Genomic DNA, 72089 nt, shown 5'->3' with positions numbered 1-72089 from the left:
ACATTTCAATTGCATGACATAGGATTGAAGGGAAACTTTAATCCCATCAAGAGTAACTGAATTTCGAATATTCCAAACTGTATATTTTACAAAGGAAGTAATACAGTAAATAATGTCAGATGTTGCATTATTATCATTTTCGATTCCTGCAATCGCTAATCTTTTGATATTGATATTATTATCAAAGTTGTGGTTTCTGACAAAGAAAGAAATACATTTCTGCCAGATTTCTTTAACATATTTACACTCAAATAAGATGTGTTCCAGTGTTTCTTCTTGGCCACAAATATGGCATTTCCCATCACTTAAATTGAAAGTTTTGGCCAAGCTTCCTGTGACTAGGCCTCGATGGAAAATCTTCCAATTTAAATCATTTACTGAATTGCTGACAATTTCTGTTGAATTAAGACGGCTGAATAGAGTAGCTTTGTAACTGTCAGTAAGACTTAGATTCTCAGCCCATTTTTGACCAATCTGACCTCTGACTGCATGCCATTTCTTATCAACTAATTTCCAATAAAGTGACTTGGTTTTGACCTCACTTTTTGTCAGACCATAATTCTCTAAGTCTAAGATATCATAGTTTTCTTCATTTTGGATGTTTGAAGAAATGATTTGTTTCCAGGAATCTGGAATAGCATTGAGGAGTGTTTCATACTCTGTTTTGATTTCCTCTTGCACATGTCTATTTGTACCTCCTCTAATTTTTGCAATTATTTCCCATTGTTGAAGCCAGTCATTTCTGTCATCATTCCAGATGTCCCTAAGCCTTAAAATTCCACTCTTTGACCATTTGTCATAAAAGAGGACACTTCCTTCATTCTTAATATTGTCGTTATACCACAGAACTTCTCTAAGAAGATTCTGTTTTGATGTTGGCAGATTCACTCTTGTAAGTCTAAGTGACTTCCAGGTATTTAACATGGACGCTCCCTACGCTCCCCTCCTCGTAGAGAGCGCCCTCGGGCGACTGGTTTTCCAGTCTATCAAATGTTGAAGAAAACTTCCTGAAGGATTTCCCCAGATTTCCATGGCACACAGTGTGAGTGCGTATAATGTTTTGATGTTGTACCTTTACCCTAAAACAGTGTTATTTTTATATTTTGCTTAAGTCAAATAGACATTTTAAAAGTTGGTTGGTCATTTGGCTGTACAGTTTATCTCCGCATGAAGATTGATCAAACTCCTTGTGTTTTTATACGGGGTATTGACCGTGGAGGAGATATGCAAATTACACTGTGGAGCATTTTTAATATCTGAATATTTATCACATTAACCACTGGATTCGTTTGTCCATCCCAGTCGCAACGTACCTGAATAGGCAATGGTCGTTATTAAACATTAGGTTCTGCAGAAGCAACCAGTCTTTGCCCCCATTGTTTGAAGTCCATGGATAAAAATCGATAGTGATCAATAATAATTTGCATATACCGAAGGTATCACCTGGTCACAGCGAGCAAGGTCATGTTTTTACATGTCTAATATTCATCTTTGATTTCCAAAAACAAAGATGCCGCAAATCGCTTCGTGGGGTTAGTGTTGAGCGTGAAAAAGACAAAACTTTTTATGCCAGTCAAACCTGAAACAGACATATAAGATTGCAAAATATAGTCAAGTCAGAACCGCCTGGTTGGTTCTGACAGAAACATCGCAAATTTAGGAGTTCGTGGAAATAAACATTGCTGAGAGCAAGTGTTATGTGGCGTGGGGAGTGCTGTTTAAGAATGGATAGCTATTGTATCACGAGATGGCGTGTCATTAGAATACAATGAGTATTTCCCATAAGAGTAAAGGTAGAAAGCCAAAGAAAGTAAACTTGAATTGTAATAAATTAGAAATGAAATTTATTCATCGAAAGAGACTTTCTCAGAGAGCAAGTTGTAACTCGAGCGGAGTTTCCGTTTCGTAAATAAGGTCATTAACCTCAATACCCGGCGTATTCGTGTCCAATATCGTAAGTATTACGGCTCCGTGCTATCTCCGATGTCTGTCGAGGACTTGACACCGTCGTAGTACGTCGACTACTGTTCGCGACAAAAGTTGGCGCAATTCCCCAGTAATACCCTCGAGTTCAGGTGAAGAGAGTTACCGTAGTAGTACATGAATGTCAACTTGACGGGAGCATATAGGGCATATGTGTTCCTCGAGAAAAGACTTTAACAATCTGTATAGGCTACTCGTCAACATCTATTGAGCGATGGATTTTATTGATATTTATATATCGTCAGTCACTGACGAAAGTTTTGGCACATTTTACAAGTGGTATAGCCGCATACTGATGACGTCAAATAGCCGTACACAATACACAGTGCCATAATTACAAGGCGTCTGTGTTTTGTGCACGGCGATTTGACGTCATCAGTTTGTGCCATACCACTTGTGAAATGGTGCCAAAGTTTTTCATGGCGGGGAAATCATATATAGCTAACATTTACCATTTTCAGTGGGGGTCCCTTTGTGTTTCTCTTTCAAAACGTGAAATATAGCTGTTTGCAAATGACGTCAGTATATATCCTCCTATTAAAATTCAAATACATATTTGTCCGCAAGTTTAGATCACATTTTGGGAATTTCGCATGCCAGAACGACGAAATACAGCTTTAAAAGCGACTGTCAGTGTTACTATTAAAAACCGGCCGACTTTCACCCAAAACACTTTGGAAACAATAGTCAGTTCGAAAATTGTCCGTCCCTCCTCGCAATACATAAGTTGACGTGACTACAGACTGAAGCGTTGACCGAAGACTGTCCAAAGTTGACTTGCCCTCAACACCCGATATATATATATATATATATATATATATATATATATATATATATATATATATATATATATATATATATACATTGTATACATTTTGTGTATATATATATATATATATATATATATATTATATATATATTTACGATATGAAAAGAACTAAATCTGTATGAAAAATGTTGTGCGAGACTAACGAATATTTTCAGTATTGAATACTTTATTATTTGAATAATTCTAGTTTGTCTCTTACAATGCTGAAGTTGTTTCTCAAGTTGAAGTTGGTCCACCACCAATTGTTTCTTTATAAGAAGTAGTTCCAGTCGAAGCTCACGTTGCACCGTTCAAGGAACGTCATGGAAACATGTTCTATGGTGCGTCACTGCAACAGCAATATGCTGTCAGAGACATAAAGAGAGAATCTCTTACAACGATTGCACATTTGCGAATTATAAACGTCACCTTGAAGATGGCGGTCTGTCCGGCTGATGGTTTGTTTGTTCGTTTGTTTGTTTGTGTGTTTGTTTGTTTGTCTCTGTCTATCTGTCTCTGTAAGTCTGTCTGCCTGCCTGTCTCTGTCTCTCTCTCTCTGCATGTGTATGTATGTATATATGTATGTATGTATGTATGTATGTATGTATGTATGTAACTATGTATTTTTGTATGTATGTATGTATTTACATACGTAACCAGCTATGTATGAAGTATGCTAAATTAATAGACAATAGATGGACAGACAGACAGATAGATCTATGTGTAAAACCTGATTGTTTAATCGATTGATTGATTTATTGATTGATAAAGTATCTATATATTGTGATTGATTCATTGATCGACCGACTAAAACAAACTTAAAACTTTCTCGTTGATCTCATACTAATCACTTTATGAGTAATTATGTATCTCATTGCTCAATTATTCCTTGGTTCGCATTGTGATGTTCGGTGGAAAATTCTTTTAATGATGAAATCGGGTGATCAGCTCTGCGCGAAATTTTTCTTTGGTTTTGTTTTACATATTAGTCCACGATGGTTCTGTTTATGTTAGAGGAAAATGAATTTTCTTATAGACACACGTGAAAATGCAGGTCCTCATGAGAGATGAAAGAAAGCTCTACACTTACTATCAAATTCACAGATGTATCCCTTTATTCGATGATTGCAATATTCATCATCCCACAAACCATCGTGACCGAATCTGTACCTGAGTCAAAGGAAATCAAATATATCCAACAGTGTCAAGGTCAACATTACATGCCAAACGCTTAGTGCTTTACGTGTATATTATTATTGTGGCCATTAATTATTTGCCTTGGCCACATCGATGTAAAGAGCTAATATCGAAATATTTTTCATACTTGAAAAATCATAATATATCAACTTAATTTGCAGTCAAATTTATAGAGAGCCCTAAAGCACAACATACCACACCAAAGCAAAGCAAAGCAAAGGGCTCATCAAAATTTTCATGACTACAATTTTTCAACTTTCGATAATAATCACACAATAAAAGCAAACACTACTTTTAGAAATGCGATTCTGTGACAATTATATAACCGGCGAAAATGTTGAATCAACTAAGACTAAAGATACATGATAACGATGAGTTAAAACTAACATACGGCTCTCCTCTAGCAGAAACTATGAAGAAGACAACTCGAGCTCTTCACTTTTCACAGTATCATCATTGGTAGCTAATGTAGTTTTTGCTGGGTCCCCCTTCTTGCTATTCCATTGACAATAATCTTACACAATAACAAACCGTCGAAATAAAGATTTTGCCGGAAAAGATAATGTTTGTATGTAAATCGCCGTTAAACCTTTTCGCTGCTTTTTGGCGCTCGTCCTGATATGGAGATAAAATGTTATAGTAAACGCCTTTTGGCTTCATATGTGTTGTACTTACCAAAGCTGTACATAGTCCTGCCCATTAGGATCGTGTTTCGTGTTGTTGTTTGGTTCACCTGGAGCCCAGTTTTCAAAGTCACCAGGGCAGATGACGTTTCCATTGCCCCAAACAAATTTGCCTTCCTCGTCAGCATCGGTAAGGCCAATGAAGAATCCATATGATGGCTTGTTGATGCAGGGAGGTCCATCAAGCTCTTGGTTGGAGATGAAGGTCCTAACCATGGTGTCAATTTCCTCGGTATCTAAGTTGGCAAGGGTACCATTATGTGCAGCACATTGAGCCTGAGCATACTGATAGTATGTTAATCCACCTTCGTTGGCATCTTCAGGCATTTCACAGTTCACCTCGTACCTCTTACATACACAGAAATGAGCTGAAAGCAAGAATATTAATAAAGAATAGGCTTCTCATGATCTAGAATGAACATTTGAATGGCGAAAAGTAGCCTACATGTATGCTCGCATTGTATTTTCGTATATTCCACTGTAAATTACGCCCGCTTTCCTACTGTCCTATATACCTGACATCAATAGGATAACGCCACAGTCTTTCATTGTTGGCAAAGTTTATTTCAGATTGTCAGGAGAATATTTTAAAAGAATAAGAAATTTATACTCACGTACGCAGTCCTGTGCGGCAAATTATAAAAGAAATAAGACGTAGACATTGGAATTTTCATCGTTTCAGTGCGAATATCGACAGTTTTATCCATGTTGTTTACTGTGAGAAATGTAGCTAAATGTACTCCTAATAACCATTACTTGCAAAAACCTAACCAAAGCTGACAAAATGCTAAGGGAGAAAATGTTGACATATATGTTACACTACCTCTGCTGCAGCAGAAACCACTCCGGAAAAGAAGACGAGAATCAGTTTCAAATCCATTTTGAACCAAAGTGTCTGAAACAACAAAACCACATATTTTTCAAACCGTTTCATTTTTGGGGGATGGGGCATGAATTGGGTTTTTTAAAGAAAATATTCATTAGTACCATTACAAACGTCATCATGTTATGTCATGTCTACAAAAGCTAGGAAAATGTTTCAAGGTGTATTCGTAGCATCATCTGCGTCTGGATAATATAATATAATGTGAAGCTAGAGAGACGGAATTTTACGAAAACAATGAATAGAAATACTGTCTGAAGGACATTACCTTATCGGCTGATATGACGAAACTTTCCTGCCCGGTTGTGTGAGTGCCTTCTTAAAAGAGCTGTATTTATAGGACATTATGCAGATGGGGTGTAACACGTATCGTCAGACATATAAGATTTTCTCAGTCGATAATGTGATTTCTGTACAGAATGATGTCCCCCCTGGTCGGTATTCTTACCTCATGATTTTCCAAATTCTCTTAAAATAGGCTTAACTCAATGTGGACTTTGATGAGAAGGCATACCGACTTCTTTTGTTCAACTGAGAAAACCAGATGGTGAGTGTTTACAACATATCAACTTCTTTTGTTAAAGAAACAAAAACCAGATGGTGTGAATAGGTATCCTGGTAGCATTTGAATAACACTAAAATGGTTTCGCAATGTAAATTCGTAGCCAAGAAGTAATCTTTCTGACTCAGTGGTCACTGTCCGGTCCAAACTTCCTGTGCATAGTTTTTATCACAGCAAAAGTTTCGTCTATATTTTGTCTCTCCTGCATCACAATTATCGCGACTGCCTCAAACTTTCATTCCTACGAAGACATTACCATGTTGAATGCGTTGTCGTTCAATAATTCATAAAGTTTGTGATGCCACCTTTGAAGCCGGTGCCTAAACTATCATAGTATAATTTCTAAATGTACAACATACGGTCCTTTTGATATGGTTTTGAATTTTCAGAGTACACATACAACAAAGGTTAGCATTGACATTACATTAGGTTTAACATTATTTAGTATCGAAGAGTTCGGATAATGATGTTCAAAAATCAGGTTTATGTATTTAAACAGATTTTTTAGGTTAGACTTATAAACATCGCTCACGCTTTGGGCCATACGTCTCACCCAAAACACCTTTTGCTGTATCTTTTCTTAGTGTTTCAATATAATGATTTTAAGTAAAAGCATAAAGTGCTTACCGAAGTGTGACCACAAGACAATCTTCAACATTTTTGACGAACATACAACTTAGATTTTACCATCTAAATAAATTTTGACTTGCTATTATATAGGGGCGCCCTGAGCGAATATACATCAGGTGGTGAACAATGGACCAAAGCCATAGCCAAGGATTAAAATAATGAAATTGCCAAAGGCAATATGCCTTGATGATGGTTCAAAACATCTCTTCTCAAAAAGGTTAGTACTGTCTGATAAGCAAACGGTAAAAAAAGAAACAGAAAACGGGGCTTTACGTGTTGTCAACAAATCATTGAAAATTATATGATTGGCCCAACGATCTAAATACTAGCGAAAAATGCTGGGTGGTTACCAATTACGGTGGTTTCAATCGGGTTCGAACTCACAGAGTATGACACCCAGTCAAGAATACCACATCAACCATTGATGTTTTTAAATAGTGATGATTTGTTATGCTTAAGTTCTGATCAAGATTTTCACGTCGAGATGCACTCTTCAAACGCAAGACAGCAAACAGTGACCAACTGGGGGAATTGCAAGGAAAGCTCGTAAACTACATCATGCGCACAAAAATTAGCAATCATCTCACACTCTTTAGTTTCTTGACATCTGCTGCAACGAAAGAGATTATCTGTGTTTACGGAAAGGCGGCAACATAAAACGGTTTCGCCGAAAAGCCCCCATCTTGCGTTTCGGCAGTATTAACTGAATACAATACTCGTAATTAAACTGCACGAACGGTCGACGTAATGTAGTCAAAATGTAAAAAACACGATGCAGATAGGAGATTGCATCATCGACTACTCAAAACATTCGACATCTTTGAAAGGTAGGATAGCGCAAATGTGTAATTTGGCGGAAAAGTGTATTCAAGCTGACATTCTTAAGAATGACAGTAGTCAGTACCTTCCATAACCCTACGGTACAGCTGTATTTGAAATTTACTGTCTACTTTATTTCCAGTAACTGATAGTTTTTGTCAAATATTGCATTTATTTTCATGCAACTCATGCTTATTTTGCTTACTATTTCTGTTATAATTGCTCTAGTTGTTGGAAAGATTAAGGTTATTGAAATGTCTTATGCATAGATTTACCGAAAACTTTGTTGTTTTGGCAGTTATTGGACTGCCGAGTACGTTTGTGCAAAGCAGACAACATCACGAACCCTACATGATTTATAATCACCGAAGAATTCAGAAAATGCAAGTTGACTAAAAATAATTACCAACTGTACATAAAGATCGAAGCCAAATAGAATTGTGACCTCCCTGACTTTCATGATTATTATGTCTGAGCAATGAACGTTTGTATATGAAAAATGTAATAATGGGACGGCGAAAGTATGGAATATTGGTATGATGCAAGATTTTGAAACGTCGCCTTTTCATGAAACGTTTCTTTTTTCCGCCCACACATCAATATATTAGGGCTGGAGTCCATCAAGATAGATACACAAAAGTCACAATCTCCATTGTTATTTAAGTGATTAATATTAACAAGCCTAAAATATGGTGAGATATTTTCTATTCCCTCAATCTGTAAGACAATTATGGTTTGTGAGACTATTGCTAAACGAAAATCTTATTTATCGTATCCACTGCTCCAAACTTAAAGGCTTCTGTCCCCACAAAGATCAATAAGTATCATACTTGCGCCCTCAATTGCCTATCCCTGCGTCTAAGGCTTTTCCTCTCATTAATGTCATATTGAATATTTCTCCTGCAAGATACTTTTACATTGCTACACTTTTTATGGGCGCGAGAGCGCTTATCCCCGTTCATAAAGGATCAGAGGAAAGCGAAACCGACGTTCAATCACGTCGATTTCCAGCGCCATGTAGTAATCTGTCTCCGATATATTTACATTATTCTTGGAAATCTCATCGGCTTGAACATTTTATTGTCATATATGACATTATATATTCTGATCAAGAGTGCTTTTCAGTTCACACGCACGATTGACAAAGACAGTTCCTGAGTTGTGTAAGGGGCTGTTGGTCTGCTATGACACTAGCACGCATTTTCGACGAAATTAACTTAATCTTGTGACCTGACGTAACTTTGAACAATTTTAGCACCATAGGACCACCCAGGAACAGAAAAAGTCTCATTCACAAGAGGAACTCAAAAAAATACCTTCGCATGCGTCTTCCAGAAATTGTCCTCATATCTGCTGGATAACGGGAGGCCTGTGGATTTATTGATTTCACCGCTATCAGGTCCTTGTTTGACTAGAGTGCGGATGTAATTCATCATTGACGATTTTGTTTGAGTTCCACTTTCAAACATTGACAAATCTGTGTGGCTTACTGCATCCCAACAAATTCTTATTCTAATCTCGCCAGGGGAACTTAGTTGACTCGTTTTTAAGGAGATGTCCTAAGCTTTTGCCGACAGTTTATATCGTCGTCCTTCGATCTTTTTATTGATGGGTAGCAGTACAGTACAGAGGCCAAAGAGTAACAGTGTAGCGACAGAAAACAATTGCCCCCTAACGTAACTGTAAAATGAAAACCTAATCGCAGCAGTAAGGCACTCTATCAGTAATTTGAATTTTAAAAATGAATGTCCGAAATTTGATAAATAAATTCCATATAACAACTTCCAGATTCACTCTGCTTTCTAGAAAATGATTGCTTTACGCTGATTCATCGTCCAAAATAACGTCAAATAACGAATGATTTCTTTTCGAGATAGATTGAATTTCACCTGGTCGCCACTAGCCACGGCCTCCTCAGGTATGCTCACATGAGACAAATTCTGGCCCTGTTTTTTAAAATAGCTGATTCGTCATATGTATTAACTTTACCAAGTCACGTGGCAGGGAGCATTATGCGCAAAACTTCATCTTGTTTTAAGCTTGCAAATATTGTTTATTTTGATCACAACCAACGCTTCACACTTTCGCTATCCTACACTCATCAGTAACTGCACAGAGAACAGACTTCAGTAGGCCCGACAGCATTTATTCGTTGTTACCTTTTAAAATTTTTAATCATGAAAGTTGGGGGTGTAATGAATTTATTAAGGTTTCGATCTTTAGGTATGGTAGGTCATTACTTTTGGTTTACTACCGTTTTCTTGAATCCCGGCACTCCTGGGTAAGGCCAAAGTAATTAAATTCTTTGTTTTGCGTCCACTCAAAATGAGAAAAGGTACGCGTCTAAGCGGCTGAAAAACACACACAAGAAAATTAACACAATGTAATTTGATTGCAGCAAATAAAAATTTGTAACAAAATTTTTAGTTCAGAAAAGCTAAGCGGGTATGTCCTAAAATTTCCTATTCAAATACACTGTGTGTGTTTTTCATGAAAACCTTAAAAACCTAAGCGGGTGGGGACGCAAAACAAAGAATTTAATTACTTTGGCCTAATTAACGTCCAAGTTTTGAAGCACAATTATATAGAATTCAAACTTTGTCAATTTATACAAGCTCGTTTGGCAATGTATTGAGTACCATGACCACAACACTTTACCACCATTCAAGCATAAACATTTACGTTTTAACTTTAATCTTTTCCAAAACTAGAGTCACAAAAAATAGAAATACTCAGCAGAATATAGATGAATTGAAGGAAATCAAATAGCTTATCTGTTTGATTCAGATTAAGCAGAATAAAAAATACAAATTATGGTTTATGCAGTGAATGCAGATTAAGCATACAATAATAACATAGACAACTACACCGCAGGACTATGAGTAATTTAAGCAAGTACCGTCGATGAACTATTATGATTATTTGCTACACTTTTATTGTAGTTTTCCCTTGTTTTCCTTCAAACTCTCTGCTCAAATAAACATTTTTGTTAATCGCGCTGTGCTAGCTTTCCCAAATGTGGAAAGTTTCGGGTAGCGACTCTCTTATCGAGATTAAGTTGTAAACTCACTACCTTATGTCGACTGTTGGGGGAGCTGAAATATTGATAATACAGCAAAAAAACGCAAGATGGAACTGTTTGGCGAAACCGTTTCATGTTGCCGCCATTCGTGATAACAAACATCTCTTTCGTTCAGACAGATGTGACGAAACTTATGAGTTAGTGATGGTTTTTTTAATTTTTGTAAGTGTAAATTGTTTCGACCCTTGCTATATTGTCTTCGAAAATACCACAAGAATAGGCGATGGATTCGCTTAATTGTTCACAGTTTTTGTGTAAGTACTCCTGACGATCATATATGACTTCCAATTAGAAAACATTTCAATTGTTATAATCTAAATTAAACGTTCTTCGTCAATGTTTGCAAACTGTTCTGCAATCACACTTTGATCGGCACTTTTACATAAGTTGGTTTTCGTTTAAAACCAACTTATGAAATATGCAAAAGGATACAACTAGCGGGGCTTTAAGATGAGAAATATGCTACAAAGCATGTTGACTTTCATAGAGCTCCTTTGGCTCAAAATTTGTCCAAATACATAGATCTGTGTTTTGAAAGCATTGTTTGAACACTTGAACACAGTCAATGATACGCCGAAGAGTAAAAGTATTAGGTACTTCTGTATAGAAAAAAACCAAATGTTTCAAAGGTGGCACCCAAAACCCTATGAACTATCGAACGACAACGCATTCATCATGGCAATGTTTTCGAAGGAATGACAGTTTTTAGGCAGTCGAGATAACTGTGACTGAAAGACCAAGTATAGACGAAACTCTATTGCTTTGATAGAAGCTACGACAGTCAGACAGTATCCACTGTGCCAGAAAGATTAATTTTTGGCTACTGTTTACATCACGAAACCATTTCAGTATTTTTCAAGCTACAGCTGGATAGTTATTATAACCACCTGGTTTCATTAGTTAAACAAAAGATGTTGATCTGCTATTCCGACACTCACCATCTGGTTTTCTCAGTCGAACAAAAGAAGTCGATGTGCTTTGTAAGCAAAATCTAAAATCAGTTAAGCCTCTCCCAAGGAGATTTTTAAAGTCAGGAGGTGAGAACACCGACCGGGGGACAACATTCAGAAAACAGTCATATTGTTAGAAAAAGTTACGTCTGAGGATAAGATAGTTTTTCCTCTGAAAAGGGTGAACACCCCGTGTGCATCATGTTGTATAAATAGCGCTCTTTTTAGGAGATATTTAGAGAACCAGAAGGGAACTTTTCGTCACATCAGCCGATAAGGTAATGCCCTTAACTATACTATTTCTATCCATTGTTTTTGTAGAATGCCGTATATTTAGCTTGACGTTATGTTATTTAGTAGACGTTATGAAGATGCTGATGCTATGAATACACCTTGAAATGTTTCCCTAACTTTTGTGGATATGACATTACATGATAAAATTTGTAATAGTTCGTATCTGAAAAAATGAACACAGACATATCCTCAGAATGAAAAGGCTGTCTGTTTTGAAAAGTCCGCGTTTTGTTTCAGACACTTTAGTCCGAAATGGATCCGAAAATGATTCTCATCTTCTTTGCCGGAATGATTGTTGCTGCAGCAGGGGTAAGTTAACCTATACGTCAACATTTCATTGGTGTGATTTTGTCAGAATTCGTTTGGTTTCGCCAAGTAACGGTTACGGGATAAAGAGTATCTTGACTACATAACTTTCACTGAACACCATGTATAAAACTGTCGTAATTCGCACTCAAACGACAACGTATGAAGCATGCAAATTCAAATAATGTCTATGCCTTGTTTACGTCTTCACTTGCTTCATAGGATCATTGCGTACGTAAGTATAAATTCTTATTTCATTGTACTTTATTTTATTTTTTTTTATTTTATTTTATTTTATTTTATCTTATATATTTTATCTTATATTTATAAAAATTGATACATGGTAATGTTTTACCTTGTATGGATATAATTATTTTTTGTCCAGTTTTGGTGTTATGTTGATGCATATTTTAGACCAACTGACATCAATGTTTTTCGACCATTGAGAGACTGCCGTTTAGTCCTAGCAATTTGAGGGGGCGGTTGGTAAGCGCACATTGTTTCAAGTGGTCTTTTCAAATACGAAAGATTTAACAAACTAGGATGTAGAGGATATTTTGTGTCTGTCAAAAGTCCAACGTCTGTATTTGAAGATGACGAGAAACGTATATTGTAAAATTGTTTCTTGCTTTCAGCACATTTCTGTCTATGTAAGAGGTACGAGGTTCACTGTGAGATGCCTGAAGATGCCAACTCTGGTGAGTTCACCTACTATGGGTATGCAGCAGATCAGTGTGACCAACGAGGAGGTTACCTCGCTAACTTAGATAACCCGGAAATTGACACCTTGGTAAAGAACTTCATCTCTAAGGAAGGACTTGGTGGACCTCCTTGCATCAATAAGCCATCATTTGGATTCTTTATCGGTCTAACCGATTCTGGCACCGAAGGTACATATGTTTGGAACAATGGAAACGTCATCTGCGAGGATGACTTTACCAACTGGGCTCCAGGTGAACCAAACAACAATACCAATCTAAATCCCGAAGAAGGGCAGGACTGTGTACAGCTTTGGTATGTAAACCATAATTCTTTCAATTTTATGGAAATTTTAAAAATAATTGCCATTAATTTTTATATTGATTTGAGCATAAGCAAAAGTAATAAGTGTAGAGCGTAAATTGTGATATGAACGTCAATTACAATCATTATAACTCTGTATATTTTAATTTTAGTTACACTGACCGATAAGCATCGATATTGTGTTCCAAAAATGGTTATACATTTTTTCAATCTAACATCCTAAGTTTGGTATAGATGATTCTATTACAATCTCAGACTATGGTTTAAATCCAGTGAACATTCAATAATAATAAGAAGAAGAAGAAGAATAAGAATAAGAATAATAATAATAATGATGAGAATAAGAATAAGAATAAGAATAAGAATAAGAATAATTATTATTACGATGATTATGACGATGATGATGATGATAATGATAATGATAATGATGATGATGATGATGACAACAAACAACAACAACAACGAAAATATAATAAAACGCTTACATAGCATTATTATAGATCCTTTAGAGTTGCCATATACGCTAAACAACACAAAGAAGTGACAACAAATAAAAAGCACGGTACTAAAAACTTAGGGTAGAATGCACCTCGGAGACAGATATTTAGACTCTCAAACTTTTGCAATTATTTTCTGATTTATCACTTTAAAGCCCTTAGAGAAAGAAAATATTTCATCGTCTTAGTTTTTCGAAAAATGAAAAATTTATTTTCTCCCTATAGAGTTAACACAGGAATGGCAGCCATTTTGAATTTCAAATATCGGTAAATGTCAGATACAATTTGTTTCTCTTGTACCAAAGTTTGCACGGTGACCCCTGATTTTTCTTCTTAATTTGGTAAGAGAATCATGAAAGTTTCATCGAGGAAAGTTTGAGAAAAAGATCAAGTCGTTCCTTTTCTAGGCGCGTACTATCTTCAAGGAGTAAATCGATAGTCACAGAGATTCATACATGTTGCAGTAAAGTACAATGTAAGGGCTTCAGTTTTTACATGTAGTTGAAAAAGAATACTTTGTCTATACAAATTCGCGCAGTAATATCGTAGACAGACCGAATACACGTTTCACAACAGAAATATAAGATTGAGTGAAGTTGAACGCCTAAACTCTAATATCAAAATAAAACAGTAAATGTTGCATACTTTTGATGTGGTCGTCTTCAGGTACAGATTCGGTCACGATGGTTTGTGGGATGACGAGTATTGCAATCAACGAGTAAAGGGATACATCTGCGAGATTCCAAGTAAGTTTCCTTTTATCTAGCTGTCATAAACATCAACATATTTCAACTTCTGGTTGTTTGCTGACGAGACAAATCGTCATCATACATTTCCACAAAACCATTTTCACATAGATGTGAATAACGCAGACTTGGAGCTAGCCAGTGTGTTTCATCGGTTCAGAGCAAACAAACTTACAGTAAATCACATCAAAACTAACGAGTAACAGGAGAAACATTTCCCTGGATGATTCCCTTCATATAATTATAGGGTCATTGATGAAGTGGAAGCTACATCTGTTGGTGTCATCATAGATAGACGCTTCAGCTGGTCGAATCATTTTCAATTAAAATGTTTGGGAAAAAGTTGGCATTCTATTCTATCTAATCTGTACCAAAATATACTCTTACTTTACTAAGCTTTCATACAACCACTCATCACTTACGGTCTAGAAGTCTGGGATCCACGTATCCTTCACGTCTTACTGGCATCCTTCTCTCACAGAAAATCGCAGCTAGGGCGATAACCTTAAGTGACTTTACAGAACACTCAACCGTTTTTTTTAACCTCTTCAATATTCTACACATTTTCAATGTACACAAACTTCAAATCTGTTCCTTCATGTACGACCTAGTCGATTAGAGCTTACCTCACCGTCTACAAATTTGTGTTCATTACCATCTCACCACAGTAGTATACGACATCAAGATAGAGGAAATCTATTTGTCCCAACTGTCAATACATCTATGGGTAAATTCGCAATATCATACACTGGCACTGTATTGTGGAACACTTTGCAACCTGACATCAGATCAAAAACATCACGAAACTCCTTCCGCAATTCCCTCAAAAATCGTATTTTAGTAAAGTAAACTCTAGGTATATATATATTATATATATATATATATATATATATATATATATATATATATATATATATATATATATATATATACTCTGAATGAGTGATTTAAAATATTGAATTATTGTATTTTTGGTGATCATTTATTTTACCTAGGAAACAGACTTAACTATCAGTTGGGCTATTTTTCTGTTTCCTATTACCCTGTGTCCAAATACAGATCAGGTATCTGATTATTCAGAAGGATAATAAAGTTCAATTCAATATTCTATTGTAACGTCAAACAGAAAAACTCTCCATAGTCTACGTCAATGAATGAACATTGCTGTGGCTATGTCTGAACTCTGTACATCTTAACTCATTATGTTTGCATATATCTCTGTGTGGATGTATCTGTGCCTATCCATGTCTATGCGTCCAGACACAGACACAGACACCCACACACCCACACCCACACCCACCCTCCATATATGGCTTCTTCATGGTGATGGTAATAAGTTGGTGTTGTACGAGCGCTGTATGGTGCTACCTGAAGAATTACCATTTTTTCCATTTTTGTTTCTTACAGCGCATTGCTGTTGCAGTGAAGGCTATTAGAATCCTCTCCAAAGACGGAACCCAGAATGGTGAAGCATTATCAGCGATTGTAGACCCACTTTATGAAGGAAACAATTTTAAATTGTCAATCTCAAAGTAGAATCTTCAAGTAATAAAGAGTTAAACAATGCAAATACTAGTTCGTCTCGTAAAATGTTCTTTGAATTGTTTTCATGCTTACCACTACTGTTAAAGAAAATATACCGATATATCGATTTCGAAGGAATATTGCATATCTACTAGAAATTTACCAACGGTTAATTACAGAACACAGAAACAATACAGAATATTAAAAGAGTATTAAAAGAGAAAATTACTGAATCAGATACCAACTTAAGGTCACAATTGGAGACGCATGTCAGTAATAAACCACTCCCATGTCTACAATTGCTACACTATAAAGGTATACTGTCACCTGTTCCAATTTTGCCACAGTTACTAGGGGAAGAGAAAATCTAACCAATTACAGATTTTAAGCGGGTGGCCGCTTTTTTAAAAACAGCGCCCTCACACGGGCATTTTGAATACCAAGGTACGCCCCTTTGACCATATATGGGCATATTTAGATTACATGTGACTGTATACCTTTAAGGGGAAATAATAATCTGTACACTTAAAGGGAAGATAATAACACTCCGCCTCCTCGTCCTTCCTTCTTTCTTTTATGAGGTTCTGGATTTGTAATTCAAAGGACATCGTATCTGCAGGTCACTAGCTTTTTACTTGTTTCCTCGTTCGTAAGGATAATCTGTCATTCATGAAATTGCGATATCGGAGCCAATACATAGACTATTCACATCTTAATAGCTGACCAACGTGCATGTTCCGCTTTGTTACTGTGGACTACTTCGGAAAACAGTTAGTATGGTTATGCAGCGTTACAAGCTGCTAAGATTGAAGTGCTGGACTATTTCAAATTTATCGAGTTAAATGGAGTGATACCAATATGAACTCTTCCCCGTCACATAGCAGGGAGCATTGGTCTCCAAACAATGAGTGTCTTGCATGTTGTGGGACTAGAAATACCTCTCCTTCTTTTAGGTTTGTAAATGTTGTTCTCTTAATTAAGGTAATATGCGCCTCGAAAGTGAAAGACTTAAGTTTTTGCTTTTGATTTTGGTACCAGAGAAACAAATTACATCAGATTTACCGATATTTGAAATTAAAAAATGGCCGCCATGCCTGTGTTAACTATATGGAGAACAGTAAAATTTTTGATTTTCAAAAAACTAAGAATGAGCCCCAACAAGTTTTAGATCAGAAAAGAATTGGAAAAGTTTGAGAGTCCAAATATGTCTCCGAGGCGCATTCTACCTTAACAGGGAAACGTGTAACTTTGTGTGCCAAGCCGATCGATTAGTGCCATAATATGTTGATGTGTGGACGGAAAGAATACTTTCAGGAAAGGTTGACGTTTCAATTCTTGCACAACGACCTACTGTCACAACTCTCCCCACCTTCACTCCAGGTTTTGCCGGGGAATAGCTTCAACATGTCAGTTGCGAACAGTAGTCATACGTTGTCCAATCCTCAACAGACATCGAGGGCACCACGGGACCGTAGTACTTGTGCAGGTTGATGGCTTTGTTTCCGAAAAGGGAACTCGGCCCGAGTTACAACTAAAGTTCTCTGATACAGTCTGCCTCCCTGAATTTGATCACTTATTCATAAAAATTCAAGTTTTCCTACGTAAGATCTACCTTTACTCTAAAAGGTAATACTCATTGTATTCTAATGATATACCATCTTGAGATACCAAGAACTGCTGCCTGTTCATACTCTATCTGCAGATTTATACTCTCGGTACTTTTATTACCATCTTGCCGCTTCGTCACGTCGAACATCACGCGTCATCGTCTACGAACAAAGCATCTTACTGCGTCGTGACACTACGTTTAACACTTTCTCCGTCCTAATATTACACTTTTCAATGATGTATCAGCGTTCTTTCTCAGATATAAATTTACAGACAAGGGTATATGCCCGACAGAATTCTTTCGTCATCGCATTTTAAAATTTGCATCAAGAGCGTTGGGGAGGTCATAATTTTATTGGCTTCAATTCTTAGGTATTGCAGGTCATTAATTTTTGGTTATTGTTTTCTGAAATACCTTGCACTATCTGGTAATTCATGTCCTCTCTTTCAATGCATAAATTGTGCAGGGTTCAAACTAATGTCTATTTATAAAACTCATCCGGCAATGAAATTAGTGCCTGAACGACAAAGTTTTCGGTGATTATGTGCAAAAGACGTTTAGCCTTCCAGCAACTAAAGCAACAAATATAGGAATAGTCTGCAAAATAAACATGAGTTGCATGAAAACAAATGCAATATTTGATATATATTATCAGGTAAATGGAGCTAAAAGCATATATTATCAGGTAAATGGAGCTAAAAGCATATATTAAATTTCACAGACAGCTGGATGACAGAGGTATCAGTGCCGCATTAATTCTTCTTATTTAAGTGTAATTTTGTTTTAAAGAATTCTGCTTGTATACAGTTTCTCGTCACATCATACATTGGCGTGGTCCTACTTTCCGAATTGTCAAATGCTTTGAGCATTTTATTGAACCTCTCATCGATATTGGGTTTTACACTTTGACTGTATTATGTCGACTGTTAGTACAGTATTGAATATTATACTGAATTAATATTGCCAAAGCGCAAGATGGAACTTGTATGCGAAACCATTTCATGTTGCCGCCTTTCCGTAAATACAGATTATCTCTTTCAATCAAACAGATGTTAGGAAATGTAAAGGTGACTGATGTCGATTGCTAATTTTCGTAAGCATGATAAAGTTTTTCGACCAATCCTTAAAATTCTCGAAGACGACCACAGTTTTCTTACTTACAGAGTATAAAGAGTACATCTTTACGTGAAATTTTTGATACGGTTAATCACAATGATTCATCACTTTTTAAATACGTCATTGGTTGATGTGACTATCCGGAGTAACTACCCTACACGTTTTGCTAGTATTTAGATCGTTCGACTTTCAAATGAGCGATATTCAGCTATTTGTTTACAATAGTTAAAGCTCCATTATCAGTATCTTTCTACACTTTGCTTTAAAGCAAAAACATCACTTCCTATTCGTTATTTAAGCAACAATGTATCCTCTCCCCGCCCATTCGCCTCGTACATTGTGTCGTGCAAAGTTTGCTTGAGTCCAAAATGGGCCGGTAGGGGGTACATTATTGCTATTGTTTTATAGCTTGGGCAATGCAAGTGAATTTGTAAATATAGAAAATGAACGTAAAGAAAATGTAAACTGAGTTTGAAGCAAATGAACATGGATATGTAATGTGGTTTTGACTTTGTTTGCTGTGAGAGCGGGTGATAAAGTTTTGGTCCTCGATGAACCACAGACCCTCGAGTGGTCTATGGATGAACAGAGTCTACAAACCAATAAGTATAAATGGTTGTCTTACTGTATCATTTATGATTCAACATGATTCAGGATACTGTGGATTGTCACAGAATAACGAATTAAGTTGAATATGACTTGCTGGCATGCTGTCTTACCTGTTTCATAGAGAACGTCATATTCTCGATGACAGTATAATAATCTTCAAAAACGCTAGTTTCATTAACAATCTGAGGTACCCAAATGCTATTTGGCAGGTATTTCCAAGTTCAATACGGCCCTAATGTGTGATGTTTGGCCCAACAACACCGACCGTTTGCTCTCCAGTCACCAGTAAGAGAATGTAACTTTACAGCACATGCTCGGGAAAAGGGACAGCATGTGCAGGCATGTAGGCCGAGGGCGCTGTGAGCCGCAACTATGACGATGGAAAAGACTTCAACAGCAATATTTTTATTATTTTTTGACGATTTTAGGCACAGATTTTATCATTGTAGAGGGTCTTTCTTGTGCTTCAGTCGATTCAGTTGAATTGCAGCTCCAAAAAGGTGTTTAACTTTGAACCGTTTAACTTTTACACAGTAGCTTACGATAACCCTATTGTTATTGTCATTTTCTTTTTGATACTTTGACCTTGTAAAGTTCTCATTTACCTTGAATGATACTGATTATTGAATTATTGGCGTCTAATTTCTACATTTGTCAGTTGAACTTTGACATACTGATGGTTGTGTGTATCTTGCTTTCTGTTGCTTTGTATAGTGTGTAACCTGTTGTCGATGTTCGTGTCATGGACATAACAATCTGTCTGACTCATAGACTTAATTGTATGCTGCACAATCAGATGAAAGCCATCTCTTCATTAAGGAAAATTGTGGAGGATATGTGGTTTCGAAATGATTTAATCATACGGAAACTAATGCATTTTTGTAAGCTCTAATGCCTAACACTGGGGTTATTCCGGTGGTGTGCAGTATAGTAATAATATTCATGGCATGTGCCACATCGAGAAAATCTTGTTTTAAATATAATATTATTGAAATCATAAGGATCAAAGCAGTCTTTGAAGACATTGTCCTCGCTACGACCCCCCCCCCCCCCCCACCACCAATAGGCAGTATCATTGATCGATGAAGCTGTCAATACTTTGTCGTGAAAGGTTGATGTTGTTGAATGGAAGTCAATTATGTCAGAGTGCGAAGAAGTTGAATATAAGTCGTCAAGTGAGACTTTCTCATTTTGATTGAGAAAAATCTGTAGTTCTGTGGGATAATGTGCTGTCAAATCTACGCCCAATTTCACACAGGTTCTGCAAAAACAACTTGACATTTTGATACTTGACAAATCTAATTATCTAGCACCTGATCTCGTATTGGCCACAGTAGAGATGATGTTCTCAAAAATCAAACATCTCCGCACAAGGAAACGTTTTAACAACATATTTTTATTTTTCAACATATTGTCAATTTATCAATCTTTGCATTTTCAATGCAAATATGCATGTGGTAAAAGGTAATTATTAAACATGAATACAAATGTGTCCCTTTCAGAACTCGCGAAGCATGTACGTCGAAAGGCTGCTGCTCTGGCTTACGATACCAATAACAAATTTGTAACACTAGCTTTGCCCTATATGGAAAGGGTTTAACTCTTTGAGCGCCAACGTCGATTTTTCTCACCATTATAAAATATACCACAGTCAGTATTTCTCAGATTTTTGCCAAAATTTTGATTAAAAACTGAAAAATTCATAAGAATTTGGCAAAATGTGGCAGTTAAATTTTGGTGGGAAAAATTACAGCACTCAAAGGGTTAAATCACTCTGTTTTGTCTATCTTTTAGAAAAATAAAATAAATTTACAACAGTAAATGTATACACACTTCAACTATCAATGCTGCTCCACATATTCTGCAATCTACTTTTCTTACCAAGCCTTATTTTCCAAACATTTCTAGGAGAATTCCTGAAAGTTGATGAACCAAAAATCAATGGTGCTATTAATACAATGAAAATCTTTACGAATTTTACGTGGAAGCTGATACATAACAAATCACAATAATCGAAGGCAATTATTCATCAATCAAAGAATTTACAGCGAAACTAGGAACAGAGAGAATACGGGTTTTAAAAGACTCGTTGACGAGTGATAAAATTAATTGTCCCCATCCTTTGAATCTGATAGAAAGCATAACATGTGCGAGGTCACATATGAAATGTTTTCAGATAATTTGCCATGATAAACGACAGAGGGCGCTACTCTCTGAAGCAGTGTAGGCATACCGCTTTATCAAAATTAAACATTTTTGCACTGTTACTGCAAACGGTTGTGAAGTTGGAAACTGGTAATGTAAATTCATTTGAAAAAGTAATCTCTTGTCATTACAATCATAAAGGTTTTAAACCATTGAAAAATTAAGACAAGGAAATGCTAACGAAATGAGTATGGCGCGACCTATATAAAACCACCAACAGTAACGTGTTGGTGCTGTTTTGAAAGTTTGAAGGATGTAAAAGAGGTATTGAGGGTAAATATGATTGCTTGAGTCGAATCCAAGATGACAATGGTACGTGATTAGATCGCACGGAGCATTGCATAAATAATGTTGAGAAAACTGTTTTGGAAAAGTTATTTTCTTGATGTTACGATCCCGAAATAAACAAGAGCAATGTATTGGCAACGCTCATTTACAGTGCGACACAAAGAGACAAGGTTAGCAGTAAGGTTAGAGTCTCGTGAAATTTCTTAAATACATTCTTGACTACACTGTCGCACTCAAGGACAACTTCAGTGAATCAAGCCATATATTATTATATCTATTCAAAACATTAACTTCAATGAGCATTTTCTGGTGGCTCTTTACTGAAACATACTATTACATTTGCGTAGATATGACTTTAGCCAACTATCAGTGACTGAATATTACAGTTCAATATCACAATACAGTGTGTGTTTTACAGTACCGGTATGTACTCCAATACAGACATCACTATAATATAATGTTAAAAATTGCAGAGGTTTTTTCTAATTTCAAATTCAGGAAGTTTCACTTGACAATTTACATTCACGAAAATTCCTCGTAGTATATTATAATCCTTCTATTCGTTAAAGCAACTTGTGTGGTTTGTGGTGACGTCACAGCATCGATACTACCATCGTCTTCGGGTCACGGCGCGGGCGATGTTTTCACAGGTCACTCAGCTTTGCTTTTTATAAATATTATAATTAAAATCATATTTCATCTATGTGGCACATGCCATGAATCTCATTATTCTGTCTCTCTTTTCACATCGCCGAGTTGTACAGCAAACGATAGTACTTTAGTTAGAGCATGATGAATAAAGTGCATTAGTTTCCATAATTGTATGAATTAATTGCATCAAAGCTCCGTCTTCTCCACATTTATTGCTGTCCGAAGAACTGGTGGCTGGATCAGGTGTCGTATTCTTTTATCCTCAATCCAAATTTCTGCTGAGACTAACATTTTTGTTTCTGAATCACTGGCTTTCCAGCACATATTACGTTCTTACCAGCCGTATATTACACTGAAATTTCTCAAATTCTAATGAAAGCAACTTATCTGAGAGAATATCCGACTTTCCCCATATTGAATCAAAACTTTTCGACCATATGAAATAATTTCGTGTCAGCAGAAGTGTTTCAGGGGACATAATCTGTGCAAAATTTACCTAATTGTACGAAATTTTAAATTCCAGAGAAGCGAAAGCAAGGTAATGGATCGCCCTGTTTAACATGCTCAATAAATGGCGTCCTTTTTCCACAAAAAAAAAATTCAAGAAGGAAGAAACCCACATTGATGCAAGCTTACCTGGTAAGAAAGGAACGCTATGCACGAAATCGCCTTCTAACTCGCTTTTCATTGCAGTCCTTGTCGAGCGTCAATGGCCAGCCACAATCCCCACTAACCTGAAGCATGTTCCATTTCCCATCATTGCATCATTCATCCAAACATTGCCGTCAATATTAATGTTTTGCCGATATCTTACCTACCCTAGATCTTTGGCCGTCAATTATGAGTTGTTTGTGGTGATTAAAAAGATATTTGAACACGACATTCCGATGATGTTGTCATTTAAAAGACTGCTTTTGTTTGAATTTTCAGGCCTAAAATGGATGTCATACCCATTTTAATCCTACTTTCTGTTTTATCGGAGCACAGGTAGTAGAATATTCATCGTTGCAGTACGTGAGATAGTTTAATATAATTCAAATATGCGAAACCATTATTCTTTAATTCGAAATTAACTGAAATGCAGCGTACTGGTCATGTTAAGTCAAACGATCGACGTGAAATATATTTCGAAATCCTTGGAGGATTATAGTATACGAATATTCTTACAGAAAAAGGAAAAGTTAACATAACACAGCTAAACAACTTCTTTTATTCTCCAAACTCTAAGACGAGAGAGAGCACCTTCCGGGACTGCGTATAAGTACTTGACTGATAGTTTACCTCGACAGTGAGAAACGAGAGTGTAATGTACAAAATGGATACTTGTTTGAGATGTGCGAATTTGTTAAGCGTCCTTTCTTGAATTTAAAATAAACTATCACCAAAATGTAACTGTTTTAAATATGCAGGTATTTGTATTTCTCCATATTTAAACTGTGTACACAAGCTCTGAATACAAGAAATTTACTGACTGTCAGGCAATTGCTTACATAAGTCGTACACTAATAGGTCACCCTGGCATACTGTATTAAGCTTGTGAAAAATAAGCACAGAATTTCAGTGTTGTGCAGGTGCTTTCGGTCATTTACGTTCTTATAGAAATATGCATTCTCAGTTTCAGGAACTGACTGCTCGTTAAAATGTTTTGTAAATTTTCAGAGGTCTAACATACAGTGTTCTCGAGTTACACAACTTCACGTAAGGTAGTCTCTTTTATATTTTCATATTGAGTGAGTGTAAACTTCAACTAATTTTAATTCAAAAGGGGACTGGCTCACAAATATAGTAGGCAAAATAAATTGTGTTTCATTTTCAAATTTGACATCTATGATTCCTTTGCAGCATCACTCTGTTTGTGTAAGAGGTACGAGGTAGTTCTTTTGGAATTTTTTAATATCCACATTTGATTTATACTACTCCGAGAAAAGACAACATCACAGTATGCTTTAAGTCCCCGTTTAACGTTACAAAGAACAGAAGTCAGTATCTTCGATAACTCTGTTTTTGAATATTTGAAGTCCCTGCGATAAACCTAGCCTTGCAGTGTGCTTTGTGGAGTTTTGGTATCCAGTATAAGCTAGGCACTAGCCGGCAGCCAATTGTGGTCATCCTTAGTTGTAATATTGAAATTATCCATGAATGACTTATGGTTTGCCAAAATTTCAGTATTGTTGAAAATTGATTGTCTGTAAGTGGGGTTGGTTGAGGTCTAGTTAAACCAAGTTCGGCTATAAGACATTCAAAATAGTGCTTTTTACAGAAAAATGCAAAATAGGAATGATGATTGAAAACACTGTATTTTCTACGCTTGGTTGATAGCTCTGCCAGTGGACAGAATTATCTCTCAGACTGTCTTTTGCCCACTTGAAGTGAAGTATTCATTGCTTGGGATAAAGTTCGTGTGCGATGTGCGATAGCCAGTATGTAAGTGCGAGTGCTTCATGGACTCTACAGCAGTGTTGAGTGGTCGAAGTCAGAAAATTGTAACAACTTAGCTCGCTCATTGAACCCCTCATTTTAGAGTGGGGATTTGGCCGAGTGGTTCTGCCTGTTGCTTCTCCGCTAGGTGACTGGCTGCCACATGTCGTGAGTTCGAACCCGATTGAAAACACCGTATTTGAACTTGCCAAGTATTACGCAGATTTAAAAGTGAAACATGTAAGCCAACTAACACGTAGTATGAATAGTGTTTTTAAGGCTAATTATTAGGGTGATGGAATTAGGCCACTCAGAAACGTTTAACAAACCGTTACAGTTGTCCCTGTGTGGCCCTCTACCAACTGATGTTGTACAATAAACCCTACTTCACGTGATGGATTCAATTTTACTATCGAACATTAAAATAATTAGCTAATGGATATTGACCAAAGCTACCAGACACAAACAAGGAATGATATTCATCTGTCGTAACCAATATTGAAAATATGATATTCCTTTTAAAATTTTAAAATTTTACAGCCTTCCTTAACGTATCTCTACCATTCATTACTTCGAGTCATCCTCCTCATTATCTGAACAATCTTAGTTTGGCTTTTTCAAGACACATCGACAACTCTTCTTAACCAGACACATTTCGAACATTTATGTAGAGTACAGCATTTACATGGATGTTATCTCTTATTTGAAAGAGAAACCGAGAAAAGGAGTCTTCCCGTCAATAAAAAACAAAAATACTCAGAAAAATTGTGACATCTTTTGACTGTTATATCTTTGCCAGATGACTTTGTACCGCACGGTTTGAGCTCAAACGCATTTAATTTTCTTAATTATTTTCGAATCTGGCTTCTCTTGTATATAGCACGAGTTCTGCAGGCTTAAAACTAACTGCAATTCATGTACTACAAATCTAAAATTATTACTACTGTCATTCTGGATAGAGTACTATTTTAGAGCGGCCATTTTCACTGAGTTCGTTATTTTACATTCTAATATTATCATTAGCATATTATAACAGCTCAACTCAATATGGGGAATTGTAGAAATCGCCCCATGCTGTCTATCTGTTCATTTTTACAGTTTCATCCCTCATATGAACTGAAGGAACTCTATTACCACCTTTTTGAGCATAAGTTGTATACACATCAAATCCACGAAAATTCAAAATTTAGGGCAGAAACACTGCCAATATTTTGTCAGCCTTACCTATTTCATTTGGCTTTGGCTGCGTTTTCATTTATTCCCGATTTCAACCTCAAAAGTTCAGTATCTAACATAATGCTTTTGTGTTACAAACTTTGTCAAAAAAAGATTAAAACTAAACTTTTTCTCCACAAAATGCAAACTGCAAATTTGGCGTCAAGTATGATGCACTAGTAACATTTGCGATTCAAATCACGTATAGTCACATACACATGACTTTGCCATTTTCCGTTTGTAAAGAATCACCATGTTCGAACATAAACCTTCTTCAAAACGTGATGTATTTTAATCTTTGTTTTTAGCATAATGATTACCGTAGCGAAACTTCAACGGATGTCTTGTGAATGTCTTACATATTTTTTTATTAAAAATATTTTCGCACTCACGGGCAATTTCAGTTAATTGAACCATATATTATGAAATGTATTTCAAAAATTAGCTTGAATGAGTACTTTCTGGTGGCTCTTTGATGAAAAATATTAATAAATCTGCGTATAGTATAGACATAACTTAAGCCTGTGACAAATTTCCATGACTGAATATTACAGTGTTACAGTACCAAAATGAATTCTGTGTTTTACAGTGCGTACTACAAAGTAGGTATCGCTACAATTTAGTCTTTAAAAGTACAACAAATTTTTCTTATTTCTGACTCTGAAAGTTTCACTTGACAATTTACATTCGCGCAAATTCCTCGTAAGATATCTTTCTATGCATTTCAGCATCTTGTGTGGTTTGTGTTCAAGTCACGGCATCACTACTACTATCGTCCTCGGGTAATGAGTCACAGGCTATTTTGATGCCCTGCTGTTATTTAATATCACATTTTTATCCACGGAGCACATGTCATAAATCTGATTACTCTTTTTTCACGCCGTCGACTTGAAAAGCAGTTCTTCAGGGATTAGAGCATGCTAAAATGCATTAATTTCCATACTTGTTTGAATAATTTGCATTACAACATGTTCTCCACATTTCTCTCTGTCCGTAGAGCTAGTAGCTAGATCATTTAATAGAACCAGGTGTCGTCTTGTTTAATCCTTAATCCAAATTTTTGCTGACTAATATTTCGTCCTGCATTCTTCTGGTTTTGCAACATTATATGTTCTCACTCGTCGTATATTTACTTGATTATTTCACATTCTAATGAATCCCACCAATATGACATCTTGAGTCATGTCTTTTTTAATTTAATAAAAAAATTTTGTGTCAGCAAAAGTGATGCAGGGGGACATACCCTATGCGAAATCTATCTTACTCTACGAAGTTTTAAATACTAAAAGCGAAAGGAAGACAATAGATCCCCCGTGTCGACACGCTCAATAAAAGGCGTCCATTTTCTACTAAAATATCATTCATCAAGAAAAAGCAACCAACGTTTGGAACAAGCTAAGTATACCAGGTAAGAAAGAAACGTTTAACAATGTCTCTCTACCGTTCCCTATGCATGAAGTCGCCTTTTGCCTCATTCTTCTTTGCTGTCTTTGTGAATCGTCAATGGACAACCACTGTTACTACTATCCTGAAGCGTCTTCCATTTCCCACATTATTGCAAATTTCACACAAATATTACGATCAATATTAATGTTTTTTTCCGATCGACCCTTAGATCCTTGACCGTTATTTATCTGTTGTGTGCATTGATTGATTCAAAAGCTATTTGAACACAAAATTCAATTGATGTTGTCATTTTAAAAATCGATTTTGTTTGAATTTTCAGGCTCAAAATGAATCTCATACCAATTTTCATCCTACTTTCTTGAGTCTGTTTTATCGGAGCACAGGTAGTAGAATATTTATTATTATAGTATATGAGATATCGTAATGTAATTCAAATATGCGAAACAATTATTCTTTTGAAGTTAACGGAAATGGTCAAACAATCGAAGTAAAATATATTTCGGATTCCTTGGAGAATTATGCTATACGAATATTCTTATGGCAACAGGAATATATCACATCCTTCAAGTAAACTATTTCTCATTTTCCTCCAAAATCTCAGACGGGAAAGCCGTGGTGGCAAGTGGAAAACGTAGGTAAGTATTTAACTGAATTTTTTCCAAAATGATGGGAAACAAGATTGTAATTTACAAAATGGATACATGTTTGAGATGTGCGAGTTTGTTAAGCGTCCTTTCTTGAATTCAAAATGAACTATCACAAAAATGTAACTGCTTTGAATGGGTTGGTATTTGTATTTCTCCGTATTTAAAATGTGTATACAATCTTTGAATTCAAGAAATTTACTAACTATCAAATAATTTCGTACGTAATTCATTCCCTAATAGGTCAGCCTGGTAAAATATATCAGATTGTGGAAAACACGTACAGAATTACAGTGTTGTGCAGATGCTTTTGGTCATTATGTTCTTGATGATATGTTTTGTAAGTTTTCAGAAGTTAACATACAACTTTCTCAGGTTACGCAACTTCATATAATGTAGTTGTAGAAATTTCTCTTATAGCACCTAATGGGTAACTGTAAACATCAGATAATTTCATTTCACAAAGGGGAGTGGAACACATCATCGAGGACAGATATAATGATCTTTCATTTTGTTTCGATATCCTATAATTATATATGGCGCATTATAGTGCTCAAAATGCATTGTGTTTCATTTTCAAATGTGACATCTATGATTCCTTTGCAGAATCATTCTGTTTCTGTAAGAGGTACGAGGTGCATGTGAAATGCCTGCAGATGCCAACTCTGACGGGGTGACCAACATTGAGTATGCTGAAAGTCAATGTGATGCACAAGGAGGTACCCTTGCTAACTTAGTTGATGCACAAATCGACTCTTTGGTAAGGAACTTCATATCCAGTCGTCGTCTCGATCGCCCTCCTTGCATCAACAAGCCATCATTTGGATTCTTTAGTGGTCTCGGCGATGCTAAGAAAGAAAATAAATTTGTATGGAGTAATGGAACTCCGATATGTCGCAGAGGTTTCACAAACTGGGCTCCGAAGGAACCCAACAACAACAGGAATAGAGATAAAGAGGGGCAAGACTGTGTCCAGCTTTGGTAAGTCGTCTATCTACAGTATTCATAATATCCAGTTAAACGTTTGTATATTGTCAATGAAATATATAATCGCGAAATCAAAGGCATTTCAAATGCCTGACACAGTTAATGAATTTTACTACATGTAGTCAGGTAAGTCTTTCTTTGTGGATTTTACAGTTTAGAACAAAAAATGTCAACAATTCACAGCATATCGCACATGAATCAAGTCAAACCCTTTAAGGACTCTTAATGTTTTTCAAGGACACATTACAGAATCCGACTTTGGTATTCCGGAGGCGTTAGAATCAGCGCATTGATATTTCAGTGTCTATTCATTTTGATGAGCACCTAGGATGTATATTCATATTTAACATTTCCTACAGCAAATGCCATGAGGGATCTCGGATTTTTTTATTATGATAGTTTAAATATATTCTTTATAAGGATATTTATATGCTTTTAAAATTCTTTATTCCATTATTGGTTTGTTGATTTCAGGTACAGATTTGGACATAATGGAAAATGGGATGATGAATACTGCAATGTTCGGCCAAAGGGATTCATCTGTGAGATTCCTAGTAAGTTTAGTCGTTGCCTGACAAATCAAAGCCTGTTAAGAAAACAAAGATACATAGATATCAGTAATCTGTCCTGATTCCGTGGTTAATAATCCTATAATTCTGGTGTCTGATATTGTCCAATATTGTCTTTTGCAGGCCACTGTTGTTGCGATAGTCCTTATAGGACTTCTTCCAAACATGAACTGCACTCTGGACAAAGCTTCGACCGATCATTATGTTTTTGGGACATCTAAACCGACTTTTTAGTTATACTTAGTTTGACCTGTATAAGAGAATTAAGTTACGTAAAATTAAAATACAGTCATAATATAGAGAATGTGGTATTAACTTTGTGTATTTGGTGGTCGATGAATAAAATCACATACGTGAGGTTGTAAAGCGTCGTCTGAGTGGGCAATCCTTCAGTGCAACCTATGGCCATGGCATTTTAAATCCTGCTGGTAATATACTAAGTTAGATGAACCAAAGATAACTTGCTGGCACTTTATGATAAACTGTTATCGAAAGGTACTTTATTCTAGCTGCTATTATATCTTTTTTTTTTTGGAAATGCGCTACGACAGTGCAAGTTTTTACACATTTTTGTTGTAAAAGTAATGAGACAGAAAGAGAACGCAAAAGTCCATGAGATCTTCTGTACATAATCTCTGATAATATTCGACTTACAATCGGATGACATAATTTCTAGGAATCCTGAGATGTAACACCTTTCAAGCTGAACAAATCAGATTCTATTCTGAATAAAAGTGGTGTGTAGAATTTTTTGACTGCAAAGTGTGGCATTGCGAATCTACTTCCCAACTTAACGAACAAGGGTATTTAAGTATATATGTTTTTTAGCAAGAATAAATTGCCTTTTGATTTTTCATTTGGTACTTAGCACTTGAGATAAAGAAAATGTTGTCCTACCGTACAACATATCGTGATCACGTTTCCATACGTGCAGATGATATGGTACAGAACATCCTTTCACTTCTCTGAGTTGAACTGCTGCCCTGTAATAATTCATGAGGTTATTCCCTGCACTACTTCGTCTTCAGATATTCTATATAATGTCTTGGTCAGCAAAACATTGAAGGAAATTTACATGTTTTGGCAAACATGATTCAACTATCGGAGATGCCTACCTGATGATGCATACTTTTCATCTGTTTTCAACTACCTTTTTCTTATTACCGATCAGTTCGTAAACAATTGTCAGCCAACGAAGAGGAATTTAAAAAGTTTGTGATGTCATCAAAAAAGGGAAATGTAGAGACAGAATCAGTAGAAGATCTTTGGTAAATTTGTATCGAAACTGATCATGACGTATCAGACGCACCGAAGGCCTTTTTTCAAGGAAAATATTAAAATAAACTACGAACAGCTAAAAATCATGGTGATACACTTACATCAATTTTTACATAGGATAGAATGCGTCTCGAGGATAGATAGTCGGACTGTCAAATTTCTACAAATCTTTTCCTGATCTAAGATTTGTGGGGGCTCATTTTAAAGCTCTTGGAGAAAGAAAAACTTTCTCCCGCTTAGAGTTTCGAAAATCCAAAATTTAATTTTCCCTCGTAGAGTTAATACAGGAATGGCGGCCATTTTGAATTTCAAATATCGCAAAATGTTAGGTAATTAGTTTCGCTAGTTCCAAAATTTTGCAAAATTCCAAAATTTGACAAACTTTGCACGGAAACCCCTAACTTGATTATTGATTTTGAAAGATAATGTCCTTCGGATTCGGATAAGTTTAACAAAAACTGGGGCTTAAGGTAGCGGTAAAGGCTATTTTTGCACCAATTCTTTTCTCAGAGTTAATGTCAAGTTTCATGTGTTAGAATCAAGATATTTAGTTCAAATTTTCAGGATAACTCCCTTAGTTAATACTTTCTCCAAAGAATATAAAAATTGTATATTTGTAGCCATGATTTTGAAATATGACACCAGTCAATATTAAAATTTAATTTTTCATATTTTTTTACATATTTGAATTTAATAACAATTGGATAGTATTAATATTACCAAATTAGTTATAAATATGTTGACACTATTAATTGTAAGATTTTAACGGCAGGATTTGTAAATAAAGTTTGTTTTTATGATTTTACATGGGTTTACATATCAAAAAATTATTAAAAATTCTTTCAAATTTCAAAATGTGATTTTTCAAAAGTACTTCAAATACAGGAAAATTGTGCCATACAAATCTTATCTGTAACCTTGTTAATAGGCTGTAAAAATTCCATGTCCATATCTCATTTCAAAGGTTGGATTAAATTAGCATAAAATTATGTAGGAAAACTGTTATTCTGTCAAAAATGTTGAAAACAAGCCATATTTGCACCCCTTTTTTGAAGTCACAGAGCAGTCTTTTTGGTTAATCTCACTTTTGACACCTCTTTGACACTCAAAGAATCTAAAAATGCATTTACAATAGCAGTCACGCATTCTGAATGCAAGCACTGCCTTGTCAAACTTTCCTGAAAAACAGTAAAAAGTGAATTTCCCTTTTCAAACTTTTTTTAAAAGCTAGGGGACCTCTACCATAGTTAATACACTAAAGACTTCCCAACTTCCTCTTATTTGGTCAGTTTTTCAGAAGTTTCAACGGGCTATAACTCTGCAATGCCTTTGACCCCAAATGTCTAGTTTTTTTTATTCCACAGAGAATGTTGACCCCTTTTATATTTTAATAGTTTTATTGAAGTTTATAATATAACATTAAACTGGACCAATAATCATTTCCATTCAAGGTAATATATTACCAGGTCCATGGGACAATTGTGATTTACAAATTTAAGTAGGACCATCCTGAACCACTGATAATTAGTGGTGGTACCAGGTGTCCGGAATGGGTAAGCGTACCCTGCTAGCATGCTACACCCGTCAGGATTGGTCCCAAAATTGTCTAAATATTGTATTAAAAGATACAGGATATGAATCACTGTAATAAGTCAAAGCCGGGAATGCTGTCGTTAATCATTTGAGTGACCGAGGTGTCATATTTGGCCACAATGTCGTCATATCGACCGTAGAACTTTTTGAAAGTCCTAACGAGTCTTTTTGTTTTGTATCCTTTTCTCAGTAAATTTGATGCCAATGAGCTGTCTCAGTTGAAAATCAGTGTAGGAATCACAAGCCCTACAATACCTGAGAAGTTGAGACACGTACACACCATAACTGACGCTCTAGCCTTTACCGCTACCTTAAGTCTTTCATCTTCGCAACGCACAGTACCGTAAGAACTATGCCATGTTTGATGTTGTTCAGCTTCGCCAGCCATTGTTTTTACTTTTATAATTGAGTTTGAAATTCAATGTTCACTTATGTTAAATATTTTAAATATATATCCAATGAATAAATAAACCCGAACACGCCAGGCAGTCAAAGATCGCCCTCAAAGGTTTGATGTGACAAAAAACATAGAAAGTTGCCACAGAGTCTACCCCAATCCCTTCTGAGCCACAGGTGCTTGCAGCGTTGCTTGGATAGTCTATGGAAGGCTTTGGATTATGGGATCGAAGTGTGAGGCCGAAGGCTATCACCGAGGTTTAGCCTTCGGGCTCAAACCTCGATTCCAGGCCTTCAATAGGCTATCCAAGCAACGCTACAAGCACCTGTGTTCTGATCAGCGCTTTTACTCCCGACAATTTTGAATTTTACACGAAGAAACAAAGTCCTTTGATCGAATTCGGAGGTTTTCTGGGTCAGCTTTAATTCTGTGGACGGTCTTTGTTTTCCCCACAGCACATGCCCTCTAGTGAAAAAGCGCGATTCGCAGTTACTCGCTACTTGCAGTTTTAAAATGGAAGTCATGACACAGTCTATGACGTAATTCTTTCGTGATACCAAAATTAATACTCGAAGCGTTAGGATTTATCAGGTGGCATGAAGGATTTAATCATGACAAATTACGAAGTCGAATACAAGACCTGGCTCAACGGTCGCCAATTGTTTTATGTGAATGACATACCTCGACACAGTCTAGTTACCGTACAAGCCTGCGGACACAAGAATGCGAAGTTTTCATTGCGCGTGAAACAAACAAACATGCACTATGTGTACAGGAAAATAACTTCATGGGACGCACATGGAGTTGTAAGGTATGTCGAACTTTACGAGATTCATTGTGTTTTTGTTAAACACAATTTGTTTCACAAACAAATTAAGCAATAAAACTTTACCAATTATGCCATTGCATACTCTACATATATAAAGTCAATGTTATCAACATGTGTGACGGGCGTTAACTCTCCATAGTTGTACAGTGCGTTTGTTGGTTAATGTTTGTACAAAGCATTACCTTTTTATCACCGTTTGATAAAAGATGCACGATGTACGTTACTGAAATTTATTTATTTTGTATGTTAGTATTTATATTGTTTCTCTTCTTCATCCCTAGGTGTTGTCATCTAGCATAACTTGTATTGCTTTGTGCAATCATCTTCCCACGTTCATTGTCAACACCATGATTTTAAGTGTAAAGAAAAGGGCTTGCGTAAAAAATAAAAAGGAGAGAGAGAGAGAGGGGGGGAGAGAGGGGAGGTAGAGAGGAGGTAGGGAGGGAGGTAGAGGGAGGACTTAGATTTTTAAAATCTACAGAAAAGTTTATTCAAGTTTTGCGACTTCCTTTAACAAATGGTTCGCGAACAACTCATAACATGTGCTGCTGTGCTTTGTAATCTATTTGTCGGTGCGCACATCAAAAATGTTTGCTTTGTTTGGCAAGAGAGGCGGGGCAACGGACACGCAGAATAATTATTGTACCATGTTGCAAGTTTATACAAGGTATTATCAGATGTCTGCGAATCATATTTTATTACGTGCCTACCTTTTACAGAGTGTGAATCAGTAATGTTTATTCCTGGTTGTGGATATGTCGTACTTGTCCGACGAAATTAAACAGTAAGGTCCTGTGTTTGGGATAAGAATTTGTACAGCTGAAAACAATAACTCGATATTATTTTTAAGTTTAAAATTTCCGGACTTGCTGTTACCACAATCGGATACAGAATTCCTTGAAGACCCCGCCCCTAAGCTTAAATACGGTGATTTTCCATCACATACAGCAATGCTCTCGAAACAAGAAACATCCCTGCTTTCCAGTGGTAGAGTCCGCCATTCATGAAGCTTCAAGCTCAATACATATGAAAAATAACCCCTCAAGGCCGTGGCGTATGTTAGTGTTATGCATAGGTACGTGAATCATCTGGCAGACATGTGGCTCCGCTGAGGATATATGTATTTGTACAGCGATTCCTAGAAGGGCGGCCATCGTCAGAGATGATTGAATTTTGTATTCGAACGCAAAGTCATTTCGTGGACGTCACAGTAGTACTTGTGTCTCAGGAAGGATCGCTCGGATTTATAACTTTTGTAGATGAAGCATTTAAGATGAGATAATCAGTTTTGAAAACTCTTGGTAAAGGATACCCTTTTTATGTCATTTCCGAACTTTTGCCTTGAAACTTTAAATTTGTAAATTCATGCTTAGTTTAGTTTACCTTACACTATGTATATTTACTTGGTTATTGCCATTCCAACCTGTTGTATGCCCCTTGCATATATGGGCTGGTGGCCTTGAAACGCAATAAACGTGCACTTTTGTACGTCTGAATAATACTGATCTTGCTATTACTCGGATAACGCATGGTCCTCAGTCGTACATTGTTGAAGCACTATGAATGAATCATTTACCACCTGGGAAGAAACAAGACAAGGTTATACCGTCACCAGTAAAAGACCGCGTCTTCAAAAATCAGAACTAAAAGAAATTTCTGTATGATGCTTCTTCGACCCTGAATTCTCAAAGTTAGGATATCTTGCGACCAAGCGTGTACTGATAGTGTGCTAGCAAAGATGACAAGTTTAAGGGAGATACAATCTTTTGCCATGTTATTCTTGTTTTTCTATCTTCTACGTCAATAATTAACTACATATCTGATCACAAAATTAAAAGTAGGATTTATTTTCAAAAAAGGGTTACCCTTAACAAAGAGTTGCCAGATTATACTAAAACAGATGGCCAACAGATTTACTTCAATTAATTCACTTTTCCATAATGAGAGTTTACTCAACCGGACGAATGTTCCGCTTCACAAGACTGCATTCCGACTCGGAGTCATAAATACCAACATTCGCAGGAAAACACGAACAATTCGAATAAGATTAATGTTTGGAGCGGACGTGTCTTTTAAGACAGCAAACAAATTCTTACATCATAATGGTTCAGGGGGAAACACAATAAGCAGCGCAAACGCTGAATGTACAACATTCATGAAAGTCGACAGTTACTGGTAAGTTAGGATTTGTAGCAAGCTAGGAGCAAGTCCCCCGATTGTGAGCGGACTATACATATATGTTCTCTTAAAACAAAATATCATTCATATGAGGAAAGACAACATTAGAAAGAGATCGACTTCAAAAATCAGGTAAGGGGCCACAAGGCTAGACACCGTTTCTTAAATCGACAATACAACAGGTGTCTGTTAGTTCATGGTTATCGGTGTAATTGTCGAAATCTTCAAAAATACTCAGAATCTTTTAAGTTTCGTTGCCTTGATAATTCACGACAAACCATACATACCAGTTTACATAAACTTTATCCTTACTTTGGCTGCCAAGACGTCTTGTTTTACGTCTTTAAAAAGGGATTTACAAAGCACATTTATTTCTCTTCATTTTCAGACCAACAATGGCTGTAAAACTAGTTTTACTGTTTCTGTCTGGAGTAGTGTTGATCTCGGCCAAGGGCAAGGTATGATATATTCTTCATACATCGACGTGGTTTTTTCCCAACATTTCAACCGATTCCTTCATAAATTGATACTCTCATCACTGCCATCACTGACATGCTTTTCACTTTGTGATCAAAGACTTCATCGATCGACTTGCTCTGATGAATCAAGTTTTCTTTTCTATTTTCTTCCATGTTTACTCGCATCCAGGATTGCGCGCGTGAGTATTCACTGATACCTAATAGCTCTTAACATATAATATAATGACATTATTGTTCACTAAATGTACCCGTTTATCACAGATTATCGTTGCATGTCGTTGTGACAGGGTCACGATACTGAAAATCTGCCTTTAAAATATTATCTAGTCGACATTATCAGTTGTAGCTTGAACAGTTACTGTAGTTGTCATCAGGAACAGTTGTTTATTTTCACATGTAACAATCATTTCATCTTTGACATAAAGGATTTAATAGTAAGAATTGGCGATTCTACTTTCGCTTGTTAATAAGATTTTATTCGTTGACAGCGTCCTTCTGTTCTTGCAAGAAGTACGAAGTGCACTGTGAAATGCCTGAAGACGCTAACAAACAGATGACGTATTACGAGTATGCGGCGGCTCAATGCAAGTCACATGGCGGTGTCTTGGCTAACCTTGCCGACCCAGACGTTGACGCCATGTTGAAGAAGTTCATCGCCAACGAAGGGCTCGATGGGTCTGCCTGTATCAACAACTTTGGATTTTTTATCGGTCTCACCGATCCTAACTATGACGGTTCGTTTGTTTGGAGCAATGGGAACCCTCTGTGCCAGGGTTGTTACACCAATTGGGCCCCAGGTGAACCAAACAACAATGATAAAAAAGACGAAAATGGGCAGAACTGCGGTCAACTTTGGTAAGTTAAAGAACTGTGACGGTTTTTATGTATCTATCTAGCAAAAAGAATGATCACACTTAGGTAAAAGAGAGGTTGATCGTTTCACCGACAACACACGGCAGTGAACAGCAAAGCAGGCCGATGCCTTCATAGGGCGCAGTAAAATAATATCAAAGTAACTTGCTCCTTGAGCCTTCAGTTGAAATCGTTTTAGTAGGGAACAGTAAATCTGTTCATCGATCTCTTTCTGTAATCGCTTTCCGTCGATGAAATTGGAGGCAACCTTCTTCAACTAAGATCCTGACAGTCAGTGTATTCTGTAACTTTACTTGAGATGACCGAAAACAAAGGTCAAGTGTTGCTATGATGGAGTTCAACGAAGCTTCAGATAATTGAGCAATCGTCATTTGTTAAAAACAGACCAATCAGACTTTCAGTACGGGGCAAATTTCTGAACTCATATCCCTCTGAAACGAAAAACTAGTAAACAAACGAAGAAAATTTAGATGCGATACAGACCTTTACATAAGTTAGTCAATAAAGTGTCCGTATATGTATTCATAGGTAAATTACCTTTTCTTAAAGGGTACTTTCAGTCACATTGACGAGCTTACAAATGCAACAGGAAGCACTGCTAAAGTTATCAACTTGTTGGTTATTTCAGGTACAGATCTAACCATAACGGACTTTGGGATGATGAATACTGTAACGAAAGACCAAAGGGATACGTCTGTGAAATTCCAAGTGAGTGTTTTGCTAAAGTGGAAAGTCTCTTGCCGCCAACGATAACCAGTCTCTCACTTGACATACTTATATTCCCACCTTGTACCAACCTTTTTATACAAAAAATTAGTACATACTTTTATGTGCATTGACCGACGAGCAAACTGATATGCACTAAGATAGACAGACAGACAGACAGAGGAACGGACAGACTGGTCACTCATGGTCTGTGAAGTACATTACTTAATTTCATAACGTCACATCTCTTTCAGACAACTGCTGTTGCAGCGAAACTCCTTAGGTCCTGTACAATCTACATGTACATCCAAGCTATTGGCGAACCCTACCTGTAACTTGACAAAGAATGTCGTCAAACTGCTATTTGCGCATGCGTTGTATATTTGTTTGCCTCCTGAGTATCTGCTATGTATGACGTTATTTAGACGAGGAGTGAAATAAAACAAAGTTGTGAATGTCATAGCAAAATGTGTAGCGATTTATCATTTAAAGTATGAATCTGTGTTATGATTTTTGTCGAATGAGCTGAGGAACAGGCGGACATAGTAAATAGTGCTGATATAAGTACGTTCACTGACATTTTGTTACTTACATACATTATTATTATTATTATTATTAGACTTTATTTAAACTCGATAAACTGTTGAGCCTGAGCTCTTCTCACACAGAGTCGAGTATAACAACATTTATAATATTTACATTAAAAAAAATAAGTCAGGAAGAACACTTATACTTTAAAAAATGTAAAAACGCTACAAGTAAAACAATCTAAAAACAATTTAAAATTTACATAACAGTAAGATTAACCCATCTTTTAAAAAAATGGCACTTGCAATTTTTTTTGAATGATATAAGTGAAGAGCTAGATTTGATCTCTCCAGGCAAAGTATTCCATATTTTAACCCCGTTGTACATAAAACTTCTTTTGAAAAATTGGGTTCTATGCCCTGGAATATACAAATCTTCCCTGTTTGCAGACCTTGTGTTACGTCTGTGGATCTGCTTTACACCTCTAAAAACATTAAGATAATCAGGAGCAAAGTTATTCAGAACTTTGTACATTAAAACTGATTCATTGTATGAAACTCTTTCACGAATTGGCAACCACCTTAAGGATTTAAATAAAACATAACTTGGAGTATTAAAATCTTGATCTAAAATTACTCTAGCAACAGATTTCTGTTGTCTTTCTATACGAGATAAAGAGTGGTTGAACAATGACCCCATATGTTCGAACAATAATCAAAATGAGGTAAAATGAAACAATTATAAAACGTCAACATTGCTTTCTTAGTTAAGAATGATCGTATACGCTTTAACTGTAAAAGCTTAAAAGCAACTTTACCACATACTTTACTGACATGTTTATCCCAGGTCAAAGTATCATCAATTGACAGACCTAAAAGGTTTTCTTGCTTAACACATTCAAGCTGCTCGTCATTACAAACAACGTTTATACATTTGTCTGTTCTAGATTTTTTCTGGGAGGTTCCAATGACCATCACCTTGGTCTTTTCTATGTTTATACACATGTTATTATTACAACACCAGCTCAAAATGGATGCCATGTCACCATTGAGCTTAGTTTCAAGTTCTTGGATATTGTGGCCAACCGCCTGTGCCGCTGTGTCGTCAGCATACATATTGATTTCTGAATTGTCTAAAGCTAGGGGGAGCTCATTAATAAAAAGCAGGAAGAAAAGAGGACCTAGAATGGAGCCCTGAGGGACTCCAACATTAATTGGAAGAGCATCACTCAAGGTTCCATTGAAGCTAACTGACTGGGATCTATTTGTTAAATATGATGTAAGGAAATGAAGAGTTTTGTCGGAACACCCGTAAAGTTTCAGTTTTCGCAGCAATATATTGTGATTAACAAGGTCAAATGCTTTCCTGAAGTCTATCAACAAAAGCCCAATAAGGTTGCCTTTGTCAATTTCTTGATACCATAAATTTGTAAGGTAAGTAAGAGCTGTTTGACAGGAATGAAGCTTACGAAAACCAGATTGATTGTTGGACAATAAGTTGTGACAAGACAGAAAATCATAAAAATGGGTGTGAACATGTCTTTCCAATAGCTTAGAAAGAACAGGTAAAACTGAAATCGGTCTGTAGTTTGAAACATTATCCTTTGCACCTTTTTTGAATAAAGGTGTAACCTTGGCAGACTTCCATTGTTGTGGAAAGGAACCAGAAGTAATTGCATGGTTGAAAAGAACTGTAAGACTTGGAGTAATCTGTTTTGCTCCAATCTTCAAAAAGCGAGCACTAATCCCATCCAAACCAGTGGATTTCTTGCAGTTTAAACTAGTGAGAAATTTGAAAACTTCGTATTCCTTTAACAACGGTATGTTGAACTCTATATCCTTAGGAAGGTTCTTGATGTAAAATCTTTTAATTTGTGCATAATGCTATCACAATTGTAATTGATTTGTTTTATATACTTGGACGCTATGTTTGTGAAAAAGTTATTGAAAGCATTGGCCATGTCTTTATGTTCCGATATTTCAATGCCCTCACTGGTAAGAAAAGTGGGATTCTTTGAATTTGATTTGGGAGAAAAATGTTTAAAAAACTTCCAGAAATCATTCGAATACTTGTCAAGCATACTGTTGTAAAACTCCTTTTTCGCCGTTCTAATTAAAGTAAGTAGCTTTGTTTCTCCATTGTTTATATAATTCATGTGATTTACATTTTTTGTATTTGTCTCTTATTTTAATTGCCAACTCTATATCCTCATTCCACCACTCTGGAATTGTTGGATATTTAACACGTTTTTCTCGGATTGGCGCGTGGTTATCAATAACACCAAGAAACAATTTATTCCACGTATCAACCATATCAGTAATGTCATCAGAACTGTTGATGACTGACCACGGGACCTCTGTCAAATCTTTACAAAATAAGTCCGGGTCAAAATGCTTGGTACACCTGTATTTTATGGTATTTTTTGCTTTAGAAATACAATTATTTGAGTTCTGTCTAATTATGTAAACGGGGTAATGATCACTTAGACCAATACATGTGACACCAGTAGTGAGTATTTTTTCAGGGTGTGTTGTCCAGATATGATCTATACAAGTGCTGCTGTTATTTGTTATTCGAGTAGGTGATTTGATCATGTTCACCAGACCAAAGGAATTGCAAAGTGAATTCCATTGTTTGCAGTTACTACTACATGTGACCGATGAGGACAGTTCAAATGCACATTTGTCTGGGAAAAATAAAATGTTCTCGTTATGTACAGTCACTACAGAAGGTAAGTGTGACGGAAATTTAAGATGTTCGAAATAAAGGCTAAAAATTTGAACCAGATGGATTTTTCTATTTGCATTAGGCCGTCGTTGTTACTCGAAACGACGGCAAAGCCATGCAGAAGCAACAAATCAGTCGATTTTGAAATATTGGCCAGTAGCATTGAACAGTGGTATATGCCATCCTAACTTGCCTTGAACGATATGGTTTGGAGGGGAAGTGACAGGTGTTCGCCACAGTCTATCCTACAAATACCCAGACAACTTATATTCCCCTGTATAAAACCCCCTCAAGTTGGCTGCCCTTCCAAATTGAAAAGCTCTCCTCTTCCCATTCACCGTACCATGCTTTCGCCCTTCCCGTCAGCATACTCTTGAAACGAACCTAATCACACTCTCCGCCGGCCCACTGGACCTATTTTCAAGTTTTCCGCCGACCGAAGTATAAAAATGGCCATCCAAGAAGAAATCGCTCGCTAATATCTCTCTTAATGAACAGCTCTGTCCGCTACCCCCGTTACCCGAGCCAAACCGTAAATGCCCGAATCTCTTGATGCATTCATCTTCTGATTGGTGGAATTCCGAGACACAGGAAAGATATTACAGTTACGTGTCAAGCTAGCTATGACCCCATAATGTACGATGCGTGTTCGAAATACCAGAGATGGATTATATCGCTGCGTCCATTCGTGTGTGACGAATAGAATGACGGGAACACGGTACAGTTCGGGTATGCCACGTGTTTCTATAGTCACTCGGGTGCCAAATAGATTTTGGTCCTTGTACCTGCACAATTAAACCTCAATTTAAATATCTATTGAACTAAACGAATAAATGAATGAATGGATTTATTAAGTAACTTATTAATTAATTAATTAATTAGTGAAATAAATAAATAATTAATTGGTTAATTTAAAATGACCAGTATGCACCGGAGAAGCCAAAGCATTCACTGAATTGTCAAAGTATTTGACCATGACATGCGAAAGGAGAACTGAAGTTTCTATCGCTAGATTTTCAGTCGAACTTTATTGCTATTTGTGACCTTCAAGAATTCCGACACCTGGATAAAAACAGTACATTAACAAACCTAGCCGGACCATGTTTCTAGCTCTATGATCATGAATACGCTGTTCTGGTCGAGATCCGGTTCGACGCACATGTGTACAACAGGCGACACGGGGATCCTGTAATGAGCATATTATACGACAATTTACTGCAGAGACAATATGGCCGAAGATTGTAAAACTGTCATTATGCGGAACTAGGCTTAAGACATCAGATACATCCCGAATCAATTAAGTAAGTCGTGACTCGCAAACAGTAACACCTGCATCGAACCAAATTCGAGTCATCCATTTGAAAGTTTTTGCCAACAATGAATGAAGAGAATTTGCAATAGGCGTGAAGGAAACGAAGAGACTGATAGCCGTATGTAGTTTCCACCGGTCTAACAAGAAATCAAGCTGTTTGGGTTTTTTTCATTTGCTATGAAGTTGCATGTATTTCATTTTCCAAACATCTCCTGGAAGTTGTTCTTCTTTCGCCATAACTAATTTCACCTTCTGAAGGTGACGTCACTCACAGCTGTCCATGTTTGAGTACGACAATTTGACTTCTCGTATATGTCTTCAAGACCTATAATGTCCATTCAGATTGGTAATGATGGGCCGTAATCTTAACGTAAAACATTCAGTCAGAAAAAAATGCGGACTTTTGAGTTACGCTAATAGATGACCACAAAAAAGCCATATTAGACTTGGTAATGATAACATTCATTTTATTAAGTAACAAAGCTGAAAGTGATCAGTGCTGAGCTAGTCAACGTCAACAAAACGACTGTCTGTTGAGACAGACCTTTAAGACCTTTAATCTGCGAACACTAACTACCCTACAAACTATCTATTCATTGTATTCTCTTCTGCTGTATTTTATTCTCGATTCTATTCTCTTATATTCTGTTATTAGTCAATGCAGTTCTATTTTAGTCAATGCAGTCTTTATTATTTGCTTTTCTTAAGGCAGGAACGCAGGCTAACTCTTTAATTTGATAAAGTTTGAATCAAATGCAATTCGAAAACAAAATCTTCGTTGTTGTAGTAAAAGCTTTGATAAAATCCGATTCGATGCCGCATTTAATTAGTAGTGGACTTTCTTTAGGACACGTGACTAAAGACAGTATATTATGTGTTGGACACGGTCCATATTAGCTTTCCCTAAAGTTTTTTTCTTTTTCAGCATGTCACTCGAGAATGATGTACACACTGTAACCTCCCTATCTGTCTAATCCACAAACCCTTTCTTCCGCAATCTAATTTGAAATTTATTTATGATATGCCTTGAGCAATATGTGATCAGGAAGGTTACCAATCTCTGATACCGACTGAAAATCTAACGATAGAAACTTCAGTTCTCCTTTCGCATGGTCATGGTCAAATACTTTGACAATTCAGTGAATGCTTTGGCTTCTCCGGTGCATACTGGTCATTTTAAATTAATCAATTAATTATTTATTTATTTCACTAATTAATTAATTAATTAATAAGTTACTTAATAAATCCATTCATTCATTTATTCGTTTAGTTCAATAGATATTTAAATTGAGGTTTAAATTGTGCAGGTACAAGGACCAAAATCTATTTGGCACCCGAGTGACTATAGAAACACGTGGCATACCTGAACTGTACCGTGTTCCCGTCATTCTATTCGTCACACACGAATGGACGCAGCGATATAATCCATCTCTGGTATTTCGAACACGCATCGTACATTATGGGGTCATAGCTAGCTTGACACGTAACTGTAATATCTTTCCTGTGTCTCGGAATTCCACCAATCAGAAGATGAATGCATCAAGAGATTCGGGCATTTACGGTTTGGCTCGGGTAACGGGGGTAGCGGACAGAGCTGTTCATTAAGAGAGATATTAGCGAGCGATTTCTTCTTGGATGACCATTTTCATACTTCGGTCGGCGGAAAACTTGAAAATAGGTCCAGTGGGCCGGCGGAGAGTGTGATTAGGTTCGTTTCAAGAGTATGCTGACGGGGAGGGCGAAAGCATGGTACGGTGAGTGGGAAGAGGAGAGCTTTTCAATTTGGAAGGGCAGCCAACTTGAGGGGGTTTTATACAGGGGAATATAAGTTGTCTGGGTATTTGTAGGATAGACTGTGGCGAACACCTGTCACTTCCCCTCCAAACCATATCGTTCAAGGCAAGTTAGGATAGCATATATATCACTGTTCAATGCTACTGGCCAATATTTCAAAATCGACTGATTTGTTGCTTCTGCATGGCTTTGCCGTCGTTTCGAGTAACAACGACGGCCTAATGCAAATAGAAAAATCCATCTGGTACAAATTTTTAGCCTTTATTTCGAACATCTTAAATTTCCGTCACACTTACCTTCTGTAGTGACTGTACATAACGAGAACATTTTATTTTTCCCAGACAAATGTGCATTTGAACTGTCCTCATCGGTCACATGTATGTAAGTAACTGCAAACAATGGAATTCACTTTGCAATTCCTTTGGTCTGGTGAACATGATCAAATCACCTACAAGAATCACAAATAATACCAGCACTTGTATAGATCATATATGGACAACACCCCAGAGAGAGTGCTCACTAGTGGTGTGTCATGTATTGGTCTCAGCGATCATTATCCTGTTTACATCATAAGACAAAGTTCAAATAATTCTGAGCCTAAAACAAAACATACCATAAAATATAGATGCACAAAACATTTTGACCCGGACTCATTTTGTAAAGATTTAGCAGGGGTCCCGTGGTCAGTCATCATAGTTCGGATGATATTACTGATATGCTTGACACGTGGAATAAATTATTTCTCAGTATTGTAGATAAACATGCGCCAATTAGAGAAAAACGTGTCAAATATCCAACAGTTCCAGAATAGTGGAATGAGGATATAGATTTAGCAATTAAAATTAGAGATAAATACAAAAAGGGTAAATCACATGATTTATATAAACGTTGGAGAAACAAAGTTACACATTTAATTAGAACGTCGAAAAAGGAGTTTTACAACAGTATGGTTGACAAGTATTCGAATGATTTCTGGAAGTTTTTTAAACATTTTTCTCCCAAATCAAATTCAAAGAATCCCACTTTTCTTACCAGTGAGGGCATTGAAATATCGGAACATAAAGACATGGCCAATGCTTTCAATAACTTTTTCACAAACATAGCGTCCAAGTATATAAAACAAATCAATTACAATTGTGATAGCATTATGCACAAATTAAAAGATTTTACATCAAAGAACCTGCCACAGAATACAGAGTTCAACATACCTGTGTTGGATGAATCAGAAGTTTTGAAATTTCTTACTGGTATAAATTGCAAGAAATCCACTGGTTTAGACGGTATAAGTGCACGCTTCTTAAAGATTGGAGCCAATCAGATTACTCCAACCTCACAGTACTTTTTAACTATGCAATTACTTCAAGTTCCTTTCCACAACAATGGAAATCTGCCAAAGTTACACCTTTATTCAAAAAAGGTGCAATCGATAATGTCTCAAACTACAGACCGATTTCAGTTTTACCTGTTCTTTCTAAGCTATTGGAAAGACATGTTCACACCCATTTTTATGATTTTCTGTCTTGTCACAACTTATTGTCCAACAATCAATCTGGTTTTCGTAAGCTTCATTCCTGTCAAACAGCTCTTACTTACCTTACAAATTTATGGTATCAAGAAATTGACAAAGGCAACCTTATTGGGCTTTTGTTGATAGACTTCAGGAAAGCATTTGACCTTGTTAATCACAATATATTGCTGCGAAAACTGAAACTTTACGGGTGTTCCGACAAAACTCTTCATTTCCTTACATCATATTTAACAAATAGATCCCAGTCAGTTAGCTTCAATGGAACCTTGAGTGATGCTCTTCCAATTAATGTTGGAGTCCCTCAGGGCTCCATTCTAGGTCCTCTTTTCTTCCTGCTTTTTATTAATGATCTCCCCCTAGCTTTAGACAATTCAGAAATCAATATGTATGCTGACGACACAGCGGCACAGGCGGTTGGCCACAATATCCAAGAACTTGAAACTAAGCTCAATGGTGACATGGCATCCATTTTGAGCTGGTGTTGTAATAATCCATTTTGAGCTGATGTTGTAATAATAACATGTGTATAAACATAGAAAAGACCAAGGTGATGGTCATTGGAACTCCCAGAAAAAATCTAGAACAGACAAATGTATAAACGTTGTTTGTAATGACGAGCAGCTTGAATGTGTTAAGCAAGAAAACCTTTTAGGTCTGTCAATTGATGATACTTTGACCTGGGATAAACATGTCAGTAAGTATGTGGTAAAGTTGCTTTTAAGCTTTTACAGTTAAAGCGTATACGATCATTCTTAACTAAGAAAGCAATGTTGACGTTTTATAATTGTTTCATTTTACCTCATTTTGATTATTGTTCGAACATATGGGGTCATTGTTCAACCACTCTTTATCTCGTATAGAAAGACAACAGAAATCTGTTGCTAGAGTAATTTTAGATCAAGATTTTAATACTCCAAGTTATGTTTTATTTAAATCCTTAAGGTGGTTGCCAATTCGTGAAAGAGTTTCATACAATGAATCAGTTTTAATGTACAAAGTTCTGAATAACCTTGCTCCTGATTATCTTAATGTTTTTAGAGGTGTAAAGCAGATCCACGGACGTAACACAAGGTCTGCAAACAGGGAAGATCTGTATATTCCAGGGCATAGAACCCAATTTTTCAAAAGAAGTTTTATGTACAACGGGGTTAAAATATGGAATACTTTGCCTGGAGAGATCAAATCTAGCTCTTCACTTATATCATTCAAAAAAAATTGCAAGTGCCATTTTTTTAAAAAGATGGGTTAATCTTACTGTTATGTAAATTTTAATTTGTTTTTAGATTGTTTTACTTGTAGCGTTTTTACATTTTTTTAAAGTATAAGTGTTCTTCCTGACTTATTTTTTTTAATGTAAATATTATAAATGTTGTTATACTCGACTCTGTGTGAGAAGAGCCTCAGGCTCAACAGTTTATCGAGTTTAAATAAAGTCTAATAATAATAATAATAATAATGTATGTAAGTAACAAAATGTCAGTGAACGTACTTATATCAGCACTATTTACTATGTCCGCCTGTTCCTCAGCTCATTCGACAAAAATCATAACACAGATTCATACTTAAATGATAAATCGCTACACATTTTGCTATGACATTCACAACTTTGTTTTATTTCACTCCTCGTCTAATAACGTCATACATAGCAGAAACTCAGGAGGCAAACAAATATACAACGCATGCGCAAATAGCAGTTTGACGACATTCTTTGTCAAGTTACAGGTAGGGTTCGCCAATAGCTTGGATGTACATGTAGATTGTACAGGACCTAAGGAGTTTCGCTGCAACAGCAGTTGTCTGAAAGAGATGTGACGTTATGAAATTAAGTAATGTACTTCACAGACCATGAGTGACCAGTCTGTCCGTTCCTCTGTCTGTCTGTCTGTCTATCTTAGTGCATATCAGTTTGCTCGTCGGTCAATGCACATAAAAGTATGTACTAATTTTTTGTATAAAAAGGTTGGTACAAGGTGGGAATATAAGTATGTCAAGTGAGAGACTGGTTATCGTTGGCGGCAAGAGACTTTCCACTTTAGCAAAACACTCACTTGGAATTTCACAGACGTATCCCTTTGGTCTTTCGTTACAGTATTCATCATCCCAAAGTCCGTTATGGTTAGATCTGTACCTGAAATAACCAACAAGTTGATAACTTTAGCAGTGCTTCCTGTTGCATTTGTAAGCTCGTCAATGTGACTGAAAGTTACCCTTTAAGAAAAGGTAATTTACCTATGAATACATATACGGACACTTTATTGACTAACTTATGTAAAGGTCTGTATCGCATCTAAATTTTCTTCGTTTGTTTACTAGTTTTTCGTTTCAGAGGGATATGAGTTCAGAAATTTGCCCCCGTACTGAAAGTCTGATTGGTCTGTTTTTAACAAATGACGATTGCTCAATTATCTGAAGCTTCGTTGAACTCCATCATAGCAACACTTGACCTTTGTTTTCGGTCATCTCAAGTAAAGTTACAGAATACACTGACTGTCAGGATCTTAGTTGAAGAAGGTTGCCTCCAATTTCATCGACGGAAAGCGATTACAGAAAGAGATCGATGAACAGATTTACTGTTCCCTACTAAAACGATTTCAACTGAAGGCTCAAGGAGCAAGTTACTTTGATATTATTTTACTGCGCCCTATGAAGGCATCGGCCTGCTTTGCTGTTCACTGCCGTGTGTTGTCGGTGAAACGATCAACCTCTCTTTTACCTAAGTGTGATCATTCTTTTTGCTAGATAGATACATAAAAACCGTCACAGTTCTTTAACTTACCAAAGTTGACCGCAGTTCTGCCCATTTTCGTCTTTTTTATCATTGTTGTTTGGTTCACCTGGGGCCCAATTGGTGTAACAACCCTGGCACAGAGGGTTCCCATTGCTCCAAACAAACGAACCGTCATAGTTAGGATCGGTGAGACCGATAAAAAATCCAAAGTTGTTGATACAGGCAGACCCATCGAGCCCTTCGTTGGCGATGAACTTCTTCAACATGGCGTCAACGTCTGGGTCGGCAAGGTTAGCCAAGACACCGCCATGTGACTTGCATTGAGCCGCCGCATACTCGTAATACGTCATCTGTTTGTTAGCGTCTTCAGGCATTTCACAGTGCACTTCGTACTTCTTGCAAGAACAGAAGGACGCTGTCAACGAATAAAATCTTATTAACAAGCGAAAGTAGAATCGCCAATTCTTACTATTAAATCCTTTATGTCAAAGATGAAATGATTGTTACATGTGAAAATAAACAACTGTTCCTGATGACAACTACAGTAACTGTTCAAGCTACAACTGATAATGTCGACTAGGTAATTATTTTAAAGGCAGATTTTCAGTATCGTGACCCTGTCACAACGACATGCAACGATAATCTGTGATAAACGGGTACATTTAGTGAACAATAATGTCATTATATTATATGTTAAGAGCTATAAGGTATCAGTTGAATACTCACGCGCGCAATCCTGGATGCGAGTAAACATGGAAGAAAATAGAAAAGAAAACTTGATTCATCAGAGCAAGTCGATCGATGAAGTCTTTGATCACAAAGTGAAAAGCATGTCAGTGATGGCAGTGATGAGAGTATCAATTTATGAAGGAATCGGTTGAAATGTTGGGAAAAAACCACGTCGATGTATGAAGAATATATCATACCTTGCCCTTGGCCGAGATCAACACTACTCCAGACAGAAACAGTAAAACTAGTTTTACAGCCATTGTTGGTCTGAAAATGAAGAGAAATAAATGTGCTTTGTAAATCCCTTTTTTAAAGACGTAAAACAAGACGTCTTGGCAGCCAAAGTAAGGATAAAGTTTATGTAAACTGGTATGTATGGTTTGTCGTGAATTATCAAGGCAACGAAACTTAAAAGATTCTGAGTATTTTTGAAGATTTCGACAATTACACCGATAACCATGAACTAACAGACACCTGTTGTATTGTCGATTTAAGAAACGGTGTCTAGCCTTGTGGCCCCTTACCTGATTTTTGAAGTCGATCTCTTTCTAATGTTGTCTTTCCTCATATGAATGATATTTTGTTTTAAGAGAACATATATGTATAGTCCGCTCACAATCGGGGGACTTGCTCCTAGCTTGCTACAAATCCTAACTTACCAGTAACTGTCGACTTTCATGAATGTTGTACATTCAGCGTTTGCGCTGCTTATTGTGTTTCCCCTGAACCATTATGATGTAAGAATTTGTTTGCTGTCGTAAAAGACACGTCCGCTCCAAACATTAATCTTATTCGAATTGTTCGTGTTTTCCTGCGAATGTTGGTATTTATGACTCCGAGTCGGAATGCAGTCTTGTGAAGCGGAACATTCGTCCGGTTGAGTAAACTCTCATTATGGAAAAGTGAATTAATTGAAGTAAATCTGTTGGCCATCTGTTTTAGTATAATCTGGCAATTCTTTGTTAAGGGTAATCCTTTTTTGAAAATAAATCCAACTTTTATTTTTTTGTGATCCGATATGTAGTTAATTATAGACGTTGAAGATTGAAATACAAGAAGAACATGGTAAGAGATTGTATCTCCCTTAAACTTGTCATCTTTGCTAGCACACTATCAGTACACGCTTGGTCGCAAGATATCCTAACTTTGAGAATTCAGGGTCGAAGAAGCATCATACAGAAATTTCTTTTAGTTCTGATTTTTGAAGACGCGGTCTTTTACTGGTGACGGTATAACCTTGTCTTGTTTCTTCCCAGGTGGTAAATGATTCATTCATAGTGCTTCAACAATGTACGACTGAGGACCATGCGTTATCCGAGTAATAGCAAGATCAGTATTATTCAGACGTACAAAAGTGCACGTTTATTGCGTTTCAAGGCCACCAGCCCATATATGCAAGGGGCATACAACAGGTTGGAATGGCAATAACCAAGTAAATATACATAGTGTAAGGTAAACTAAACTAAGCATGAATTTACAAATTTAAAGTTTCAAGGCAAAAGTTCGGAAATGACATAAAAAGGGTATCCTTTACCAAGAGTTTTCAAAACTGATTATCTCATCTTAAATGCTTCATCTACAAAAGTTATAAATCCGAGCGATCCTTCCTGAGACACAAGTACTACTGTGACGTCCACGAAATGACTGTGCGTTTCGAATACAAAATTCAATCATCTCTGACCGTCGATGGCCGCCCTTCTAGGAATCGCTGTACAAATACATATACCCTCAGCGGAGCCACATGTCTGCCAGATGATTCACGTACCTATGCATAACACTAACATACGCCACGGCCTTGAGGGGTTATTTTTCATATGTATTGAGCTTGAAGTGAATGGCGGACTCTACCACTGGAAAGCAGGGATGTTTCTTGTTTCGAGAGCATTGCTGTATGTGATGGAAAATCACCGTATTTAAGCTTAGGGGCGGGGTCTTCAAGGAATTCTGTATCCGATTGTGGTAACAGCAAGTCCGGAAATTTTAAACTTAAAAATAATATCGAGTTATTGTTTTCAGCTGTACAAATTCTTATCCCAAACACAGGACCTTACTGTTTAATTTCGTCGGACAAGTACGACATATCACACCAGAATAAATTACTGATTCACACTCTGTAAAAGGTAGGCACGTAATAAAATATGATTCGCAGACATCTGATAATACCTTGTATAAACTTGCAACATGGTACAATAATTATTCTGCGTGTCCGTTGCCCCGCCTCTCTTGCCAAACAAAGCAAACATTTTTGATGTGCGCACCGACAAATAGATTACAAAGCACAGCAGCACATGTTATGAGTTGTTCGCGAACCATTTGTTAAAGGAAGTCGCAAAACTTGAATAAACTTTTCTGTAGATTTTAAAAATCTAAGTCCTCCCTCTACCTCCCTCCCTACCTCCTCTCTACCTCCCCTCTCTCCCCCCCTCTCTCTCTCTCTCTCTCTCTCTCTCTCTCTCTCTCTCTCTCTCTCTCCTTTTTTATTTTTTACGCCAGCCCTTTTCTTTACACTTAAAATCATGGTGTTGACAATGAACGTGGGAAGATGATTGCACAAAGCAATACAAGTTATGCTAGATGACAACACCTAGGGATGAAGAAGAGAAACAATATAAATACTAACATACAAAATAAATAAATTTCAGTAACGTACATCGTGCATCTTTTATCAAACGGTGATAAAAAGGTAATGCTTTGTACAAACATTAACCAACAAACGCACTGTACAACTATGGAGAGTTAACGCCCGTCACACATGTTGATAACATTGACTTTATATATGTAGAGTATGCAATGGCATAATTGGTAAAGTTTTATTGCTTAATTTGTTTGTGAAACAAATTGTGTTTAACAAAAACACAATGAATCTCGTAAAGTTCGACATACCTTACAACTCCATGTGCGTCCCATGAAGTTATTTTCCTGTACACATAGTGCATGTTTGTTTGTTTCACGCGCAATGAAAACTTCGCATTCTTGTGTCCGCAGGCTTGTACGGTAACTAGACTGTGTCGAGGTATGTCATTCACATAAAACAATTGGCGACCGTTGAGCCAGGTCTTGTATTCGACTTCGTAATTTGTCATGATTACATCCTTCATGCCACCTGATAAATTCTAACGCTTTGAGTGTTAATCATGGTATCATGTACGAATTACGTCATAGTCATGACTTCCATTTTAAAACTGCAAGTAGAAGTAACCGAAATCGCGCTTTTTCCACTAGAGGGCATGTGCTGTGGGAAAAACAAAGACCGTCCACAGAGTTAAAGCTGACCCAGAAAAGCTTCCATCAGAATTCGATCAAAGGACTTTGTTTCTTCTTGTAAAATTCAAAATTGTCGGGAGTAAAGCGCTGATCAGAACACAGGTGTTGCAGCTTTGGTTGGATAGCCTATTGAAGGCCTGGAATCGAGGTTTGAGCCCGAAGGCTAAACCTCGGCCATAAACCTCGGTAATAGCCTTCGGCCTCACACTTCGATCCCATAATCCAAGGCCTTCGATCGACTATCAAAGCAACGCTGCAAGCACCTGTGGCTCAGAAGGGATTGGGATAGACTCTGCGGCAACTTTCTATGCTTTATTGTCACATCAACCTTTTGAGGGCGTTCTTTGACTGCCTGGCGTGTTCGGGCTTATTTATTCATTGGACATATATTTAAAATTCGCCTAACATATTGAATTTCAAACTCAATTATAAAAGTAAAAACAATGGCTGGCGAAGCTGAACAACATCAAACATGGCATAGTTCTTACGGTACTGTGCGTTGCGAAGATGAAAGACTTAAGGTAGCGGTAAAGGCTAGAGCGTCAGTTATGGTGTGTACGTGTCTCAACTTCTCAGGTATTGTAGGGCTTGTGATTCCTACACTGATTTTCAACTGAGACAGCTCATTGGCATCAAATTTACTGAGAAAAGGATACAAAACAAAAAGACTCGTTAGGACTTTCAAAAAGTTCTACGGTCGATATGACGACATTGTGGCCAAATATGACACCTCGCCACTCAAATGATTAACGACAGCATTCCCGGCTTTGACTTATTACAGTGATTCATATCCTGTATCTTTTAATACAATATTTAGACAATTTTGGGACCAATCCTGACGGGTGTAGCATGCTAGCAGGGTACGCTTACCCATTCCGGACACCTGGTACCACCACTAATTATCAGTGGTTCAGGATGGTCCTACTTAAATTTGTAAATCACAATTGTCCCATGGACCTGGTAATATATTACCTTGAATGGAAATGATTATTGGTCCAGTTTAATGTTATATTATAAACTTCAATAAAACTATTAAAATATAAAAGGGGTCAACATTCTCTGTGGAATAAAAAAAACTAGACATTTGGGGTCAAAGGCATTGCAGAGTTATAGCCCGTTGAAACTTCTGAAAAACTGACCAAATAAGAGGAAGTTGGGAAGTCTTTAGTGTATTAACTATGGTAGAGGTCCCCTAGCTTTTAAAAAAAGTTTGAAAAGGGAAATTCACTTTTTACTGTTTTTCAGGAAAGTTTGACAAGGCAGTGCTTGCATTCAGAATGCGTGACTGCTATTGTAAATGCATTTTTAGATTCTTTGAGTGTCAAAGAGGTGTCAAAAGTGAGATTAACCAAAAAGACTGCTCTGTGACTTCAAAAAGGGGTGCAAATATGGCTTGTTTTCAACATTTTTGACAGAATAACAGTTTTCCTACATAATTTTATGCTAATTTAATCCAACCTTTGAAATGAGATATGGACATGGAATTTTTACAGCCTATTAACAAGGTTACAGATAAGATTTGTATGGCACAATTTTCCTGTATTTGAAGTACTTTTTGAAAAATCACATTTTGAAATTTGAAAGAATTTTTAATAATTTTTTGATATGTAAACCCATGTAAAATCATAAAAACAAACTTTATTTACAAATCCTGCCGTTAAAATCTTACAATTAATAGTGTCAACATATTTATAACTAATTTGGTAATATTAATACTATCCAATTATTATTAAATTCAAATATGTAAAAAAATATGAAAAATTAAATTTTAATATTGACTGGTGTCATATTTCAAAATCATGGCTACAAATATACAATTTTTATATTCTATGGAGAAAGTATTAACTAAGGGAGTTATCCTGAAAATTTGAACTAAATATCTTGATTCTAACACTTGAAACTTGACATTAACTCTGAGAAAAGAATTGGTGCAAAAATAACCTTTACCGCTACCTTAAGCCTTTTGTTAAACTTATCCGAATCCGAAGGACATTATCTTTCAAAATCAATAATCAAGTTAGGGGTTTCCGTGCAAAGTTTGTCAAATTTTGGAATTTTGCAAATTTTGGAACTAGCGAAACTAATTACCTAACATTTTGCGATATTTGAAATTCAAAATGGCCGCCATTCCTGTATTAACTCTACGAGGGAAAATTAAATTTGGATTTTCGAAACTCTAAGCGGGAGAAAGTTTTTCTTTCTCCAAGAGCTTTAAAATGAGCCCCCACAAATCTTAGATCAGGAAAAGATTTGTAGAAATTTGACAGTCCGACTATCTATCCTCGAGACGCATTCTATCCTATGTAAAAATTGATGTAAGTGTATCACCATGATTTTTAGCTGTTCGTAGTTTATTTTTAATATTTTCCTTGAAAAAAGGCCTTCGGTGCGTCTGATACGTCATGATCAGTTTCGATACAAATTTACCAAAGATCTTCTACTGATTCTGTCTCTACATTTCCCTTTTTTGATGACATCACAAACTTTTTAAATTCCTCTTCGTTGGCTGACAATTGTTTACGAACTGATCGGTAATAAGAAAAAGGTAGTTTGAAAACAGATGAAAAGTATGCATCATCAGGTAGGCATCTCCGATAGTTGAATCATGTTTGCCAAAACATGTAAATTTCCTTCAATGTTTTGCTGACCAAGACATTATATAGAATATCTGAAGACGAAGTAGTGCAGAGAATAACCTCATGAATTATTACAGGGCAGCAGTTCAACTCAGAGAAGTGAAAGGATGTTCTGTACCATATCATCTGCACGTATGGAAACGTGATCACGATATGTTGTACGGTAGGACAACATTTTCTTTATCTCAAGTGCTGAGTACCAAATGAAAAATCAAAAGGCAATTTATTTTTGCTAAAAAACATATATACTTAAATACCCTTGTTCGTTAAGTTGGGAAACAGATTCGCAATGCCACACTTTGCAGTCAGAAAATTCTACACACCACTTTTATTCAGAATAGTATCTGATTTGTTCAGCTTGAAAGGTGTTACATCTCAGGATTCCTAGAAATTATGTCATCCGATTGTGAGTCGAATATTACCAGAGATTATGTACAGAAGATCTCATGGACTTTTGCGTTCTCTTTCTGTCTCATTACTTTTACAACAAAAATGTATAAAAACTTGCACTGTCGTAGCGCATTTCCAAAAAAAAGATATAATAGCAGCTAGAATAAAGTACCTTTCGATAACAGTTTATCATAAAGTGCCAGCAAGTTACCTTTGGTTCATCTAACTTAGTATATTACCAGCAGGATTTAAAATGCCATGGCCATAGGTTGCACTGAAGGATTGCCCACTCAGACGACGCTTTACAACCTCACGTATGTGATTTTATTCATCGACCACCAAATACACAAAGTTAATACCACATTCTCTATATTATGACTGTATTTTAATTTTACGTAACTTAATTCTCTTATACAGGTCAAACTAAGTATAACTAAAAAGTCGGTTTAGATGTCCCAAAAACATAATGATCGGTCGAAGCTTTGTCCAGAGTGCAGTTCATGTTTGGAAGAAGTCCTAAGGACTATCGCAACAACAGTGGCCTGCAAAAGACAATATTGGACAATATCAGACACCAGAATTATAGGATTATTAACCACGGAATCAGGACAGTTTACTTGATATCTATGTATCTTTGTTTTCTTAACAGGCTTTGATTTTGTCAGGCAACGACTAAACTTACTAGGAATCTCACAGATGAATCCCTTTGGCCGAACATTGCAGTATTCATCATCCCATTTTCCATTATGTCCAAATCTGTACCTGAAATCAACAAACCAATAATGGAATAAAGAATTTTAAAAGCATATAAATATCCTTATAAAGAATATATTTAAACTATCATGATAAAAAAATCCGAGATCCCTTATGGCATTTACTGTAGGAAATGTTAAATATGAACATACATCCTAGGTGGTCTTCAAAATGAATAGACACTGAAATATCAATGCGCTGATTCTAACGCCTCCGGAATACCCAAAGTCGGATTCTGTAATGTGTCCTTGAAAAACATTAAGAGTCCTTAAAGGGTTTAACTTGATTCATGTGCGATATGCTGTGAATTGTTGACATTTTTTGTTCTAAACTGTAAAATCCACAAAGAAAAACTTACCTGACTACATGTAGTAAATTCATTAACTGTGTTCAGGCATTTGAATGCCTTTGATTTCGCGATTATATATTTCATTGACAATATACAAACGTTTAACTGGATATTATGAATACTGTAGATAGACGACTTACCAAAGCTGGACACAGTCTTGCCCCTCTTTATCTCTATTCCTGTTGTTGTTGGGTTCCTTCGGAGCCCAGTTTGTGAAACCTCTGCGACATATCGGAGTTCCATTACTCCATACAAATTTATTTTCTTTCTTAGCATCGCCGAGACCACTAAAGAATCCAAATGATGGCTTGTTGATGCAAGGAGGGCGATCGAGACGACGACTGGATATGAAGTTCCTTACCAAAGAGTCGATTTGTGCATCAACTAAGTTAGCAAGGGTACCTCCTTGTGCATCACATTGACTTTCAGCATACTCAATGTTGGTCACCCCGTCAGAGTTGGCATCTGCAGGCATTTCACAATGCACCTCGTACCTCTTACAGAAACAGAATGATTCTGCAAAGGAATCATAGATGTCACATTTGAAAATGAAACACAATGCATTTTGAGCACTATAATGCGCCATATATAATTATAGGATATCGAAACAAAATGAAAGATCATTATATCTGTCCTCGATGATGTGTTCCACTCCCCTTTGTGAAATGAAATTATCTGATGTTTACAGTTACCCATTAGGTGCTATAAGAGAAATTTCTACAACTACATTATATGAAGTTGCGTAACCTGAGAAAGTTGTATGTTAACTTCTGAAAACTTACAAAACATATCATCAAGAACATAATGACCAAAAGCATCTGCACAACACTGTAATTCTGTACGTGTTTTCCACAATCTGATCTCAAAATACAATGTGGAGAACTACCAAAATTTGAAAAGAGTCATAGTTTTTCTTGCTGCATGTATCGTATTTAGAAGTCCGTAGACAAGAAAAAGCAGTGTTGCCGATCGTTTCTTTAGAAATGTAATTTTACAAATACATCCCAAACGATTTATGCAACTACTCATTTACTTTGTAGCAAATTTTAACCACCATAGAAACAGGAATATAAGATTGCAAGGATCAATGTAGACTCCGAGTAACATAAGTAATATCTTTATTAATTGATCAAAAAGTGTTTCTGTTCCAATTATATTTTCAGTGACATATATCACAACAATTTATAATAAATAGCTTGGCAGCTACACATCGAGGTTGAGTTTAAATACAGTTAATGCGTCTCCGCAAGTAGGTTAAGGCATGGGCGTCAAACGTTATCATGAATATGCATTAGGGCTCATGAATATTTATAAAACAACACTGTGCATACGTGAGATAACAACAGGAAAGCTACATCACATCACAAATGAAGTTCGCAACTAGAACACCAGTGAGCAAACGAATTCATAAAGCACTCACCAGTGTTCACAACAAAATATAGTCTATAAGCACTTTGTGGAAAATTGGAACACACAGAAAAGGACGAAACATTTTCGAATTTATTCCCAAAATAACCGACCATCGCATACAAAAGAAATCTTAACATCAGCGATATACTGATAAAGGCCAAAGTCCACGGCATAAGAAACAAGGCGACACAAACGTTAACGAACAGAGTCGGACACAAAACGATCCAAACATAAGTATTCTAGAGATCAAAAGATCAACAACATATATACTATATAAAATTAAGAAAGATATATATCATGGAGAGACAGTTGGTACCTCCATGTTTCTATGAGCGACTGAGGACCGAACCGGTTACGAAACGTTGGGTCAAAAGGTCAAGGTGATCTGAGACACACTTCCACGTCTCGCCATGCTTATTTTAAATTAACAACCCAATTATTCAATTTTCACACTAACAACCTTACCCAACATAGACACAAAACACAGTAAAGCACATACAAGACAAGCGGAATGATGTGTGAGGCCACTTTCATGTCTACAATTACAAATCGTTTCGGTAGGCTGCGAGAAGGCGACGGGGTCATGACCTTTTGGGTGGCTTGCGAGATGGCCCGATCGCGTACACAGCGACCAAATTTCTTTCGAAAATTTCAACTTGTAGAGCGCTCTATTTTTCAGAAATTTTGCTATCCTCAAACTAAGGCTTAAAAGATCTTTCATGTATGATTTGGTAACGTTTCCTTTAAAAAATTAGCGAATTCAAACAAGAATTGATGTTTTCCTACAAATCATACATATTGGCAGAAATATCAGGGGATTAACTCCGAAATTTCCTTGGTGAAGTATATTAGTCGATTGACTTGACTCTACTCTAATATCATTTGCCGAAAAAATAAAGTTTAAACGTTGTTTACAAGATGAAATATGCTGATACATAATATAGTCGATTTTGGCGGGTAAATATCGGGGTAAAGATCACGTGACACCTTTTATGCAAATTTAAATGACATAAACTGAAAGAGCTATCAAAACTACGTATGTGTACCAAATTTCATCAAAATATGACCAGTAGTTTTTGAGAAATGAAATTCAGCTCGAAATTCAGTCTGGACCCCTGCCTTAACTCACTTGCGTCAGTATTTATCGAAAGTCAAGAACAGAAAGCATTTTCTAACATTCCTGTTTGAGTAGGCTACAACTTAAAAAAAAGTTTTTATGCTATTCATTTTTCTCTGAGATCCCTGGTACAAAGGAGTTAGATGATGTATACTGAAGATTTAACGATAGCAGTTTTCTGCACAGTGTAATGTCATTTCATGTTGAAACTGACATGAACATTTTCTGATAGGGACATTGTCCAGCTGCAGGCTTTCGACAAAATAGTGCTTGAATTAGAGATATTTGGAGATCCGGTCAATGCGAGGGCGCCCTTCTGAGTAAAGCTGGACATGTGCTATACTTCAAAACCACCGTACTTTGTACTCGATCATATATGAAGCTATTTTGTTGTTACAAGAAGGCTGAATACAGTATCAACAATTTGCCAAGAAGGTAAATGTCAATAGTAATGCTTACATATAACTTCAGGTAGAATGCGCCTTGGAGACAGATATTCGGACTCTCAAATTTTTACAATACTTTTGTAGTCTATCGCTCGTTGGGGATCATTTTGAAGCTCTTGGATAATAAATGTTTCACCTTCATATTTTTGTGCACGAAGTTTTATCTTTCCAAATAGAGTTAACAAAGCTTGAAAACACCATAGTTACTACAAAACTGTATACTAATCAATCGATCGATCATGACAGGCTGCGGTGCGAGATAAAAGACAGGGCCATGAATGCGACACTTGGAGACTGAGGTGTTTTAAAATAGCTTCGGTCATTGACCGGTTTTATGATACAAGCCATTAGATAATCACTCAACGTAAATGAGCATGAATTAAGTAAAAATGTTCCGAACTTTATCGAAATATTTTCTCTTTTGAAATGTTCAAAATAAGGGTAAGCCAAGGAATCTATTCATTTGCATAAATTTGCATATTCTTCTTACTCACCCAGTTTACAACTGCTTGTCATACAAGAAAGCAAACCTTACTAATATGTCAATAAGGGGCCAACAAAATACTGAAAAATAGAATTATATTTTTGCAGAAAAGTGATGTTGTACGCCGCCTTAACGTTTGATATCATTCCTCGACTTGCATAACCGTACGTACTTGGCGGAGAACTAAGTTCAAATTTGTCATCTTTACGGAAACACAATATTCAATATTCAAAGAATATTCAAAGAATTGTCAATATAGCTTCCAAACTCGCTAAGGGACCGTTCAGTTTTTACGGCCGGGGGGGGCCGGCAAAATCCAGGGGGGGTCATCATAATTTTGGAATCCGCAAAGGGGGGGTCATCACTTTTTCACTGGTAGGAAAGGGGGGTCACCACATTTTCAAAAACATAATACCTACAATAAAGTTCACTTTATGCCATGGGCATGATCGACCCTCTTTACCGGCGGGCCGCCTTCGGCGGCCCACTACAATAAATATACTTTATGTATTACCCATGACCCTCTTAACGGGCAGACGCCTTTGGCGGCCCACTCCAATTAGGTTTACTTCATACAATGGCCATGATCAACCCTCTTTACCGGCGGGCCGCCTGCGGCGGCCCACTACAATAAATTGACTTTATTGTAATACCCCCATGAGCATCTTAACGGCCGGACGCCTTCAGCGGCCCTGTTCAGTAAAGTTTACTTCGTGCAATGGCCACGATCGACCCTCTTTTTACCAGCGGCCACCTTCGGTTGCCCACTAGATAAAGTTGATTTACGTAATGGCCCATGACCCTCTTAACCGGAGCGCTGCCTTTGGCGAACCACTCCAATAAAGTTTATTTTATACAATGTCCATGGACATAAGTTGTCTATGGAAATGAAGTTAAAAATTGCCTTACAGTCGTCCTTAAGTAACAGACGTTTGCATGGATGTGGCTGAGAAGTTTGTGCACTGGTATCTCTGCTACACGAATAAAGTGCGCCGCGTACCGGAGTTCAAATCCAAACCGTGCGGGTAAATTTGACATGTGGGTTTTGGTTATTTTTCAGCGGGGGGGGGGGGGGGTCATCAATTATTTTCGTCTGACAAAGGGGGGGTCATCATTTTTTCGCGAAAAATGCAGGGGGGGGATCTATATTTTTTTGAACACCAGCGACAAGATTTTGCCGCCCCCCCCCCAGGCCGTAAAAACTGAATGGTCCCTAAACGTGAAGTGCCCTCTGTCAAGTCAGTCTACCTTGGTTCGTAAAACCATAGTTCACAAAATAGTCGAAAAGATGAATTCAACCCTATTCAAATGGATCACTTTATTCCCTTATTCTGATACTGAAATGCAAGGGGTCAACCACTGAATTGCGCCCTCAAGATTGTCGTCCTAAATGTCGAATCTCGCAAATTGGCAATGCATGCATGCATTAAAGTATCTTAAAAGTGAATATAAATATTGACTTTCATTTTATCATTATTACAATGTACATATATTGTTATGCATGTTCGATCGATTTTGCCAGAATGTCAGTTTTCGGAACATACGCCAGGAAGCGGACAGCAAACCGCAGTTTTTCGGAAGCAAAATGCTTAATTCACAGTGTTTTGTCTCGAAATGACTTTGATAATATAAGCTACTAAAAGTAAAAATAATGGAAGCTTTGACTTAATTCTCTTATCTTTTTATCTATTTATTAATTTATTAAAGAAATAAGCAATAAAACAACGGCAGCAGGCCAGCATAAAGAATACAAAACCGAAGGAGAAAAACAAAGATGAAACAAAAAAAGGAAAAAGTTCGGAACATTTTTTACTTAATTCATGCTTCATTTTACGTTGAGTGATTATCTAATGGCTTGTATCATAAAACCGGTCAATGACCGAAGCTATTTTAAAACACCTCAGTCTCCAAGTGTCGCATTCATGGCCCTGTCTTTTATCTCGCACCGCAGCCTGTCGTGATCGATCGATTGATTAGTATACAGTTTTTTAGTAACTATGGTGTTTTCAAGCTTTGTTAACTCTATTTGGAAAGACAAAATTTCGATGTGCACAAAAATATGACGGTAAAACGTTTATTATCCAAGAACTTCAAAATGATCCCCAACGAGCGATAGACTACAAAAGTATTGTAAAAATTTGAGAGTCCGAATATCTGTCTCCAAGGCGCATTCTACCTGAAGTTATATGTAAGCATTACTATTGACATTTACCTTCTTGGCAAATTGTTGATACTGTATTCAGCCTTCTTGTAACAACAAAATAACTTCATATATGATCGAGTACAAAGTACATGTCCAGCTTTACTCAGAAGGGCGCCCTCGCATTGACCGGATCTCCAAATATCTCTAATTCAAGCACTTTTTGTCGAAAGCCTGCAGCTGGACAATGTCCCTATCAGAAAATGTTCACGTCAGTTTCAACATGAAATGACATTACACTGTGCAGAAAACTGCTATCGTTAAATCTTCAGTATACACCATCTAACTCCTTTGTACCAGGGATCTCAGAGAAAAATGAATAGCATAAAAACTTTTTTTTAAGTTGTAGCCTACTCAAACAGGAATGTTAGAAAATGCTTTCTGTTCTTGACTTTCGATAAATACTGAGACGCATTAACTGTATTTAAACTCAACCTCGATGTGTAGCTGCCAAGCTATTATATTATAAATTGTTGTGATATATGTCACTGAAAATATAATTGGAACAGAACACTTTTTGATCAATTTAATAAAGATATTACTTATGTTACTCGGAGTCTACATTGATCCTTCAATCTTATATTCCTGTTTCTATGGTGGTTAAAATTTGCTACAAAGTAAATGAGTAGTTGCATAAAATCGTTTGGGATGTATTTGTAAAATTACATTTCTAAAGAAACGATCGGCAACACTGCTTTTTCTTGTCTACGGACTTCTAAATACGATACATGCAGCAAGAAAAATTATGACTCTTTTCAAATTTTGGTAGTTCTCCACATTGTATTTTGAGATGAAATGGACCATAATACGGAAATCTTAATATTTAGTGACGATTTCTTCTAAGGAGGTGTTACAGACTAAATTTTCTTTGGCTTATTGATATTGTTTTTGTAATTTCGGAATCTGTACAAGGGTCAATGAACGAGACGGCTGAACTTTCCAAGTCTGTGTAAGGGTTAATGATCATTACGAATTTTCCTTCATCTTGGTTAAAACTCCGTTGTCAGGGACATTCAATGTATTTGCGTCATTGATACCTAAGTATCAAGGATAAAGATAGAAACTTGTATTAGTGACATCTAGTGTCAAGGCAGTAAAGTGAATTCTTACCATCAATATCTAAATTCCAGACAGGACCCTGGGACGATTACGTAAGGGAAATGTTGTATAACGATGATGTCACTTATGCAGATTATGTATGATTTTATATGATCAATAGCCAATCAAGAAATATTAGTTGATTAGTGATTGGAGGATTGACTCTTTTAATCTAATTAATATGTTAGAATTCTTTTTAAAAAGGGATGATCACCCACTATTTTCAGTCGGAGATAGCTGGGCATCTGATGTGTAAACTTTACACTTCAGGTAATAAACCACCATCGATTGATATCCAACAACTCTGTGAGTCTCTACTCTGTCAAAGATCTCGAAGTACCTCTCAGCAGTGAGTACGCTCCACAGACCGGCGAGTACGACTATAACAGAGGGAATCAAAGCGAAATCTAGCACGCAATATTTTACCTGATGTGAAAATACCCAATAACGTAAATATCTTTTACAAAAGAAATCGTATAACACTCCTCTTATCAATGTATAGGAACATCTAACAATGCTATATGTCAATTTTACATGAGATGGAACACAAGCTTTGAGGTACATAGGACTTCTAGCTTCCACACGATTGAAATCACTGGAAAAATTGGAAAAATTGAACGGCTATAAAAGACGGAGGAAATCTACGTGTTTAATTTTCTCTTGTTTTTTTCTAATCTATATTTGGATGAAAATGGTACTATAGTGTCTGATATAGCGTTATTCTACGCCATGAGTATTCTCACAAACTAACGCTTTTTACATCACGTCATTATCCCAAGGTAGTTGAGGTGGTGTTCTTCAGAACTGGTGGTCCCAGGTACAAATACAGAGCAGGATTAAAAAAGGTATAAAACTGGACGCTTGGAAAGCCTATCGGGTTTGTTTTGCTGATGATCAAGGCCTTGGCACTGGACGAAGCCCGTGCCATGGCCCATTGTCGGTCGGCGATGACTCATTGTCCACCAATTTACAAACTAGTTTGGAAACCACATTGCATATTAATCTGACAATAATTCGCCGGGACAGCCTGCAGACAGTTTTCAACACTTTACGGCAAACTCTCCCACGCCGCTTTCTCCCGACAGCTTTTACCTCTGAAAAAAATAAAGATCCGTTTGAATGTCGTGAATAATTACCAGTTGAAAATCAAATGTTACAGTAACTTTTCGATATGTAAGACTCCAAGTTCCGACGTAAATTTCTCAACAGTTGCTTTGAATCAAGAGATGCAGTAGCTCTTACATTAGTATGGGAAAGAGAGATTTAAATCAAGCATTCCTACTGCCGATCACTCACCATGGACGCAATGCAATGCACCCTGTAATCACGACTATGTTTTGGCTCTATTCATTTTGTCCGAACGAAAAGTTGCTTAACTTTCTGGACGATTATCAATTTTCTCTTTTTTTAATTTTCAATTACATTCAGAATAACTACTTCGTTGCGTTTAATGTCTCATATTATTTTCTGCTTCTCTATTGTAAGAGTAACATACTTTCACGTATTGCCTACTGAAGATATGGTTTCATTGTCACATATGATACCTCTTTCAATGTTGTAAATGTTTATCGTGTTATATTCGTTGTAAAACCAGCAACGGTTCATTTATATTTTTCAAGATTAGCGTTGTTGCTGATGGGTATTTCAGTTAATCATTAACTTTAACTTAATTCAGTGAATCAGTCTTAGTATGATTGTGAAATATTCAATAATTTTGTTGTAACTTTATATATATATATATATATATATTCTGTATTAATTATACTACAAGCTATATTATGATTTGCCAGACTTCGAGCATTGAAATACGTAGTTATTTAAGTGTGAAGGCAGCAAACGTCTTTGAAATTCAAATTATTGGTATTGACACAGAGAATTACATTGTTGCTAAAATAACCATTGAGGGGGATATGAATGAGACCGTGACCTACAATATCACGATTATTTCACCATTCAAAGAAACAATATCAAAAAGTCTTGTCTTTTTTACCTGCTGTATGCTGTGCTATTAACGAGTTATCTCCATTCCCGTCGTCATCCCTATCCTCGTCGTCGTCTTCACAACCCTGCCCGTCACAGGTAGTGGTTGTATTAATGATCACTGACCAGTATGACGTCATGTCAGCACAGTGAGAGGCAATGACGTCACTTACTAGCCTGATGTCCGGAATAGGGGTGTCGGTAATGTCCATTTCATGAATTGTCACTTCGTTAGAGAAATCGGTGTCAGCCTAATATGGGAGGGTAAAGATTTTGTCAAATACATGCTTGACCAGTCATTCGCCACAATTTTGGGTTTATCTATGGCGAGGGGATAAGTTGCCACAAAATGTCGTACTTCTGAACTAAAAACTGTATGACAATTCAGCGTTTATCCTATAGGAGGTCTGTTTGCATTGAACATAGCAAAATGCATCTCTACCGCCATAAGTAGTATTGTCCGACATGGGCTAGGAAATTAGCCGTTCTGGGTTGGAACGACCCGATAATTTATAGCTCTGTCTCCGGTATTTTGTTTGTAAGAATAAAGTCATTGTTTTGCACCCGGGTGCAAAATATCATGTTGAAATATCCGGTGTTTAATTTGTTAAAAATTACCAGACTTTATATGTGTGATGTCCGATATTATTAATGCCTTTTAGTTTGGACCAGAATTCATATGTCAGCAATTACAATGCAGATTGTACATTATGCGTTGTTTTGCCTGGCTAACACTTCAGATTACATAAATCAGGGCGAGGAATAAGAAAAGATACTTGTTTTATGGGATAAAGGAAATAAATTATTATACAAAGTGGCTTATATTGTTTTTCCCTTTAAAGGTTAAGAGTAAGCTTTGGATTGTCGGCCCATTCTGTCATCCGAGTCAGTACACCATCAGCCGGATATTGGTAAATTGTGAACTGAAAATGTGTTGAAAAACGCTTGTTTATAAGAGATAATACACGTTGTACAAAAAGTGGAACTAACCATAATTAATCATATGTTATTCGTTGTTTTCTTCATAATTAAAGACTCTAGGTCTCTACTCAGGATTCTCAACTTACCGAGTAGGAATCTAGGAAGTCAACGAGTTCCACTGGACTGACTTCATCGTTAGCATCGTAAGCAGACAACAAGCAGACCGAATCAGCTTCCACAACTAAGGCGTCTAATTTCTGTAAGGGAAAGTAAAACATTGCAAAATCCTCATCGACGTCGATTTGTTTTTTGGTGGGTTTTTTTTTCGGATGTCGCTTACGATCGATTATCGAGTAAGTTGTAGGAGTCCTTATCGAATAGTTTGAAGAAAGTGCATCATTCCTATAGCAATGGAAAAGTAGTTGATTGTCACTGTGGGTTTTCCTTAAAGGGAAACAGTCGTCGGAACTGCGCCTGTGCAAGTTTCTTGTTTACAAACAATGTATTTCGTGCACGATATCTAGATTCACCTCATCATCATAGCTGCAACATTTAAATTATACGATGTAGATTATGACAGACATGTTTTAACTGTCATCAATCACCATCGTACCTGGGATACAGTGTTTCCATTGGTCGTATGGGTCCCATACGACCTTTGAGCGCAGTTCTGACGACTGTATCCCTTTAACATTACTTGACACAGTTTGTATGAATAATGTCACTCGTTTACACGATTTTACACTTTGGTGGAAGATTAAAACATCATCTTTGCACATGCGGTGTGAACAATAATATCTGTCAAAAACTAGGATGTTTTGTGTACTTCTGAGAGGATTAATTATCTCATATTCATCTGAAAAGATGGGCTTTGGAGAAATCAAAGCAACTGCGTCTTACTCAAATTAAAGAAGGAAGTACCCATGCATATGGGAAATACAAATTAGAGTTTCTGTTACTTAGCACTTGTTGTTATAGAAACGGACGTACACCTGACCTTGTTTACATCTCTAACCAGGTACATGTCACTTTCATCTTCCTCTACTGCCATTTTCTTCACGCCAATGGCCGTGTCACTGTATCCATTTCTGTATATTTCTTCACCTGTGGCAACATTGACTTCGATCGTCGCGGAGTATGGTTGTCCGTTGATATCTTTGACGCCGACAACGTGTTCCTGAAATCGATTAATCTTTTACAGTCGAGCAGCTAAAATGACGGGACGACTAAAGTGAATTAAACAAATAGTTGTAGACGTACATGCATAATTAAATGAGCTCTGAAATCGACTAATGACTTGATATGTAAGGGAAATATCTTTCATATACATGTACATACAAAGGTCGGTATCTTAATCATCTTCTACCTTTCCTGGTTATCGTATTACACGTTGAAATATTTCCTCTCAAAGCCTCACCTGCTGGTAGTTCGAATGAAATTGCCATGGTCTGAGAAATCCCAGTATGTAAGTAAGACAGCCAACAGCAACAAAGATTACGACCATTAAGACGCTGACAAGGACAAGGGTCTTCACGGAAGAGCAGCAGCAGCATGATTTGCCGTTTCTGGAGGTCCCTACGTCTTCCTACAGTTAGGTTAGAAAATGAAAATGAGAATAAAAGTGAAAGGAAGATGATTTATCGACATGATATAACGTATCTAATGTGTGATTTATCATATCAAAACATTGCAGATTTTGGTTTCTGGGGTTCACCATTCAGTGACAGCCCTCAAATCGTTGAACCTCTTATCAAGAAATTTGAACAAATATCGGGCCTTCTTTACATATAGTATGCCTATGATGTAGGGTATTTCACATCAAGACTTGAGTTTAATTTATGTGTTTTATACTCTTCGTGAGATCTCGAGTATTTTCAAAACCGAAAACCCGAAACATTTCTCGGAATCAAAAAAATACTTACAGGTGTCAAAGGAGCAATACTCTGACTCTTGCCAAAGGAACCCGTTTCCATGGTATCGGCCATAATCAATTACAGACGGTCGTCGCAATAGATGTGCGTTTAAGGTGGTCTTGTGCTCTTACAGCGGTTGTGATGCATCGAGAGCAGAGTGTGCAGATTTTGTCCGAGTACACCTCTGATCAAAGCTTTTATGCTCTCTGTCCATGATAGTTTGTTAACATGCTACAAAGAAAATCAGATCAAGGACGTTTAGGAAAGGATGTTGTTTTATCAGCAAGTTATCCACCACTTCAAAACAAATGACATGGTGACCGTTAGTACACACTTTTGTCGTGTTGAAGAACTTTGACATTACATCATCATGACGTCATTCGGGTCAGACCGAGGTTAAGGACATATGACTGTCATCTTTGTCAGGTTGCCTCATTATTTCAGCTGTGTCAATGTATCAGTTTCGAACCATATTACAGCATTAACAACGTTTATGAAAAAATGCTATCAGAACGAGAAAAACTGAATTTCGCTTGTAAAGGCCCCACATATGGTATCGGATTTATGTAATAGGAAATTCATTTAGTTTATAAAAGTTTCAGTGGAGAATAAAATATTTCAAACTGTTACCAATCATTTCACACATCCACTATATCAAATGCCACAACAGAGGAGTGAGGGAGAGCCTTTAAGTCATGCCATTTAATGCATGTACCAGAACCACTTAAACTATTTTTCCGGACTTCTTGCATCTTTGTATTAATCAGGGTCCATTATACTACGCAAAAAATGCAATGTCTGAGAGGAACTTTCACTTTCACTAACTCTGTGAAACCTGTTACATCCTTCAGGGAGAAGTAATGAATGACAGACTTTACATTCGCATTTATACTCAAAGAGCAGAAACAACAATTAAATATCATCTGAATATAAGAACCAAAAATTGTAAATTTTCGCACGAAAACACTAAATGAGTGCTTCTCTTTAGTATTTACCTGTATTTTGTGTGCAGCTTCATTTTTTTTTATTTACATCGTTCATGCCAATAACAGGAAATAGGACATCATATGTCCGGCGTTGAAGTTTTGCGTCATTTGTCTGTTCCCAAGGAGACTTCAGAAACACCGATCGTTCACCGATTGTACTCTGGACTCCAATGCAAACTTTTCGTGTGGATCGGTCGGTTACGATTTAGCCATTGGTCAATGTATAACAATATCATCTGCAAGACAACGATGATTCATCGTTTTCATGCGCGAACTGCAATTTAAGTCTGCGCGTTGTAATTCCATATGCCCCTCACACTGCCACATACGGGCAATAGTGAATTGAATCATAATTATAAATTAAAATTGTGTCACTCGGTTTTAAGTGAGATTACCCTTGTCAGGTCAAGGTCGTCCTGGCTAAGCATGTGTACCATACACACGGGCTAGTATTCCGATGTAGCGCTGCGAAGAAGACAGTGTCATCGACCCCTGTACTAGGCTGTAGTGATTCGCATGCCTATTACTCCATGGGGACGATGCTGGTTGGTTGGTTGAAGTAAATACGATTCGGTTGGGCAAGTTGCACTTTGACCATTCCTATACTAAATTTCTTGCAGTACCACAGCTGTTTACCTGGGATAAAAACCAGATTTGTGACAGCCAACATTTAAATTTGTTTTAGTTCAAGTCACCGTTGTATTCCCGTTCCTCGGGTCAACTGGACATCACAGTCTTGGTGGTAAAGTACCCTGCAGTTATTGAAAAGGGGTCTGTTATTCACAACGGGGACAAAAATATATGACAACTCTGAAAACTGATGAAGAGTTTGTTATTGTAATAGCTGATTCAACAACAGTGCTTATATTAAGAGAGCATAGGATCACGTATTTTTCCTTGCTATATTTCGGTAACGGCTGAGGCCAAATGACGTGACACTAAAACTAAGGATGACTCAACCAGCTCTTCAAAACAGAAAACAAACAAAACACAACAAAACAAAACAAAACAAAAGTTCAATGACTTTACATTCGAGTCCACTCCGCGAACGGTCAAACTAAAGAAAAGGCTGCAATTATCGTTTCACCAACGTCTGCGTATACAAATACATGTATCAATTCAGACTTGCTAAAATTGATCTGTAGTTTGCTGCAGATTATGACCGTTTGTTACCTCTTTAGCGGTCGACTCAGTTACTACTCAACGTTGATTTGCTTGCGAAATGCGATGTGAAGTCGTGCCCTCGAAACCATGACGTCACTCACACCTACAGAAGTCGCGAAAATCACAATTCGGAAAACATAAATTCGACCACCTGTCGCTCTTGGTTTATTTTTCTTTCAGTTTTCTGTCTGTCTGTCTGTCTGTCTGTCTGTCTGTCTTTTTCCCCTTCTTTTTCTGTCCTTTAGAATCCATAATCTTCTCTAGCTGGACTGCGGCTGAATAAACTGGTCTCACTAGGTGGTATCAATGATGAAGAGAATATCGACCACTTCGGTGGCCCGTGAATCATTCTCGAGAAGAGCCGAATGTGATGCTTGGATTAGACAGGCGGGCCAATGTGTATGGGCTTTTTTGCTATAAAAACTTCACACACGGAGACATAAATCTCTAAACTTGTAAAGCGTTGTCTTCTTGCTTTCTACAAAATTTCATCAGAAGCATATTGATTTTTCCACGGTAAATTTATTCATTTCCTTGCCTGAAACGAGATAGTCTGGGCATGGGATTTCAAACAACAGATCTATTGCACAAATAGAATCACAGACAAAGAACAAATTATTTGCGACGTCATATTTAATTAACATTTAGAATTAAGTTTTCATTATTACTTCAGTGAAGAATTAGTGTTTTCAATCTCCTTGTCTTTCGTTAACAATGCTAAAAAAGCCGATATGTTTTTTCTATACATGTGATTATCTGGCCCATGACCTGTAATTAATTTCCCATTGACCAATCATTCAGTGGCACAGATCCCCTTGACAGGCGTTAGAACAATGTAACTCGAGTGATGGGCATGTCCAGTTGAAAATAGCGCCTCCAGTGATAATTTTGGAGAAATCCATCCCTATTGCTATGATCCATATATAGTTGGCCGTTTAAAACCGCGGAGTGCTGACGCCATCTTTATGGCAGATCTAGACAATCATGTCTCTAAACAATGTGACATGTGGAAGCCAAAGCCAGGGAAGCATTACTGCAAGTGTCAAACTCAAGGTCAGCGCTACATGTCTTGGGAAGGAATGAATTACTCGTCCAACACCATCTAATTAATCCATAGTTTGAAAGACTTTCCTTTCCACTGACTTTTCGAATCATCAATTACACAAACGAACAAAGTTATGAATATTACGTTTACTACCAGAAGCATGGCCAAGGTAATGATCAAATTATGTTTGCAAGATGCTTCCTCAGATCAAATTTCAAATCATTCTCATAAACAAATTCAGAAAAACATAATTGTCTTCACCATAGACCCTGCATGACCGCATCTCTGAAAAGCAGAACGTTATAGACGGCGCCCTCTTGCGAGGCAAGTAATTTGAGTGTCTGTTTTGTTGAGACCTCAAAAGTTAGGTGGCAAATGTACAGTTTTTAAGAAATTTTTCATTACAAGCATGTCCAGTAAATATAAAACAAATTCAACACATGTACTTATTTTCATCTGTATTAACTAAAGTGTCGACTGCAAAAGTTAAATGAAATCAGCAGTTCTAGGACACGGAAAAAAGCACAGTACGCTGCGATGACTGACTTAT

At 36.8% G+C, this 72089-nt stretch overlaps 6 protein-coding genes across 6 annotated transcripts; 3 read left to right on the top strand and 3 right to left on the bottom strand.

Moving 5' to 3' along the window:
* Positions 1-2964: 2964 nt before the first annotated feature.
* On the bottom strand, positions 2965-5060 carry LOC139134294 (collectin-10-like). Its single transcript, XM_070701186.1, has 3 exons — positions 4664-5060; positions 3882-3961; positions 2965-3156 (listed from the first exon to the last, which is right to left on the bottom strand). The coding sequence occupies exons 1-3, from the start codon at positions 4996-4998 to the stop codon at positions 3128-3130; spliced, it is 444 nt and encodes a 147-aa protein (XP_070557287.1). The 5' UTR covers positions 4999-5060; the 3' UTR covers positions 2965-3127.
* A 6672-nt stretch (positions 5061-11732) lies between these two features.
* Positions 11733-16033, top strand: LOC139135115 (perlucin-like protein). The gene is made up of 6 exons (XM_070702358.1): positions 11733-11875; positions 12129-12200; positions 12420-12432; positions 12833-13211; positions 14384-14463; positions 15871-16033. The coding sequence occupies exons 2-6, from the start codon at positions 12144-12146 to the stop codon at positions 15897-15899; spliced, it is 558 nt and encodes a 185-aa protein (XP_070558459.1). The 5' UTR covers positions 11733-11875; positions 12129-12143; the 3' UTR covers positions 15900-16033.
* Positions 16034-28795: 12762 nt separating this feature from the next.
* LOC139134380 (C-type lectin domain family 19 member A-like) lies at positions 28796-34097 on the top strand. The gene is made up of 3 exons (XM_070701240.1): positions 28796-29130; positions 29611-29690; positions 34084-34097. The coding sequence occupies exons 1-3, from the start codon at positions 28796-28798 to the stop codon at positions 34095-34097; spliced, it is 429 nt and encodes a 142-aa protein (XP_070557341.1).
* Positions 34098-35880: 1783 nt separating this feature from the next.
* On the top strand, positions 35881-38505 carry LOC139135114 (perlucin-like protein). Its single transcript, XM_070702357.1, has 6 exons — positions 35881-36112; positions 36369-36438; positions 36629-36638; positions 36948-37314; positions 37961-38040; positions 38292-38505. The coding sequence occupies exons 1-6, from the start codon at positions 36069-36071 to the stop codon at positions 38318-38320; spliced, it is 600 nt and encodes a 199-aa protein (XP_070558458.1). The 5' UTR covers positions 35881-36068; the 3' UTR covers positions 38321-38505.
* Positions 38506-47563: 9058 nt separating this feature from the next.
* On the bottom strand, positions 47564-50056 carry LOC139135113 (perlucin-like protein). The gene is made up of 6 exons (XM_070702356.1): positions 49908-50056; positions 49581-49650; positions 49381-49390; positions 48703-49069; positions 47975-48054; positions 47564-47723 (listed from the first exon to the last, which is right to left on the bottom strand). The coding sequence occupies exons 1-6, from the start codon at positions 49949-49951 to the stop codon at positions 47695-47697; spliced, it is 600 nt and encodes a 199-aa protein (XP_070558457.1). The 5' UTR covers positions 49952-50056; the 3' UTR covers positions 47564-47694.
* A 13868-nt stretch (positions 50057-63924) lies between these two features.
* Positions 63925-68591, bottom strand: LOC139135112 (uncharacterized). The gene is made up of 6 exons (XM_070702354.1): positions 68354-68591; positions 67849-68016; positions 67429-67608; positions 66578-66688; positions 65521-65761; positions 63925-64624 (listed from the first exon to the last, which is right to left on the bottom strand). The coding sequence occupies exons 1-6, from the start codon at positions 68414-68416 to the stop codon at positions 64425-64427; spliced, it is 963 nt and encodes a 320-aa protein (XP_070558455.1). The 5' UTR covers positions 68417-68591; the 3' UTR covers positions 63925-64424.
* Between the last annotated feature and the right edge of the window lie 3498 nt (positions 68592-72089).

The sequence above is a fragment of the Ptychodera flava genome, chromosome 6 (genome assembly GCF_041260155.1).
Source record: "Ptychodera flava strain L36383 chromosome 6, AS_Pfla_20210202, whole genome shotgun sequence".
In the NCBI taxonomy this organism is placed as follows: Eukaryota; Metazoa; Hemichordata; class Enteropneusta; family Ptychoderidae; genus Ptychodera; species Ptychodera flava.
The sequence above is the reverse complement of the archived record's forward strand: the minus strand, read 5'-3'. Positions and strand labels throughout refer to the sequence as shown.

Bases quoted from the DNA above. Each gene is read 5' to 3' on its own strand.
- LOC139135112 (XM_070702354.1), bottom strand. From the start codon at position 68,416: ATGGCCGATACCATGGAAACGGGTTCCTTTGGCAAGAGTCAGAGTATT. The intron at 65,762-66,577 runs GTAAGTTGAGAA...CTCCCATATTAG, and splicing joins ACTTCCTAGATTCCTACTCG to GCTGACACCGATTTCTCTAA. The intron at 64,625-65,520 runs GTAAAAAAGACA...TATTTTTTTCAG, and splicing joins AATAGCACAGCATACAGCAG to AGGTAAAAGCTGTCGGGAGA.
- LOC139135114 (XM_070702357.1), top strand. From the start codon at position 36,069: ATGAGGAAAGACAACATTAGAAAGAGATCGACTTCAAAAATCAG. The intron at 36,113-36,368 runs GTAAGGGGCCAC...CTTCATTTTCAG, and splicing joins AGATCGACTTCAAAAATCAG to ACCAACAATGGCTGTAAAAC. The intron at 37,315-37,960 runs GTAAGTTAAAGA...TGGTTATTTCAG, and splicing joins CAGAACTGCGGTCAACTTTG to GTACAGATCTAACCATAACG.
- LOC139134380 (XM_070701240.1), top strand. From the start codon at position 28,796: ATGCCTGCAGATGCCAACTCTGACGGGGTGACCAACATTGAGTATGCT. The intron at 29,131-29,610 runs GTAAGTCGTCTA...TGTTGATTTCAG, and splicing joins CAAGACTGTGTCCAGCTTTG to GTACAGATTTGGACATAATG.
- LOC139135113 (XM_070702356.1), bottom strand. From the start codon at position 49,951: ATGAGGAAAGACAACATTAGAAAGAGATCGACTTCAAAAATCAG. The intron at 49,651-49,907 runs GTAAGGGGCCAC...CTTCATTTTCAG, and splicing joins AGATCGACTTCAAAAATCAG to ACCAACAATGGCTGTAAAAC. The intron at 47,724-47,974 runs GTGAGTGTTTTG...CATCTCTTTCAG, and splicing joins ATACGTCTGTGAAATTCCAA to ACAACTGCTGTTGCAGCGAA.
- LOC139135115 (XM_070702358.1), top strand. From the start codon at position 12,144: ATGGATCCGAAAATGATTCTCATCTTCTTTGCCGGAATGATTGTTGCT. The intron at 13,212-14,383 runs GTATGTAAACCA...GGTCGTCTTCAG, and splicing joins CAGGACTGTGTACAGCTTTG to GTACAGATTCGGTCACGATG. The intron at 14,464-15,870 runs GTAAGTTTCCTT...TGTTTCTTACAG, and splicing joins ATACATCTGCGAGATTCCAA to CGCATTGCTGTTGCAGTGAA.
- LOC139134294 (XM_070701186.1), bottom strand. From the start codon at position 4,998: ATGCCTGAAGATGCCAACGAAGGTGGATTAACATACTATCAGTATGCT. The intron at 3,962-4,663 runs GTAAGTACAACA...CCTTTGACTCAG, and splicing joins CAGGACTATGTACAGCTTTG to GTACAGATTCGGTCACGATG. The intron at 3,157-3,881 runs GTAAGTGTAGAG...TGTCTCTGACAG, and splicing joins ATACATCTGTGAATTTGATA to CATATTGCTGTTGCAGTGAC.